Raw genomic sequence first — 72,089 nt, 5'->3', positions numbered from 1 at the left:
CAATTTATATTCATGGGATGAGTGGATATTCTGAATGCAAGGTGTTAGAAACATTAAACACCTCTTAGGCCTCAAAAGGACAATCACATACACATGCATTAAATGTACTTTAAAGGGCTCAAAAGCTTATAATGGTACTCAAAATGGGAAGGCAATTTTGAGTCCCAATAGTGGCTCTATTTGGGGATGCATGTCCCTTATGGGCATGGAAAAGATCTCAGAATCACTGGAAGAAGTAGACCACACACTTGACAACAAAAACTTCTCTCAAACAACTTATTTAAAGTAAGAAAATATACTCCTAAACTATACAAACAATGGCCCCGGGCCACCAAACTTCAACCAAATTTTTTTACCTTTGTCATTTATCTAATTTTCATGAGGTAAGCTGACATTATAACTTCCATTAGTTTCACCAATAAAATTAACACTCTGAATCAACTCACATGGAAAAACATAATATACATCTTCACTTTCATAATGTCTAAAAAACTATGATTGTTCTCTACAACTTGCTCATTATGAAAGTACATATCAGCATGCTCTAACATATCAGAATCAATTTGAAACTCCTCTTCATCGAATGAAGCATGCATGCTATCAATCTTGAATATTGAAGTTTCATATCCAATTTGGGGCAAAAGATCACACATACCTTGAAATCGTGTATCCTTATGTATAACTAGATGGTACTCGAACGAGTTATCACATTTATACTCACAAGTGTCATCAATGTCAATTTTTAAAAATAATCTAGAGTCCTCCAATGATTCTTTACAATAAGAAAATAGATTATTCATCAAGTTAGAGTATTCACCATAGAATTTGTTGCAAGGTGCATGTTGATTTTCAATAGCAACTTCTTCTAACACCTCATTATCAACATCATAAACTACAACATCATTATCACTTTCACTATCACACCTAGAAGAAGAACAATCTAACCTCTTACAGTAGTAGAATAACATATCATCATTAAGATCAACATTAACCAAATCTAAACATTCCATGTGCTCTTCAAAAAGTGGGTTGATAACTATATGCAAAGCTCCCTTGTAGACATTATAACAAGTGATGTGTTTATCAACATCAAACTCTTCACCATAAAATGGATTTGTGAAGATTTTGAAACCATTTCTAACATCACTATTATGAACACTTTCAACATATGCAGAAGAAAAATTAGAATCATCACACGAAGACACACCATCCACTCCATCAATGAAGCACATACAATATAAATCAATGTTACTTGTATTATCTTCACTAAGATGATTCACATGACTAGACCTCCAATCATCTTTTAACTTATCAATAGGTGTTGATGCATTAATCTTAGAATCACTTATATACTACCAATTAGTACTACATGCAACTGGTCTGCCTCACAATAGGTGTATAATAATCATGCCAAAGGCCATGCTTAGGAATAGTGTATTCAATCTAAGGACTATTTTTCTCCACCATGAGGTGCATTTAATTTTTTCAACTCAAGGACGTATACTTGAAATGGTCAGCACAATATGTGCACTAGGTTTCTGAATGAGTCATTATACTTATGCTACAGGAAAGTAAAATGTAAGGAAAGAACCTACACTAGTGCTGGAGGAAATTAACACACTTAATTCTTTATAGAAATGAATACTAGAAATACAATTAAATACTAATATATTCCAACTCAGTTCATCTACTATAACAATTCTTACATATGATGGAGGAACACTCACAAAATATGATGCTACAAGAAGGAACTTACAACTTCTACCTGCAATATTAAAGATGCTTGAAAACAAATCTATACTACTATGATCTAATCCACCTCCCAAGTGGCCCCCCTTGGTTGGCTTCTACTAATCTACTAACATAGAATGTAAAATAGGAGCTATTTCATTATGTTCTAGAAATTCCTTACATAAGAATGATACATAAAACTATAAAAACAACTCACTACAAGAGTCAACAGTTTCTTGTCATAAACTTTATTCTAACCTCTAACACTATTGGTATGATCCCTATAGATAGAAGATCGACACTTATTCTGAAACAAAAAAGAAAAACAAACTAATTGCAAATCTTCCAGAGAAAGAGAAAGAAAGATAACAACTCATGAAACGAATAATAAAGTCTGGACAACCACTTTGACATAATAACAAATGTAGAGAAAATATAGCAATTCTTCATAGCTCCTTCATATTAGCAATCATGTCCCTTGGTACCGTTATGACTATTTCCACCACGGCTAAACCTTAATGTCTTTTCTCCTTGAATGTTGTTGGCTATCTTCAACGTTTCCCTTTGAATACTTTTGACCATCTTCATCTTCCTTTGCTAATAGGTTAGTTATTATGTAGAGATACTTGCAAATAAGCATTATCAAATTATATTCAAATATTAGAACACACATTCTAATGGTTATATGAAATACTACATTATATATTGGTAAAATATGGCATACTATCTACCCATAGGTTAACCATAAGTTCACAAATGTCTTAGTGGAAGCAAAATAGAGTGTTTAAAGTTATCATAAAATAGAGGCAATAATTAGCCTCATCATCTGCCCCATAGTAAATTGATGCTTGTCCTCAAGCATAGCATTTTCTAGTCAGTGATATGAATTCTCCAACTCCAGTCCTTCCTCTCTTGCTACTCTTGAAGGTGTAGTAGAATCCTCATGTTCTCTCCTAAACTTCCCTTCTATTGTCCTCCTATAGCTTGTCAAGTTTATTAGCATTAATATCCTACAGGGACCACATGAGCATTGGAGGTTGCATAATGAGTGGGCATCATAGTTCTAGCCTAGCCTATTTCCCCAACTCTATATACTTTGGAACTTGGTGAAGGGTGACCTCTAAATTGACAGGATTGTGTCGCTCTGATCTTTTAAGTGTCTCAAGTCATCTAGCCCACCTACTTTTAGTACCAACAATGGCTCTCTAAAAGGAAAAGTAAGGTAGGTTCTCATATTCAGCATAGACCTTGGTTCTTGCAGCAAATATTATGTCCCTTACTCCCTTATTCTTATCCCCATAAGTCAATCTAAACTAGTCCCTAAGAATTTCTTCTGGTTTACTTCTTTCAGCTCTTAATGACAGGGGCTCTATTCTTTCCTCATCTCTATAATTATTCAATTGTCTATCATAATTAGCTTCATCATGCATCTAGGACATCAAAGCCCTCAGATGTATATCCCCTATATAGAGTAAAGGATTCCATTGAGTTTTTGTTGGAATGACAAAATTGTGCACATATAACTCACAAAGAAAGTTATGTTGCCAAGATGGTAGAGTCTAGTATAAACCATAGAATTCTTGAGCTAATTTGAATTTTGCATTTATGTTCTTGAGGGTTAGCATAAGATGGAATAAAAGGAATTGTTCTTTTAAACAGATAGCATAAATTCAAGGTGGTGGTCTGCAAGAAAGTGCTTGATCAACCAATTTGAGGGTATGATCCATCCTTCATTTTTGGTTTGGTAATTGCTCTTTCAAATCTGTAATTTCCTCACCTAGGAACACTATGAATTTCTTTATTTTCTTCCTCTCCTCTTTCTATAGGGTGAAAACAAGAATATATTTTCCAAACAAGTGGAAAAGAAGTTTTTGCAAGGTAATGGAACCACTGTACTCATCATAGTTATTTTTCCTCTTCCTTTGTTCCTTCCATAACTACTTTACAAAATCTGTATGTCATGTTGGCTTATAGGGAACTAGGCTAGTGTTTGAATAAACTAACTCATTCATTATGGAAACTATTTGTTGGCCTATTGGAGGATCATTTTGATTTTGATTTACTTCAACCCTACATTCCTCATTAGGATTTTTCAGGAATGTTTACAATTTCAAGGTGAGAAGGAGAATTATCAGGAAGAATTTGTATTGGGTATTCTTTAGTGGATGGTTTGGATGAAGTAGACTAAGCTTCTACTATCACTTTAAAAATTTGTCTCCTCATTCTAGGACTTTTTCTCACAAGGGTCTCCTCTGGTATCACAACCTTCTTCCTACTTCTTCCTTTCGGTGTCTTTGCTATAGGAACCATCATATTTTTCTTTTGCTTTGCGACTATAGAGTCTAGATTTTCTACTACTAGAGCCGATGTCTTTTCTTATAGTTTTTGTTTTCTCTTTGCTCAAACAGAGGTAGGTTTTTGAGAATCTTGAAAAAGTAAAGACACATTCTCTTGCACATTTCCAACTTCAGCATCTTGAGTACTTTGCTCAGTAGGTTCATTAGTGGGAACTACATTCTCTTCATTGGGCTATTCATTAAGGATAGCCTAGGGTTGTAGGGTTTTAGCTTGGACAAATTATTCCCATGACATGGGAAATGCATCCCTAAGTTATCTTTCTATGAATAATTTAACTAGGGCATGATGGGTGATAGAATTGTCCTTCCCCTTTTGGGTTTCTTCAGCACTAATGCATAGCATGTTATACAAGAAATTGGGAACATTTATTGGATATTTGTGCCTTATATAGTTGAGAAATTTAAAATAATGTGCATGTGAATATGAAAATCTTCCTTCACAGGTGAGGTACTTAATAATTTGCATAGCTAGCTTGTTGTATGGTAGTAGAAACATCCTTTTGCAACCTTGCTTGGTGATATCTAACTGAGGATCAGTTGGTATGACAAACTAGGTCCTAGCTAATCTTGCATCATTCGTATTAGGATAATGTTCTCCTATTGTTGGTAATCCAATTACTTCTACTATTCACTCTTTTAGAGCAACAACCATTAAACCCCATATAGTAGCTTCTCCCTCATTAAATGTTCTTGTAAATTTTGTGGCTACTTCATCAAACACAATTAAACTTAGGAAATACCCTAACTAGCCACATGCATTAAATCTCCTCACTGCCTCTACATCTGAGAATAAAATAGTATGCTCCACTAGTTCTCGTCACTGCAATTGTCCACCTATTCTACTTGAAAATTTCACTCTTTGCTCTGCTTCCATTATTTCTCTTCTATGAATTTAGGCTTTCTTTTATTGTTGTTTTATAGATCCATTTTCACATTTCATTTTTTAGCTAATTAATGTCAAAATAATTTGTTATGAGCAGTAATAATGTGATTTATCATAGATATGTGAGAATCATCCAAAAATAGAATTTGGATCACTTGAAAATTAAATATGGGTCACATCATAGCCTGACAGTAAGGAATCATTCGAGAATAAGGGGTACGACACCTAGACACTGGCGTACTTATAGCAATTGAGTTTCATTAATAAAAGAAGTATAAAGATTTGGAAAAAAAATCTTTATGAATAAATAGGAATGTCATTGGGTTTTAGTAACCTTTCCTACCCCCTATGAAATATGGAGAAGTGTCTACAATTTTCAAACTTAGTATGGGATATGGAACTAGCATAACACCACCATAATATAAATAATGCAATATTAGATATAAACAATGGAATCTATGACCTATAAATGAATAAAGATTTGAAAAGCTTATACCTATTAGTTGATTTTTGCATGTACCAAAAAGTGGTAGAAAGTATATTAGTAGTGACAACATACGTCAGTAAACTTGTTGTGTTTATTGGAAGCATTGTAAAATAATGATGTGAAAGGTGCGTGGGTGGTAGGTAAAGAAGTGAGATGAGTTAGAAAAGAAGAAACTAAAAGATGAATGGAGAAATTTGGAACTTTATATGGACATAAAGTTTTTATTATGGGCATGCATGAAGAAATTAGTATTGAAGAGCTATATGCAGGAGGTCAACACCTTCTACTGTAGAAAGAGTTACCTGGTGTACATTTGAATTTTTCTATTGAAGCTACTATAGGAAGTCCTCTTTTGTTTGGGGCCATTTATATAACGTGAGTCTATGTCCATTGACTAACAACTTAAAAGGAATTGGGTCAATGGTAGTTAATTGGATGACTCCATTTGCAAAGACATGGTTAATTTCATATGGACCTAGCCATCGTGTTTGCAGCTTGCCTGGCATATCTTTAAATCTGGAATCATATAGCAATGCCCAGTTACCAACTAGAAATTGTCTATTGCTAATGTGGGAGTCATGTCATTGTTTGCTTTTCTTTTGTATGATTTAAGTACATTCTAGAGCAGCCTTATGCATTTCATGTAAAGAATTAAGATGTAGAAGACATTCTTTCTATGCTGCAGGAAGTTCAATGTTCAACTCCTGTGCGGTTCTTAAAGTTTTATGTTCAAATTCAATGGGAAGCATTGCTAATTTTCCATATAGGAGCTCAAATGGTGTGAACCCTATAGTAGTCTTCCATGTTGTTTTATAGGCCCAAATAGCTTCTAGTAATCTACTATTCCAATCCCTATGGTGCAAATGAACTATTTTTGTTAAGATGGCCTCTATCTCCTAATTTGTAACTTCTGCTTGTCCATTAGTTTGAGGATGATAGGGGCTTGATTTTTGGTGCTTGATATTATATTATTTCATTAGTTCTATTATCAGATTACAAGTAAACTGAGAACCTTGGTCAGTGACTAGTTCTTTGGGTACACCATAGACAGTAAAGATTTCTTCATACAAAAATTCTACAACTTTGTGATCACGGGCATGCTTCATGGCTTTGACTTCAACCCATTTTGTCAAGTAGTTAGTGCACACAAGGATATATGATTTTCCATTGGATGGAGGATCAATTGGACCAATGAAGTCCATACCCCATTGTCAAATCGTATTAATGCCAGTTGTAGATTGAGAGGAATTTCATCTATTCTTATTGGTCACCCCATCCTTCAAAACTTGTCACACTTTCATGTATAGTTGGCTACATATTTGTGAAACATAGGCCAATAGTAACTAGTTGTTAAAATTTTTAAGGCGGTTCTTTTTGCTACAAAGTACCCTCCATATGGTTCATTTTGACATGCATATAGAATTTCATATGTCTCATCCTTTCTCACACATCTTCTCATAACTTGATCAGGTCCAATGTCAAATAAGATATTATTAATTCAAGAGAAATGGAAACTTTTCTCTACAAGAAACTTCTTTTCCTTGTAAGAGAAATGTTCTAGTATTTTATTAACTCTAATGTAGTTAGCAATGTCTGCGTATGATGGAGTTTGAACAACAATATGAAATAAATGCTCATTTGGAAATGTATCATCTACTAGAGTAGTGTCATTCTCATCATGGTGTATTCTTGATAAATAATTAGCTACCACATTGGCTCTTCTAGGCTTATCAATGATGGTGATATCAAATTCTTGTAACAATAGTAACCATCTTGCTAACCTACCTATTATAGCAGGTTTGTTCATGAGATATTTAATTGCTGCATGATCGGTATGAACAAATATGGGATAGCTAGTTATGTAATACCCAAATTTTTTTAGAGCATAAACTACTACTAATAGTTCATTTTCAGTCACTGTATAGTTTAATTCTAGTCTATGAAGGCTCTTTTTGATATAATATATTGCATTTTCAAGATGTTGAGATTGTTGTCCTAGAACTACACCTATGACATAGTTAGAAGCATCTTTATATATGTGAAAAGGAAAAGTCCAATCAAGGCCTTGTAAAATTGGAGCCATAGTGAGAAGTTTCTTAAGTTGTAGGAAGGCTTCATTGCATTCAGATGTCCAAATAAATTTAGCATCTTTAGTTAGTAATGTATACAAGGGACTAGCTATTTTGTTGAAATCTTTTATAAAATGTCTATATTATCTAGCATGATCTAGAAAAGATCCTACATCTTTTGGTTTTGTGGGTATGGGCAATGTTTGAATTACGTCTATCTTAGCTAGATCCACTTGTATTCCTACAACTAATATGAAATGACCAAGTACCACACCTTCTTGCATGAGCATGAAAAATTTTTCACTATTAAGTGTCAAATTATGTTCTTGACACCTTATCAAAACATTTTCAAGATTCATCATGGCTTCCTCAAAGGTGACTCCAAATATTGTGAAGTCATCCATATATATTTCTATACAATCATGTGATTTATTAGCAAAGATGCTAATAACAGCTTGTTGAAAAGTTGTAGGAGCATTACATAGACCAAATGACAAAACAAAGTATGAAAAAGTACCCCATGGGTATGTGAATGTGGTTTTATCTTGGTCTATAGGAGTAATACTAATTTGATTATAACCATTATACCCATCTAGAAAAGTGAAATACTTCTTTCTAGCTAGAGTGTCTAGAACTTGTTCTATGAATGGTAAAGAAAAGTGATCCTTTTTGGTGGCCTTGTTCAATTCTCTATAATCTACACAAACCACCATTTCCCTCCCTTTTTGGGTACTATGACTAGGGGTGACACCCATCTACTATCAGATATAGGATAAATAAAACTAGCATCAAGCAATTTTTACAATTTAGTTTTAACTATTTCTCTAAGACTTGGATTTATCCTTCTCTAGGGTTGACAGAGTGGTAGACACCCTTCATTGATGTATATTCTATGAGTGCAAAATGTAGGACTCAACCCTTTCATATCACCATAGTCCCATGCAAAATCCTTTTCATGCTTTTGAAGTAGCTTTGTTAACTATTCCATTTGTGTGGATGATAATTTGGGATTAACATGAAGATTATGACCTTTGGACAGCTCAAAAGTAGTGGTAGACTCTATCATAGCAGCTTCAAAAATTGGACTTGTATCTAATTTACATGGTAAGAGTTGATAAAGAATGTCTAGTTCTTTGGGCAAAGTACAATTCTCATCACATTCCTCATATGTGGTTAATTCTTACATGGAACTTTCAGATACATCTTTTTCTACCACACAATTTTTTATAAGAATACTCTGAAGTATTTAATCTTCTTCCTGTAACTTTAGAAAGAATTGTCTATATAACATCATAAGTTGTTCTATATATTTTAATTCTTCTTCTCCATCTCCTAAATATGGCCAGATAGATGTGCTTAAATCTGGTAATGGTTGTGCTGGAGGATACAAATCAAATTTCTTTGTTGCTTGTCCATTTGATATGGTCATATTCCCTGGTCTAGAACTTATATTTGCATTAGTTGTAGCTAACCATGATCATCCTAGGATGACAGTGTTACTAGATAAATTAGCTTTGGTAGACATAATCATGAAATTTTTAGGATACTCTAGAGAGTCTAAGGTTACAACTATGTTTTGTATCATCCCATCAGGAGTGATAGTAGAACTATTTGCAAGTTACAAATTTTTTGGAGTAGCCCTTAATCCTTCTATTTTCAACTTCTTCATAGTATCCTTAGTCATGAAATTTATAGCAACACCAAGATCTATTAAAGCATTTTTAACAGATTGACCATTTGTACTCACATTCACAACTAGACTACCTGGATCAGAATATTTTGGTGTGACCAATTTTCTTAACATAATATCAACCAATTATCCCTCAACATGGACTATAGTTGGGTTATTTTTCTTCCTCCCAGGCTTCTTCAAGCATGCTTCTCTAATGACTTTTCCATAGATAGGAACAGTTTTAATAGCTTGGAATAGGGGTATTTGGGCATGCATGTTCTTCAACTGATCAACAATATCAAAAAATTGTTCCTCTATTTGTATAGGTTTATTTTGTACAAGCTTCTCTAGAAAAGGAGGTTCCACCGCTAGCTAAGCTTGGGTTGAGATAATGACATTAGTTGGGTCAACCTCTTTAGAGACTGGGGGTTTTGATGCTATTGGAATATCTGGTATTTCAATTATAAGAGGCAATTTAGGCACTAGTAAAGTTGTACCAGAGCTCACATGTATATTTGCAACATTTAGAGCATAAGTAGGATATTACTGAGCATTAGCAATATACATGGGTTGTTGTGCCTGTAGGTTATTTGGATTTGGCTGAGGTTGTGTAAGTAACTATGTCTACTTTTGAGGTCTAGGATTCACAAGTGGTGGCATTAGTGTAGGTTGTTGGATTGGGGGTGGTAATTGTGGAGTACTAGTATTTTGATTAGGCCACTATTGAGGTCCTCTCCATTGGTTTGTAGACTGCCAATTCCCCCAAGATGGTTGTCATTGGTTCTGCTAGTTCTACCATTGGTTATTCTATTGGTTGGGCCAGAATGGTTGGGAGTTTTGAGGCCATTGGGGCTGTTGCAAATTATTTTGCCAAGCATTATTCCAATTGGGTTGATTATATTGTGGAGTACCTTGGGGATTATGGTTTTTCCATTGATTACCATATAAAATTGAATTTTGCAAATGGTCCTGAAGCATACCTTGACTTTGGGCCTATGGCCAGTGTTGAGCAACAAATAATACTTGCTCATCATCTCCATCTATCTTGATGTACTTAGTTGGAAGATGTTGGTTCTCCATACTGGCAACCAGTTTGTATTAGCAATCCTATTAGGATTAAACTACAGACATAAATAACAATTACATGAAAATATAACCAATATCAGAAAATAATAGATCACACAGAAAAGAAAAGAGCACAAGACACCAAAATTTAATGTGGTTCACCCAAACCCTAGGCCACATCCACCAAATAACAAGTCTAATATTTTTATGATCTAGTGATTACAACCTAATTACAATCTGTAATCCCTTACAACTCAATATCAATGCAAGAACCAATTTTTGCATCACCTTATGAAACAATCTCTAACCCTAAGCCCTTTTATACAAGTATTTTTATTGCTTTAGGGTTACAATTAATAATTACATGTCAGCCCAAAATCTTGATAAAATAGGGCCCAAATTTTTTTTTGCAACTATATGTGTTTGGTCTTTGAATGCAGAGTTGAATACTTTGCAAGATGAATGGCACTCTTGTTGGCATTATGTTTTATTTTCCATTAGTGAAAACACTTATTCAATTCTGAATGCTCACCGAGCTCATCACTGAGTCTACTGTTTATACCAAGCATTCAGTGGTTACCATGTAAGCCTTAGTAGTTAACCAGTTTACATCGAGCATTCTTGAAGCTATTGAGTAAATACAGGAAATGTGAAGACCAATAGTGTCTACCATGATTCATGGTGTCTACTGAGTAGTAAGTTTGTGTCATGGAGATTCATTGTAAATCGAGCATTGGAAGAAGTAATGTTTACCGAGTGAAGCAAGGTAAACTTAGTGTGCAGTATCTACTGAGTGACACTACATCTACCGAGTCACCAATGGTTATCAATTTTAGAACTACATCAAGTGATTAGTATGGACCAAGCTTTCACTTCTATCAAGTGCATGATGATGTTGAGTAATGCAGTGGATGCTATGTTTTAGAAAGTCACCTAGTTAGTTCAGTGAACTCAAGTTATTTACTGTTGGGTTAACTTTGTAATGTATTTGTTCACTTGTTTTTTGGCCAACCTTGCTATTTTGTAAATTTGAAAGGTATATATGTAAGGTGTATTGTAAGATATCACATGTGTATGAGGAAATAGTGAAGTAATTTTGAAAAGTTCCTGCGAAGGATTTTCAGTAGCAGTTCAAGGAATTCAGCAAGGTCAATACAAAGGCAGAAAAGTTATATCCATCACATAAGGTGATCAGTGTATAAAGGATCTTATCAGCCATCAGTTGTAAGTAAATCCACTACTTCATCTTAATAGGTGAATCAATTTCTAAATCCTCTAACAAGGTAGACTTAACAGTCTTTGTACAAATCTCTTAATCGAGTGCATACTTCATTGTATGTTCGTAAATCCTCTAACAAGGTGGACTTAGTAGTCCTTTGTGCTCCTAACATGGTAGATCACCAAAAGTGGTCAATGTAAGCCTTAACAGGCCAACTTTATGCTACAGTATTGAATTTTTGTGGGTATCATCACAACCCTAGTTTTAATTTCTATTTGGAAGGTTTTTGGGTCACCAAAATATTGTGTTCTTTTATGTGATGAATGTTTTATCTTTTAGTACTAATGTATGTAGTGGCATAGATAATTTTTTGGTAAATTTAGAAAGAAGAATTTAAAGTTACTGATTCACCCCTCCCCTCTCAATAACTTATCATATATTAAATATTTCCCAACAATTGGTATTAGAGCAATGTGGTTCTTGGGATAAAAGTTTGGCAGCTTGAGCAAAGATCTAAAGACAAATGGAGATATTTAAACTTGACAAGGCAATTGAAAATGAAAAGCTAAATCTGGAGATGGTCATAGCTCAACTCAAAGAAGCAAATGATCATCTTTCCCAATCCATGAAAAGAAGAAAGGAACTTTGAAGCCAAATGGATGACCATCAGTATGTTGAAGAAAAGATTGAAGACTTTTTCCCATCAAGCAACTTAGATGAAGCTAATGAGGCAATCAAGGAACTCCTAGCAAATAATGGATCTCTACAAGAAGAAGTAAGAAAACTCAAAAGAGAAAAAGAAATCCAATCAATCAGGCTATGTGAAATTTTGGAACAAAGTAATAAGGCAAATTAAAGCTTGGAGGCTAGAAACAATGAAGAACAAAATTAATCCAATCAGCATGAAGACCTCATTGATCAAATCACTGGAGCAAATGAAGAAATCAAAACTCTCAAAGCATAGAATGAAAGAATAAGAAGTGATCTAAGTTACTAAAGGGAAATTAATGAAATAATAATGAGAGAGCTAAGATGTGAAAAGTAAATCATTGAAAATTGAAGAAAGACCTAAATTTTGAAAAACAAATCACTGAAAGAATGTTGAAATCACAAGAAGACATAAATCAATTGAATGAACAAAATGAGGAGAATCTTCATAGGCAAAAAGGTAAAGTGGGACTTGGATATAATGAAGAACAAGGTGAATCTTCCAAGAAAGGTGAAAAAAGGAATTAAAAACCCTCATGCAATCATTGTGAAAAAATTGGTCATTCATTAAACAAATATTAGAGCAATGGAAAAGCAAAATTCAATGGGAAGTGCTACAACTGCAATCAACATGGTCACAAAGCTAACGAATGCAAGGAGAAATCAAAATTTAAAGGTAAATGTCACAAATGCAAAAAGAATGGTTACAAGGCATCTCAATGTAGATCCAAAACATTCAATCTAGCTAAACAACTTGTAAAGGCAATATTTGGATGAGACTACAATACTTGGTGTAGATGTCATTATTGTGGAGAATATGGACACACTGGTATAAATTGTGCAACACATCATCTAAGGAAGAAGGATACTACTATAAGGTGTTGCACATGCACTGAACTCGATCATATAGCTAAAAATTGCATGAATATAGGAAAAATTGAAGATGAAATGAAAGAAAGGGCTAACAACATAAGGAAACAAATGAAGCAGCAATGAATTCCTAAATCTACTGAAGATACAAGCTCAAATCATGGAAGTGAATTCATTCAAGAAGTGGGTGACTCCATCCCCTTAAACTAAATTCCTAAGAATGTGTTGGAGCTATACTCAACAAGATAATCATAAGCAGTTCCAAGAAATATGAGGAATGCAAATGATCAAATCAGTATTCTAGATACACTAGGATCATAGAAAGGTTATCTTTCACCGAGTTGCATTAGACTCCACCAAGGAAAGTTGTTTAAAGACCTTACCAAGAAAGGTCAGGAATAAAAGGAATTTGGTTTGTCTATTGAGTTGATGCTCTTGCTGAGTTAGGTCAATGGATGATAGTCTATCACACACTACGTTAGTATGGTACCTAGCATTAATGGTGAATTTTCACCAAAAAAAGGGAAAAATTAAACTTTATTTTTCACTGTGTCTTCAAAGCAAAGAGATTTCTAGGTGCATTCAAGTGATTCCAAGCAATTTCGAGTGAATTTTTTGTTAGGAAATTTGTTCAAAGATTTCCATCACTTACTGAGGAACAATGGCATCTGAAAGCACCAGTAGCAGCAAGGCAAAAAGAGGATAAAAAATGTTGGTCAAGGGTGCAGAGTGGAAAGCACCAAATTTCAAGTTAGTTCTAGCAGCGGCGGAGGCACTCGACTCTAATGGCACGTAATCACAAATTCCACCAAAGGTACTTCTGATTAACGATATTCACACTCATTTTTAGTGTTCAATTCAAGAGATAGGAACCCTATAAATGGATAGTGCTTTAGAAGAAATGTGTGTTGATGACTAATTGAAACTCGAGCACAAGTATTTGGAAAAAAAAGGGTTGACACACATATCACACCTACCAATAAGCTTTCAGATAAAATGGATTAGGTATATTCTTAGCTATGTACACAATGGTTAGTTATGGTTGGAACAGCTTGTATTGATCACCAAAAAGATGATTCACAAGATTACTAGCCTTCCCATTTTGAGCAAAGCTAAATCCACCAAAACCCTAGGTCAAGATGAACTCCAGAAGAAAACCCTAGTTGAGTGGGATGGTAGAGGTTTGAAAATTAGCACCATTACTGATGTGGAGCTGAGGTTTGGAATTCATGTAATTTCCCACAAGATTTATAGTTCCAGTCATTTAAATGGTGTGCCATGTGAGGTAGTAGACTTAGCATTCAAAGTTGTAAAGAAAAACTTGGAATTTGACCTGTCAGAGCTACTACTAAAGCAACTAAACAAGAATATGGATAGCATCAAGTCATCAAAGAAAAATCCCTACAAATTTGGTTCTTTATTAACATGTCTCTTCTTTTATGTGCAAAAATTCTTTCCATCCAAAGGTTTTTTCATATGGAGAAATGATGTTCCCATTTTGTATCAGATAAATGAGTTTATAGCAAAAATGGGTGTAAAATTCTATAGTATAATGGATAATTATTTTGAAGACTTTAAAGAACAAATGAACAATAGGTTTAGGATTCCTCCTAAATTTTTTGAAGAAAATAAAGATGATGTATTTTTTGTGGTAGACTGTGAAAGAGTATACATTCAGGTAGTTAGGCCCCGAGTTGCATGGGTGAAACCTCTCCCTTATGAGGTCAATATTGAGAAAATCAAGGACATCATTGAAACATTGGTAAATCAGCCTATAGATCCCAAGCGACCAGTCTTTGGCACTTATGATGAGGCAAAAGCCAGAATTGAATTGGAAATTAAGCTACCTCAAGCAATCAGGAAAGGTAAGAGGAAGATTGCCAAGATGAAAATTGCCACTAGTCCCTTAGTGATTACCAAGGGAAAAGGAGAGGACAAAGAAGAGGATCAAGAACAAGAAAATGAAGAGCAAGAATTAGAAAAGGAGGAAGAGCCAGCAAAGAAGAAAGGGAGGGTTGTCATTACTAAACCTCCAAGGGCCTCCAAAACTATTTTCACTAGGAGAGGCAAAGGCAAAGATAAAGGTGAATTAGTATTCAACAAGCCCCAACTTACCTTCCAAGAAAGACTAAAACAGATGGAAGAAGGAGCTGGAATCACAAACTTCAAGGCTTTAAAGTTTGAAACTAGAATTGATATCAAGAAGATGCATATTGAGGAATTGGTACTCACCAAAATGGGAAAGTAGAAGTATTCCCCAGACTAGATTGCTCCTCAAGTATCAAAAGAATTATTACTAAGACTACAACTGAGGTGGGAGTCAACCACATAGATAGCCAAGGACATCTATGAACAATCCTTGAAGAAACTATTACCAAATCTCACTGAGGCAGAAGTAAAGGCAACCATGAAGAATAATGAAGGTAAAATGATGATCATATTTCACACATGTTTGATCCTAATTAAGGACATTGAGCATGTCGTAAGAGATTCAACAAACATGTGGAAGAATATCTATCATCTGAATAAGCCTAGTGATGATCTAGTTGAGATCAAGGATGATGATGGTGATAGTGATGATGAAGAAGATGATAGCACTCCATGTACTACTTTTGATGTTGAATATTATCAGGCACTAAGGGCTGATGATAAAGAGAAAGGGGAAGAAGTTGAAGAGGAAGACAAGGAGGAAGTAGATGAAGAAGATGATCCAATGAAGATTGCAACAGAAGTCATTGCTTCTCTTCCTCAGTCTCCACCTAAGCCGGTAACATCATCAGGGTTGGAGTCAGCTTCAGCAAGAGTGATTGCATTTACATTAGAAATATCATCTACTCCTGCCACCCCATAGCTCCAAGCATCTTCTATGGAAGTATCAGTTACTTCATCTACTGAGTCCCTCTTCATCAACAGTTGAGAAATCCATCACAGCAATGTGCACAACTATTAGTTCCAAAACTGTGCCAACATCTTCTACTTCATATACAGTAAGTCCGCTCGCCCATCATATAATTTTGGTACATCATTTTTGGGAAGCACATAAATTTTGGATATAGTTGGTACTTCTCTCAATTTTCCTCCAGTTGGACCAATTCAAGTTTTTTCTACTAGTCCATCTATATCAACTATTGCTTCTGTTTCTAAATCCAAGAAAGTAAGCACTAAAGTAAAACCAAAGACTCCTCTAAAATGGTTGCTTACTAGTAAGGAAATTGATGAAGATATAGACTTAGATAAAGAAATTATTATCCCCAAGATAGATTTGGACATTACCTTAGCCAACAAAATGAGATTGGTCAGTCAGCTTTTAGAGCAAAAGGCAAGGTAGAAGCAGTTAAGAGAAGAGAGGGATAGAGAATTCACAATAATTGAGAATGCCAAAAACATAATTACTGAAGCTATAGGTGTTGATGTTGATCCATCTCAACACATTTTGTTACAATTAGAAGAGGTTTTAAATAAGTTCAATGAGGACACTTTTGGCCAAGAGAAGCTCATTGAAAAGATAGAGAAGAAATTTGACAATAAGGTGCTTGAGTACATTGCTCTGCACATTACAATAAAGCAAGTAAAATTATCCACAATTTTGAGCAACCTTGAGCAATCTTTTACAAATGTAACATTACTTTTTGGCAAGCTTTGTGATGTTACCAAGTACACCAAGGATGTTAAAGAAAAATTAAATAAGATTGATGTGGACATGAAGGCTAGTGCTCAAAAGTTATAGCTTGATCATAGTTCAAGCTCATTACATCACATGAAGGTAAATTTTTTTTTTCAGAAATGTAGGTAGAGCTACTTAGAGAAGAAGCTAGGATCAGATCTACACTGATTGACATCCAAAATATGATCCTTCCAGTCATGGACCAAATGCAGAAACGTATTGCTTATTCAAAAACATTGATCCAAGACAACAATTTTTCTATAGCAGATCATATGATTCAACTTTCTACAGAAGTTCAAGTCAAACTCTCCACATGCAAAATTTTGCAAGATAATTGGGATAAGACATTTTCTCTTATTCTCAAGGTACACTCTAAATTTCTCTCACATTTTAGTGTCTCTATTTGAATTTATTGTATATACTCTTTGGCATTATTGTCAAAAAGGGGAGTATGAGATGAACAAGGGAAGAGAGCAAGGGGAGTAAAAGAGACTTGTGGAGAAATAAGAAAGAAAATAAATTGACATATATACAAATAAAAGCTATGTATATATTATACCATCTGTATGGCGAAGATATGTAAGATATGTATATACAACAACTTTACAAAGATCAAGTTTGAAAAATCAAAATTAGAATGTCAGCTAACATAAGTTTTGGTTCATAAGTGTTTTTGTCACTAATGCCAAAGGGGGAGATTTTTGGTATTATGTTGTATTTTTCATTAGCGACAACACTTACTTAATTCTAAATGCTTATCGAGCTCATCACTTAATCTACAGTTTATACCAAGCATTTAGTGGTTACCTTGTAAGCCTTAGTAGTTAAGTAATTTACACCAAGCATTTTTGAAGCTACCGAGTAAATACAAGAAATGTGAAGACTAGTAGTGTCTACCATGATTCATAGTGTCTACTGAGCAGTAAGTTTGTGTCATGGAAATTCAATGTAAATTGAGTGTTGGAAGAAGCAGTGTTTACCAAGTGAAGCAAGGTAAACTTAGTGTGCAATATCTATTGAGTGACACTACATCTACCGAGTCACCAGTGGTTACCGAGTTTAGAACTACATCAAGTGATTAGTATGGACCGAGGCTTCACTTCTACCGAGTGCATGATGATGCCAAGTAATGCAGTGGATGTTGTATTTCAGAAGGTCATCGAGTTTGTTCAATGAACTCGAGTTATTTACTATTGGGCTGACTTTATAATGTATTTGTTCACTTGTGTTTTGGCCGACCTTTCTATTTTGCAAATTTGAAAGGTATATATGTAAGGTTTATTATAAGATATCACATGTGTATGAAGAAATAGTGAAGTAATTTTGAAAAGTGTCTGTGAAGGATTTTCAATAGTAGTTCAAGGAATTTAGCAAGTTCAATACAGAGGCAAAAAAGTTATATCCATCACATAAGGTGATTAATGCATAAAGGATCTTATCAGCAATCAATTGTAAGTAAATCCACTACTTCATCTTAATAGGTGAATTAGTTTCTAAATCCTCTAACAAGGTACACATAACAACATTTGTACAAATCTCTTAACCGAGTGCATACTTCATCGTATGTTTTTAAATCCTCTAACAAGGTGGACTTAGTAGTCCTTTATGCTTCTAATAGGGCAGATCACCAAAAATGGTCAATGTAAGCCTTAACAGGCCAACTTTATGCTACAGTATTGAAGTTTTGTGGGTATCAACCCCACCCCAGTTTTACTTTCTATTTGGAAGGTTTTTGGGTCACCAAAATATTGTGTTCTTTTGTGTGATGAATATTTTATCTTTCAGTACTAATGTATGTAATAGCATAGATTGTTTTGTGACAAATTTAGAAGGAAGAATTTAAATTTATTAATTCACCCCTCCCCTCTTAGTAACTTATCATATATTGAATATTTCCCAACAACTCTAACTATCTATAAAAAAATAATTATCCTTCTAAGGGTGTCCCAATTCTTCCTAGAAGAACTAAAGTGATATCATCTCCTTGGTTGCCTCTGTAGTAGCTACATACTCTGCCTCTGTAGTGGATAAAGCATTAACCTTCTATAATCTAGAAACTCACCTCACAACTGCCCCACCAATAGTAAAGACATAACCTATAAAACTCTACCTGGTATCAATATCCCCTGCCAAATCTAAGTCAACATAGCCCTATAAATCAGTAGTAGAGCCCCCAAAGTGTAGACACTTATTGGATGTTCCTCTCAGATATTTGAGAATCCATTTAATTTCATTCCAATGCTCAATTCCTGGATGACTCATATACCTACTAACAACTCCCACTACATGTGCAATATCTAGCATAGTACATAACATATCATAGATCAATCTTCCTATAGTTGAAGCATAGGGTACCTTGGACATCTTATCCTCCTCTTCTTGTGTCTTGTGACACATCTCCTTAGTCAACATCAAATGACTAGGTAAAGGTGTGCTGACAACTTTAGAATTCTCCATAGAGAAACATTGCAACACCTTCTCAACATAATCAACCTGAGATAGCATCAATTTTTTATTCTTCCTATCTTTGCAAATCTTCATACCAAGGATTTTTTTTGCTGCCCCCAAATCCTTCATAGCAAATGTATGTGCTAACTGGCATTTCAGCCTCTTAAAACCCATGTTAGACCCAATTACAAGAATATCACCAACATATAAACATAAAATAATGTAGCTTGCATCATCCAACCTCTTAAAATAAACAAAATGATCTAAATGACACCTATTGTATCTATGCTCATGCATAAAAATATCAAATTTTAGATACCATTGCCAAGGTGCTTGCTTCAAGCCATATAAACTTTTCTTCAATTTGCACACTATGTTCTCCTTACCTTTGACCTCAAATCCCCATGGCTCAGCCAATTATATCTCTTCATCCAAATCACCATGAAGGAAGGTTGTTTTAACATCAAGCTACTCCAAATGCAAATCTTTAGTAACCACAAGACTTTAAAAAAATGGATAGAAGTCATTTTAACAATAGGAGAAAATATTGTTGGTCTTAGAATAGTTTTGACATTCAAGTGTCAACACACTTAACCACTTTTTATATTGAATTTGAGTACACTATGTATGTCGAGTCATAGTGTGTGCCAAGTTAAATTTTCAATAGGTGCCAAGAAAGCAATAGATCCCGAGTGATATATAGGTGTTGAGTCACAGTTGATGCCAAGAAAACTAGGATGCTTCATATGCTGAGTGAGCCAAAATCATACATGTGTTGAGCAAGACGGAATGTAATAGGTGCCAAGCAATCTAGAACTATACATGTGTCAAGCACTAGTAGTCCATTATGTGCTAAGTAACATAGAATCAACATATGAGTTTTTGCTCTCACAAACTCAGATGTAAACCATTTTTGGAGCCGATATAGAAGGATTTCAAAGGAGAAAAAGGATAAGGACCTATCTTTTATATTTTCTATGCAATCGACATGCAGCCAATTAGAAAAATGGAGAAGGCATGCAACTAATCGAAAAATACAAGGAATGAGTGGAAACTTAAAGATTCAATATGGATCATAGATCCATACCTAACCCTGAGTCTTCACAATCTTTATAAGGCAGATGAAAACCCCATTGTAATTGTGGAAGAGAATAGTGTATCAAAAAACTATAGCAAAATTTAGAGTGAAGTGTTAGAGACTTAGACGAACAGAGTAGAAATTACACATCCAGTTGATCAGAATAGGACAAGGGATATGAATAGAGACTAGATCAAGGAAGAATCACATTAGAGAGAGCAGATCAAGTACCTAAATCCAAAAATTAAAGATTGCATACTATCAGGTTTATTGTTCTAATACTTTCTTGCCATTGTATTAGATGTTGTAAATCCTATATTGATAGGTTAGCTTAATAGCTAGGTGGGAGAACCTTTGGAGAAGGTGATTGAAAATCCTATTGTATTAGGTGAGTTTAACAGCCTATTGTAAATCCTTTACAGGGTGACACTTCATGTAAAGTGTTTGTAAATCCTCTAACTAGGTCATTATTGATACACTGTAAAGCCTTTAATAAGGCAGACCATTAGAAGTGGTCAAAAATTTATTATTGCAGTAATTTTTGGGGGTATCATCCCCACCCTAGTTTGACCTTCTTATTCTTGGAGGGTTTCTAGGTTACCAAATTTGGTGTTATGTGTGTTTACTTTATGTTTACTTAATATGTTTACATGCATGCATCTTATTTTTAGTCATTTGTTTTAAAGCATTAGAAAAGGTTAAAAAAGTGAGATACTTTTGATTCAACCCCCCCCCTCAAAAGTACTCTTCCCATTTTGAACATTCCAACAATTATCTCATCAAAATTAATTCCTTTTTTCTATGCAAATCCTTTTACAACTAACCTAGCTTTAAATCTCTTCTTACCTCCTTCCTCTTCTTTTAACCTATAAACTCGCTTATTTTGTAAAGCTCTTTTACCTATAGGAAACTTGCATAAATATTATGTCTTATTCTTCAACAAAGAGTCCATTCCATCTTTCATTGCAAACTCCCACTAAATCTTAGTTTCCACCTACACAACTTCATCATAACATTCAGGTTCACTAGCATCAGTAAGTAAAATAGAATACAAAAAGGGAGAAAATCTTTTTGGAGGTCTAATTTTCTTTGTTGACTATCTAACATTCACTGGTGTATATGATATTTGTTATTGTGGTTGTTACACATCATGAGGAATGGCTAGAACATCATCTTTTGGAGTATCATCCAACACTACATAATCATCTTCTATCTTTTGATGTTGCTGCAATAGATCTTTGTACAACACTTTCTCATTGAATATGACTTCCCTGCTTCTTACAATTTTATGATTTTCAAAATCCCAAAGCCTATAACCAAATTCATTAATGTCATATCCAAAAAATACACATTTCTTTGACTTAGCTTCCAGCTTGGTTCTATTTTCAAAATCCATGTGAGAAAAAGCTTCACAACTAAAGGTTTTGAGAAAAGAATAACTCACTTTCTTATCATTCCATGCTTCCTCTAGAATACCACAACCCAAAAGAGTAGAGGGACCTCTATTAATCAAATATATAGTAGTATTGACAACCTCCATCCACATGTGTAAGGGCAACCTAGCATGCAACCTCATGCTCCTTGAATGCTCCATTATAGTCATGTTCATGTGTTCAACCATTATATTTTTCTATGGAGTCCCTGGAACAATTTTCTATCTACAAATACCATTAGTGGAGAAATAATCTTCAAATTCATGACTGCAATACTCACCACCATTATCAGATTTGAGACATTTTAATTTTTTATCAGTCTTATTTTCAACCAAGCATTTCCATTTTTTAAAAATTTGAAAAACATTAGATTTTTGTCTAAGAAAATAAACCCATACTTTTCTAGTTGCATGATCAATGAATCTAACATAGTAATGAGAGCCACCAAGGGAAGATACCTAAGCTAGTCCCCATACATCTATATGTACAAGCTCTAATTTCTCCTTTTTATTTTCCTTCCCAATCTTAACAATGCTTACTCTCTTTTGTTTTCCATACACACAAATTTCACAGAAATGCATATTAACACATTTTAAACTTGATAAAACTTTCTTTGAATGAAGTACTTTCATACCTTTCTCACCCATGTGCCCAAGTCTATTATGCCACAACATTGTATCAGAATCTATAGCAATTATTTGTTCTCCCTACTCAATTGCAACAATTGTTCCTGAACATTTATTTTTCTCTAAAACTATTAAAGTAGAAGGAACAATATGACCTATACAAAGATATAAGGTTCCTACTTTCACACCTTTTAGCTACTACAAAAGAACCTTTTGAAACCTTTCAATTTTTTATCATTAAAAGTAACTGCACAACTGTCATCACTGAGTTGCCCTACTGAAACTAAATTCCTACTCAACCTTGGAATATGTCTTACCTCATGTAGTAGCAAATAATTCTCATTCTATAACTTAATCTTAACTTTTTCCTTTCCAACAATTTGACAGGGTTCATTATCCCCCAAATAAACAAGTTCAAAATTCCCTTGGACATAATCAATGAAATAACCTCTATGAGGTGTAGCATGAAATGAAGCAACAGAATCTAAAATCTATGAATCATCAACATTTTCTAAAGATAGAAGAAAAACATCCTCTTCAAATTTTTTATTTATCACATTTTCCTCCTTGTCTTCATCTAGTTTATCTCCTTCATTTTTCTTTTGATTCTAAAATTCTTTCTTTTTATGCCCTGGTTTTCCACAGTATGAGTAGTCATTTGGTCCACTTGATTGAGAACTCCTCCCTTTTGAATTTCCTCTTGATTTCCCATAATTTTTCAAAATTACTTCCTCTCTCAATCATTCTATCTCTACTTTGTGCATTCAAAGTACTTCTTGATGTAGATCCACCTAAGGTTTTCCTATGAGTTTCCTCACTCAAAATAACACTGATCACATCATTATATTTTAGGGTACTAGATCCAAGAATAGAATTGCTCACTGCCATTACCAAGCCATTCTAGCTTTTAGGAAAAGAACACAAAATCAAGAGAGCCCTAATTTATTCATCAAAATTAATTTCCATAGAAGATAACTGACTAGTAATTAAACTCATTTAAATGATCCGCAATAGATCTACCTTGTACCATTTTCATATTAAATAAATACTTCATGAAAAATATATTTTTTAAAGCAAAGGGCTTTTCATAGAGTGTCACTAGGATTTTCATCAACTCTTTTGTTGTCTTTTCTTTTATAATATTAAATTCCACTAATGGTGCCAAGAATAATCAAATGCTTCCAAGTGTATTTCTATCTAAAAGATCCCATTTTTCATTTGACATAGATCCCTTATTCTTGGTTTTTCCTTCCAACAACTTTCATAAATCCTTCTGATACAAATAGTCTCCCATTTCCATCTTCTATAACTAAAAGTTCTACCCATTAAACCTGTCAACCCTCAGCTTATCCTTGTTTGCCATCACTCCCACTCAACCATGAGACTTTCCTATAGAGGATAACTAAAAAAACAACCTCACTTTGATACCACGTTTTAGGATTAAACCACAAACATAAATAATAATTACATGAAAATATAACCAATATCAGAAAATAATAGATCACGCAGAAAATAAAATAACACAAGACACCAAGATTTAACATAGTTCACCCAAATCCTAGGCTACATCCACCAAATAGCAAGTCAAATATTTTTACGATCCAGTGATTACAACCTTATTACAATCTGTAATCCCTTACAGCTCAATACCACTGCAAGAACCAATTTTCACATCACCTTATGAAACAATCCCTAACCCTAAGCCATTTTATACAAGTATTTTTATCGCTTTAGGGTTATAATTAATAATTATGTGTTGGCCAAAAATTTCGAGCCCCAAAGAGTTTATGAAGTATGTATAGTACTTTCTTGATCAATCACCACAAACTAACAAATCCTTCTTTTGCTTTTGGTAGTGGGAGCAATATTTAGCTAATTGTAATTTGGCTTATGTATGCTTCTTCTTTGTAGTCATTTTGTTGAGATTTGTAGTGACATTATTTATGATGTCCTACTTGAAATTTGACAATAGGTTAGATATCTTGAGCTTTGAAATAATCTGACTAATTCCTTTAGTGACTATGCAATGAGGTCCTCGGCCTTTCTTCATAGTTGACCTTGAATAGTTTTGATATATTTTCTTGAGCTCATCTTAAAAAAATTGATATGCATCACCACTAGCCATCAAGCCTAGTGCTTCTAGACAATTATCATTCACACCTCTCAAAAAGACTAGCTTTTTTGAATCCTTAGACAATACATGCTAAGGGTTCTTCTGCAGTGTATACAAGAAACATGAAACATAGTCTTCCAATGTTTCTTCCTCCTTTTGTGATATCCTGAAGATATCATTTCCTCTTCAACCAGATGCTTTGCAATGCTCTTTATATTTACCTAGAAATAGAGTTTGCATTTCATCCCAATTTTCTACTGCAATGGCTCCTAAGCCCATGAACCATTATAAAGCTGACTCTTTCAATATTGCTGGAAATAATTTGAGCTTATGAGCATTAATTTTGTAGTCAAAACTATGACAGAGTATGTCAAATTCAAACAAGAAAGTATCAAGGTCTTTGGTTGGAAGGCCATAGAACTTTGGGAAAAAAGTTGCGGGTATATTCTTGAGATTATTAGTATTTATGAGGCTTGGAAGAGGAAATGGAAAATTAGGTTATGCCATTATTGGAGGTATTAGATTATGAGGTTGCTGCTAAAAAGGAACATTGGGTATTAGATTATTAACAACTGGTGGATTTGGAGCAGTATTATCAAGGAAACTAGCCAAAATTTCAGCAAAAGGTTGAAGACCACTCATATCTATAGGTTCTACTCTTGAGGATGATTCTATATGAAAAATCAGGCTTGTATCTTCAAAAGGAAACTCAACTTCTTCTTCTTCAATTTCTTCATTCAAATAAACAGACTCTTGTGGAAGAAATCTACCAAATTCATCTCATTGTCTTCCTCTTTGATGCATGCAATTGAATTCTTCACACTGGTGAAGAAAGCTTTAAAACTAAAAATTTGTAAAAAAACTTAACCAAGAACTATGACTCAAGAATGCTCCTAGCTTGACACCATCCCTAGCAACAATGCCAAAAATGGTCTGCCTCATAATAGGTGTATAATAATCATGCCAAAGGCCATACTTAGGAATAGTGTATTCAATTTGACTATTTTTCCCCACCATGAGGTGCATTTAATTTTGTCAATCTAGGGACATATACTTGAAATGGTCTACATAGTATGTGCACTAGGTTTCTTAATGATTCATTATGCTTATGTTGTAGGAAAGTAAAATACAAGGAAATAACCTACACTATTGCTATAGGAAACTAACACACTTAACTCTTTATTGAAAAAAATACTAGAAATGCAATTAAATACTAATATATGTTCCAACTTAGTTCATCTACTATAACTATTCTTACAGATGCTGCAGGAACACTCACAAAGTATGATGCTACAGGAAGGAACTTACAATTTCTACCTACAATACTAAAGATGCTTGAAAATAAATCTATACTACTCTAATCCAATCCACCTCCCAAGTGAGCCCCCTTGGTTAGCTTCTACTAATCTACTAAAAAAAAATGTAAACCAGGAGCTATTTCATTATGTTCCATAAATTTCTTACATGAGAACGATACATAAAACTATAAAAACAACTCACTGTAAGAGCACAGTTTCTTGTCATAAACTTTCTTCTAACCTTTAACACTATTGGTCTAATCCCTATAAATAGAAGAATGACACTTATTCTAAAATAGAAAAGAGAAACAAACTAACTAAAAATCCACCAGAGAAAGAGAAAGAAAGATAATATCTCATGGAACGAATAATGAAGTCTGGACAATTGCTTTGACATAATAAAAAATGTAGAGAAAATATAGCAATTCTTCATAGCTCCTCCATATTAGCAGCCATGTCCCTTGGTACTGTTATGACTCTTTCCACCATAGCTAAACCTTAATGTCTTTTCTCCTTCAATACTATTGGTTATCTTCAATGTTTCCCTTTGAATACTTTTGACCATCTTCAACTTCCTTTGCTAGTAGGTTAGTTATTATGTAGAGATGTTTGCAAATAAGCATTATCAAATTAAATTCAAATATTAGAAAACACATTCTAGTGGTTATATAAAATACTAAATTATATTTATAATATTGGAAAAATGTGACATACTATCTACCCATATGTTAATCATAAGTTCAAGTAAACATAAATTCACAAATGTCTTGGTGGAAGTAAACAGAGTGTTTAAAATTATCATAAAATAGAGGCAATAATTAGCCTCATTAGCAACCTTATGACATTCATCTACACAACTAAATAACTTTTCCTTATAAATGATCTCCTTATCCTCATATTGTGTAGACAACTCTTCTTCAAAAGTTTCAATCTCAAGCTAATTTATACAATTCTGAGATGGAACTTCATTTTTAGATTTATAAAAAGAATTGATATCTTTATTTACATAAGAGTACTCAGTTCCATCATTGCTTTCTTATTCCCAATTTGTATCAAACTCATATGAAGATGAACATGTACTATCACCATCCTCCTCTTGATTCAAGTAACCACTCTCATCATCTTCTTCATATGATACTTCTTCATAATAAATTGGATCAGCAACCTTGCCTTCATCACTTGAAGCATAACTTTCAGCTTCTTCAACCTCATAAGATGGAGATGAAATCATTTTAACTTCATGATTAGTAACACTCTTAGCACAAGGAAAATCATCAATAGGAGATGCCACAACTAAAATCATTTATTCTTGAACATATAACTGATCAAATTAACTAACTATGTCATTTGCTATTGCAATACTACAAACATGTGCACTATTTTCAGCAAGAAAAGGATCGGCTCTTCTTTGCAATAAAAAAATTCATCTTCACTTGTTCTTACTTTTGAATTTTTTAAATTTTTTTTTACAATAGTAGTAGTAACTACATACTGATCAAAAATTGAAAAATCTTCATGAAAACTCCTCTCAACTTCACCTTGCTGAGAAACAATTCTAGAAAAATGATCTCTAGTTAAGCAATACTTTATATTGTTCTCAATCTCTATTGTTGTCATGAATGCTTGATGCAAAGTCTCAGGTTCTTTATCTGTCAATATATAAATCATCTTTTTATCAAATGCATCAAGATAAACTACTAAACACACTTGACCATTTGGCCTACAATTCTCGGGAATCTCATTTACAACTCTTGCAAATTTGATATTAAATTCAAGAACTAATTCATCATTCTTAATTTAGATCTTCAAGAAATTGCCAAAAGAATTAGAGATTCTTAGTCTTTCCCCAAATTTGTTCATGAAGGCTGAATGTAACTCATTCCAAGATGAAATAGAACATTTCAGTAGAAAGGAAAACCAATCTCTAGCATCAATTTCTAAAGTTTAAACAAACAACTTCATATGTACGCCTTGATGAGTAATCTCAAAATCACCAATCAAATCACTAAACATCTGAACATGGCGATTGGTTGAATCCAAATGGTTCCCACCAAACTTAGGATAATGTTTTCTAATATCATACACCATGATATTTGGGAAGCCATGAATGCCATCAAAAGTTGATGGCATGTATCTCTTGGTAGAAATAGATCTACAATTTTTATCCATAGACTGCATACTAGGCAAAAAAAGATTCCATTTCTTACAAACTTACAATTCATTCACCAAATTCACTTTCAAAATTTATTACTTGCATTATATCTGAAAATTCTTCTACCAATTTCAATCTCTAACACACTTTGACATGCAAACACATCTACTAAATCTGTCTTTCACAAAGCATGTTGAGATGCATCATACAACTCTCCTATTTAGTGCTGAAAATACCACTTGATGGAGAATCTTTTGTGGAACTTACTTTCATGAAAAAAAATCTCATGAAAGTGAAAAATACCTTTTACTGTCGATGCTTGCAAACTCAATATGCTGATTTGGCATAGGTGCAAACTTCACTTCTTCACACTAGTGATCAAAACCATATAGAGCCACCACCTCCTTGAAAGAGGATAAAGAAATCATTGTTGTGCACTTCTATTTCTTATAACCGTGGATGCAAGAACACTTTAAAACTTATCAAGAACTTAAATTCCCTTTTCAAGAAACTATTAAAAGCTTCAGATCTACCCATAACTTGAAAGCCCTTCAAAATATTATAGTGAAATCAACTAAGGATGAACTAATACAGAGATTTAGAGTCACTACTCACAATATGAGAAATAAAACATAATTTGTCACTTGAAAAAGAGAACAAAACCTTTTGTTCATTCTTGACTCTAATTTTATGGGAGCACTTTGAAAAGAAAATTCGGCTGAATTGATTGAAATGAACTCTCTTAGTAACCACAATTTACACTCAACATCAAAGATACTGCTACAAATGGATAAAACATTATTGGGAGACATGACCCTTCAACAAAGAAATGGGGAACACTTCATAACCTTGTTGTTGTAGGGAATTCTTCTTGCTATATTAAATCCTTTTCAAATTCTCAAGGTTTGTCTATCATACAAATTTTAAAAATGCTATTTATACTAGAGATTCTTGTACTTTTAATAATGAATTTCTTCATAGACTCCCTAGTAGAATCACAATTTTTTTGGTGTTTTGAAACATCATGGTTTTAAATTACCTCGATGAGAACATGATAAAGAGTGCTCCCCTTAATACAATAAACCATAACAAAAAATAAAGAAACAACAACAAATACGAGAACAAATTATGGACTTCTTATTTGTACCACAAATGTGGAATTACAGAATTCACAAGTACAATATGCTAACCAATATGGGTGCCTTCCTTACAATAATTTGCAAGATAAGTTGCAAACTATCACCTAGAGTTGTTCTAGACAATGTTTGAGCCTTTCTTAAATAAGCAATTTTATGTTGCCTAGGAAGGTTCTAGATAATGAAACTTAATATCTAGGGTTGACAGACCCTAATAATTTATATAAAATTTTCCAAATACATCTTTGGCAATTATTTTAGATATTTTGGTTAGCCTAACTTTGGAAGGCCATAACTCTCAAACTATTGCTTTGATTGGCTATTATAGCCATTTTTTGGAAATGCCATCTTGTGATCTATAAGGTCAAAATTTTGCAAGCACCCGTCCATTGAGTTTTTAGACCTCATACAAGCACTCTAAGGCCTCCATGGTGAGCTTGCAATTTTTTATGCAATTCTTTTTCACCAAAAATCTATAATAACTTCTCTGATACTTAAGCTAGAGCAATGAGATTTTTATGTTAGGCTTAAAACTCTAAAATGAACCTTCATATAGAAAATGAGAACATTATAAGCTTGTATGAAAAAAATACTAAAAATAAAAAGTTCTCATAAATAGTAACCACCCTATCTACTAGTCCTTATTAAAATAGAAAAGTCTGAAAAGAAAATATTTTTGGGTGATGCAAGATTGCTCTTACACCCAATATGCTCCTACATCAAACACCCAGGGTAATTTTGAGAAGTGACTCCATCATGTCTCAGGTGTTCAGAGGAAAACCAAGATGGTTAAACTCCTCCCTTACTAGCCATGATGAATCCTCTACTGGCCTCCCTTTTACATTTGACTATGTATTATTCATAACTTATGTTCCCTATACTTTTTCCAACATGACTATCTAGTATCTCCTCAATCTCCTTTGTAGTCAAACTAGCTGGTGGAATAGTCCACTACACTTCTACAACTTCATCTCCATCACCTCCTTCATAATACTCTATCAATTCTAAAATATTAAATACTAGTGAAATATTCAATTTAGTAGGCAACTCCACTTCATAAGCATTTCTAGAATCATGTCTTTTCACTATCTTGTACGGTCCAAACTTCTTCATCTTCAACTTATTATGTTGACCCACTAGAAAACACTCCTTTCTCAAATGAACCATAACTTCATCTCCAACCTAAAATTATTTATACCTCTTTTTTCAATCTACCTTAGTCTTGTATAGTTTATTCACCTTTATGATGTGCTTCCTCACCTCCTCATGGATGTTATTCAAATGTTTAGTAAATTCTCTTGTTTCAGCACTACTTATCTCTCCTTTATCTAACTGCCTTAATTTAGAAGAATTTCTAGGACTACTCTCATATACAATATGGAATTGTGATTTACCAATACTCCTATTGATAGAATTATTATATACAAATTTTTCCTATGGAAAAATCATATCCCATCCTTTTGGCTTGTTTCCAACCAAACATCACAACAAATTTTTCAAACTCCTATTCACCATTTCTATTCGTCCATAAGTCTGTAGATGATGTGATGAACTAAACTTCAATCTATCTCCAATTTCTTTCACAATGTACGTCGTTCGAAATACCAAAAAAAAATTAGTATCTTGATCTAAAACTATACTCTTTGGTAGACCATCTAGTCTTACCACTTCTCTGAAAAATAACTCTACTACATGAACAATGTCATTAGTCTTCTTGCAAGGAACAAAATATGCCATTTTTGAAAACCTATCAACCACCATAAAATAGAATAATGCCCTCACTATGTCCTCAGTAATCTAAGAACAAAATCCATACTAGCATCCTCCCATGGTTTCTTTGGTACAAGTAATGGTTGATAGAACCCTATATTCTACTTTACTCCTTTTGCCATTTGACATACACTACAACTTTGTACAAACTTCTTCACATCTTGTTGCAACTATGGCCAACAATAATTCTCAACAACCAAAACTACTATTTTACCTCTGCCAAAATGTTCAGCTAATCCTCCACTATTCTTCTTCTTGATGAAATTCTCTCTCATTAAACTTCTAAGAATGTACACTTGGCTTCCTTTGAACAACATACTATACTGGATCATGAAATCCAATCCCTTTTTCCTATCAAGTGTAACAGGTTCTATACAAAGACTTCCATGCTTTACCAAAATTAGGATTATTTGGATACAAAGTAGTGAGTTCTTTGAACCCAACCACCTCTATCTACATTTATGTCAGTAAAAGTTGTCTTCTACTAAAAGAATCTGCAACTTTGTTAGACTTCCCACTCCTATGTTTCAAAACAAATGTATAACTCTACAAAAACTCAACCCACTTCAAATGTCTTTGGTTCAATTTTCCTTGACTAGTCAATTATTGCAAAGCTTGATGATCAGTATAAAAAAAAAATCCTTAGGAAGAAAATAGTCTCTCCACTTCTTCAATACATGAACTATAACATAAAATTCATGAGCATATATAGAATATATTCTTTTTGCATCCTTCAATTTCTTACTAAAATAAGCAATGGGTCTACCTTCTTGGCTCAAAATAGTTCCTATTGTAGTACCACTAACATCACAGTCTACTTGAAACACCTTATTAAAATTAGGAAGTACTAAAATAGGTTTCTTAGTAACCTTTTGTTTCAATAGATTAAACTCTTATCTTCTTCCAGAGTCCACTTGAATTCTTTCCTATCCACTCTCATTGTTTTAGTAAAGGTTCTACAAATACTACTAAAACCTCTTATGAACTTTCTATAAAAACTAGCCAGTCCATGAAAAGATCTTAAATTTGTTGCACTCCTTGGAGTAGGCCATTCAAGGATAGGTTTCACTTTCTTTGTGTCCATTTTTAGTCCTTCTACTAAGACTACAAATCCTAGTACACCAACTCCTTTACAAAATTGCACTTCTTTAAGTTTATCAGAAAGTTTTCTTCCCTCAACTTATCAAACACCTTGCAAATATAGATTAAATGCTCCTCCAATATCTTACTAAAGACCAAAATATCATCTAGGTAAAAAATGACAAATTTACCCAAAAACTCCTTGAGCATCTCATTCATGAGCCTCATGAATGTGCTTGGTGCATTGGTTACCCCAAAAGGCATGACTAACCACTCATACAGTTCTTCTTTTGGCTTGAAAGTAGTCTTCCACTCATCACCTTCTCTGATACATATCTGATGGTACCCACTCTTCAGTGTTGGAATTACTTTAGAATAACTGAGAGGGGGTGAATCAGTTATTCAAAGTCTAGATGTATAAATAAAAAATTTCACAATTCAGTGAACCCTTAAAACATTCATACCAATGCATGTATCCATTGTGTATTTATTAAAACTGGTATGTTACCATCAAATCAATTTGCAAAAATTTAAAGCATGAAACACAACACATTGATCAGTACACTTGACACAATGATTTATGTGGAAACCCAATTTGAAAAAAACCACTAGTAACATACTACTCCTTTTCACTCTTTTGAAGTGATGTCTTGTGAAAGGCCAACCTTGTTAAAGGTTATAATACACACTATTAAATGTGACCCTATTAAGGAATTTCAATCACCCTATTAAAAGTGAGCCTTGTTAGAGGAATTTAGGCCATTCACTTGGAATGCCACCCTATTAAATAATTTTCTAATGACTGTTAGGGAAACCTTACTCCAAAGGATTTATCATAGACTAATACAATTGTTAGAGAGTAACAATAGAGCTTTGATCTAATACAACTTACAACTTCACTTGCAGATTACAAATCTCTATTTAGTGCTCAATTCTACATCGCTTTCATACTTTGCACCTCTAACAACTTATTCACCCTTCAAGAATTCATCTCCTTAAGCCTTCTTACTTAATATATCATTGCAAACTCTTCTCTTGGTTCACTTGATGAAGCAAAACCCTTAATTCATTCTCTTCCTTAGGTTCTCACACATGACACCAACCTCTCTTTTTTCTTCATGACAAGACATTCCTATAAATAAGAAATTAGAATATTTCCCTACTCATTATCTATCATCCAAATTTAGGGTTTTGGATGGATTAGGTAGGATACAATCTATCTACCCCATATCTTGTCTTCTCTAGAAACTTCTTCTAGAATCCATTTGAATTCACCTAAAAATGGTTTACACCAAATTTTGTGCCACCAGATCATCAATCTTATCTTCCTCCTGATTCACAAGTTGTAAAAAAACAAACTTGTTGGCTTAGATTCAACAAATCTTTGATCTTTAACATAATACAATAGCTCAACATTATCAACCTTCTAATACTTGGCACATATTATGTTTTTCAACATCAACTATAAATCATTTTGCATCAACTAAATTTTACTGGTGCTTGGCATCAACTAAACTTTACTTAGCATCAACTGTCTTGCTCAAAATCCACTAAATTTTTCTTTTATTTGGTTCCAACTAACTTTCTACTCGACTTGCACTAACTTTTCTTGGCACCTACTATCCACTCGATCAAGCTTGGCAGACAAACTTTGTTTAACTTATTTCTTCTAAACTTTCTAAGTGTAGCCAATCATTTTGTAACCTTAAGTAGATCATCAATTCATCATGCCATCATTGTCTTAACTAATCCTTGTACTTCATTACATAATCATAACTCAACCTTTCCTCTAGGTTCTTTTGTTATATCTTATTGATAAAATCCTCCTCATCAATCAACTAAGTGATAGTATTTGAATCTTAAAAGCAATTGTCTTACCAGAAAATAGTAGATTTGACATCAGTGACAACAAAATGATTGAAACACATAGTCTTCTTCAATAATCTCCCTCTTTTTCAATCAGATTTCAACATTCAGATCTCTCTTTTTGAAATGCTCAGCTTCACTTAAATAGTCCATAATATCATCCATCCTTGGAAATAGAAATTTGTATTTGATTGTGATCTTGTTGATAGCACAAGAATCTATGTACATCCTTCATTCTCCATTTGTATTTTCTTCTAATACTACTAGTATAGCACATGGACTTACACTCTCTTGAATAAACCCCTTCTGCAACAACTCATAAACTTTTCTATTCAACTCTTCACTTTCTACTAGTGTCATTCTATGCACTTCCGTATTTGGTAAACTACCTCCTGCAACCAAATCCATCTAGTGACTTATCTTCCTCACTGGGGCCAATCCATCAAGTACATTATCTAATACAATATTAGAAAAATCTCCCAACATATTTATAACTTCTGTAGGCACCTCCTCTACTTCTTCTTTAGAAAACCACATATGCTCATGCTTCATGCCTTTGAGAAATTCTTTTTTATCAAAAAAAAATATTTTGGCAGCACTACATACCTTTTTCTTCTTGTTAGAAATACAAAATTTTCACTTAGAAAGTACATGATTTAGCCCAATGGAGTGTGTGTGGAAAATTGATTTCTCCAACATTTGGATAGGCCCTTGGTATGTGGTCTTCCTCTATGTTTAGACGGGTAGCTCCCTTGCATGATTTATTTTTGAAGTTTTTCGAATAAAGATGAAATTGAACTTTAAAAGATGAGAAATCTCATGATGATGAATGCACCATGTAGCCTCACAACTTTCTTGAATTAAACTAAGCTGCTGATAAAAACAATCAAGATCTATGCTTGAAGGCTACTATTAGCACAATGCTAATTCAATAACTTATGAACATTTGCACAATATTGTGAAAACACCCATTACATAGAAAGAATCAAAATTTCAACTTTCAGATATGTAGAAAGAGAACTCTAAATGTGTTTCCTTTTAATTTCTTCACACCAAGAATAGAAAAGAAATTTTTTATCACATGAACAAGATTTGTACACACTTTCCAAAAATTTTCCTACTACTAAAAATTTAATATAGTGTCCCCTTATTTGCAAATCCAAAAAGTCCCTTACAAAGCCAAAAAGACTCCTTATATAGACATAGAGGTTAAGAACTACCTCTAAAATACATAATTTTGGAGAGGTTAATTAACCTCTACAAAATTTAACCAGTATGACCTAAAATTTAGATCTTACACCTTTTGAGAGGAAGATCGGATAATCAATCTTTATCGATCTCCTTTTGATATTTGAATGGTTTATTCAAGTTACATCACTTTATTGATGAACACATATCCCTCTTTTCATGAAGAGATCAAGAGGATGAGGCTATTAATATGGAGGGAATGCTCAATTTGTGGAGTCTGAGATTACATCTCATTATATTGTATCTTCCACTCAAACATTAACATCTTTTTGGTACCTTCTCATATTCTTCATCATTCTTATGCAAGACAACACTTTGTCCTTGTTAAAACTCTATTGATGTGGTCATTTCCATTTGCAGTAGCACCCATAATAACTCCCTTCTCCTTCTCTCCCTTCAATGCCTTTGAATCCAACTCATTCAAAACTATAGAGATGTCTTGCATGAGCCTATTAGCCAAACTTCTATTGAAGTCCTCTCATATGACCACACATAAAAGTGTTACATGTTGAGCATCTAGAGCCATATATGCAGGCACCACCCAATTAAACCTTCTCAAATGTTTTGAAATATCATGTTCATTATACATGAGCTTCTCCTTGAGAGAGAATGCGACTAGAGGCACACCCTATCTTTTGATAGTATATTGAACCACCTTATTCTTATAATACTATCGCACAAATATTTGGCCTCTACCCTACAATTTTCAATGATTTTCTTGTATCTTTCATAGCCAAGGTGAATCAATTGGTAGTATTGTACAATTACTCATCTTGAACCTTTGATGCGGTTGAGTGTGAAAGTAAGTTGATTAGCTTTGAGATAATTGATATGGAAAATAAGCTCCTCTAGAAGGTCTTGCTTTCCATGCCAAAAAATCTATCCAATTCCTACATAAACAAGGCCATATTTGTGCTAACTCACATTGATGCTCCTCACCAATGTAAGCTTGAAATCCCACTCCACATTTGGATAGATAAATGGAGCAATGAACCCACCACTTGTAGCATCAACATGTATTGGAGTGTCCCACCTTAATATTCTCAAGGAGACAACCAGATATCTTGTGCTTCATCACAATTATAGAGTTGGAGGCACCTCTACCGATATTGAAGTTCATGTCTATGCTATGCATATTGACTCTGTGTGTGCTCTCCCATATGCCTATGTATTTTGATTACATGTCAATCATTACACATAGATGAGTGAACTCTTCCTTTGAATTTTCCGCTATGGACACCAAGTTTTCCATCACATGATATTATTGGCATTTCTTCAAACATTTGGCACACTACTACCACTAGCCTATATTTCAAACTCCCATTTGAAGAAGGTTGTAAAAATTTTAATCTCTAACTTCTATTTCTTCAATCCATGATTATTTGAACCACACATTGTCCCAATATCCAATTCTAAATTGGCAGGTGGTAAGTGGGTTTTCCAATAAAAATGAATTAGAACTCAAAATATTATTTAGTTCAATATAGTTACCATTGATAAAAGCATCAGGATCATCAAAAGAAGAAGAATTCGTATTGGGATTCTGACAATGATGGAAAATTTCTCTGACAATATCGTCAAACTTGTTGCCTTCAAAGGACGAGACATTACCATTTTCAAGAAATAAACAACACATCTCAATACTTGCATTTCGTTCATCATTTTTGAGATGACATAGTACAAAAGAATTCTCCAAAATAGCTCCTATCTCTAATTCCTTTGCATTGAGATGGTATTCGTTAATCATCCACTCAGTTCTTTCTCCTTGCTTAGGACCTAATCACTATGTTTGGTTGTGTATTCCTGACATATGCATTAAAGTTGCAAGTTGGGGAAAGAGGGAAACTGCAGGCAGGTAGGTTAATTTATTAGAAATTTAAATCTATTCGTTGCTAATAGCATAGGCTCTTTTAATTTATTCGTACTATTCATCATTTGATGGTTGAGTAGAGGTTAGTTAACTATCTTCAAACTATGTATTTTGGAGCATAACCTTAACCTTTTAAAAGGTCAATTTTGCAAGCATATCTTAACCATTTTTTTGAAGGTTAATTTTGCAAGCTTATCTTAACCTTTTTTTTTAAAGAGAGTTTAATGGTTAAGCTTTCAAAATGAAATACACATTTTGACACTTAATCTTAAACTTTTGAGAGGTCAATGGCTAATGATGCAATTGAAAATAAATATTTTTGATTCCTTCATTAAGTTGCAACAAATTTTGACTCGGAAGCTGGATTTTGAAAATTTAAAGTGTTGGGCAGAGCTGGGAACAAACTAGAGATATTGAAGGGAATATTTTCTTAAAAACTTAGAGAGGAAATGACCATTTCAATGCTTAAAATTAGGCATATTTCAAAAATAACCATAGCATTAATAGGGCAAGAATTGAGACAATTTTGATATCCAGGTCACAACTAGCTCTATCTGGGGACAAGGACTTTATAAGGATGAAGCTCAAATATAGAAAAACTAGAATAGTGGTTTATCCATTGGGTTGTAGAGTCACTTAAGGAACCACTTTTCAAAAGGGAATGAACACCAAAAATAGGACAATAAAAAGAAAAACTAAAAGCAACACAGACTGACAGGAGCACATGAAAAACAAGACAACTTATATACAAAAAGGTGTCACACTACACCTTCCACTAATGATAATGCTTCAAGTATTGCCCATTATAAGGTAAGGGAAACTAGGTACCACTTAGGTATGAAAAAATAAATGAATTCTTTTCATGTACCTCTTTGATTTGAAAAGGTCCTCCCCATAGGGAGTCAAATTTTCCATGTAAACCTTTGGGCTCTTTGTGCTTATCCCAAAGTAGGACAAGGTCACCTTCCCGGAACACTCTCTATTTAGCTTTCTTATCAAGTAACTTATTTACTTAGGATTGATGTTCTTTTATTATGTCTACAACCAAATCTCTCTCCTCTTCCAGTTTGGTTAGATATAATATTCATTTTTCAAGAGCATCTTTGAATGCATAGTTTTCAATAGCATCTTGTAGCTTCAAAACAGATAATTCCAGATGAAGAGGAAAAATTGGTTTAGTACCATATAGGATCTCAAAGGGAAATAGTCATATTGCTCTCTTCTTTGTGGTATGATTTTCCTATAGTGCATCAAACAAGTGTTTGTGCCAAGACCTATGATTAACATCTATCAATTTTCGCACAATAGACAAAATATTTTTATTGCTTGATTCTACTTGACCATTTCCTTGTGCAAAATAGTCTAACGAATAGGAGGGAATGATTACATATTGATAGCAGAAGTTTATATCTCCTGGGAGGAGAAGTTTGTAGCATTATCAATAACAATTTTGTTAGGAACCCCAAACCTAACCAAAATATTTTTCTTGATGAAATTGCACACCATTTTTGAAGTTGTTTGCTTGATTGGAATGGCCTCTACCTATATGCACTCTAAAATGGCCACCTAGACTATGGGCCCCCATTATTCAATTTATCAATTTATCAAATTTCCGAATCAATGATTTGCAATATTTTATTAAATTAATTCAAATCAATTTTCTTGATCAAATTCAATTATGTATTTTCCTAAGGTTGATCATTTTATCCTAAGTTTTATTAAATTAAAATAAAATCTCTCTTTTAATTGAATAATGTAAGTGCTTATTTAATTAAATGAATACCTCTCTTTTAATTAAATTTATCCATATTTAATTAATTAAGAGAAAACCCTCTTTTAATTTAATTAAATATTTCCTATTTAATTAAAAGAACTTGCTCCCTTTTAATTAAATAAAATTCCCACTTAAATATCACTTTGTGAGGAAAAATAAAATTAAATAAATAAAAATTAAACCCACTTGAAAAAGGAAATAAAATTAAATAAAAAATTAAATAATTTTTATTTTATTTTCTCTACACTTAAATGCACATATCTCCAAGTGGGAGTCCTCTTTTTCCTCTTTCCACTTTTCTCTCAAACACTCCTCTTTTCTCATTGGTGGAATTTTGTCTCACATGGATCAAACTCTATTATCCCATATTGGTTGTGAGAAGTCTCTCACCTCCATATTTTCCTTTATAAGGGAGACCCCTCTCCTCATTTTGGACATCCATGATTATGCTATGATTATGCTTTGGAGAGTGATTTTTGGAGAAGTTTGAGCATTAAAGGTTTTTGTGGAGAACTTCTATCTTCTTATCTTATTCTCTCTCACATGCATGATTTGCATCATGAGGTTGCATCCTTACATTTTAACATTAGCTTAGATCCATGTTTGCTTCCATAGATTAGGTCTTGCATTCTTATATCCTTTCATAGATTAGATTTCCTTTCTTGCATCATTTTGCATTGTTATCATATAGATTAATTGTCATCTCCATTCACATGCATTTTGGTTCCTTGAATCTCTTGTTTCATGGTGTACTTGCATGGGCACAAACTAGGTCAAACTGAGGGTCTCTATTACAAACCCTTGCACTCCATGAATAGAGAGCTATGAGCTACCATTCGAGATATCATTTTTGAGAAATCTTGGATATAATGACTCATAGAAGTGTGCTCACATTTTAGGCATACATTTTTGGTACTCACCATGGGGTAACCCACCTTTACTTGTTGGTTTTAGATATTTTTGAAGTTAACCCCCTTGTGCAAATTTGTTTGGAGACAAAAAACCCTAGATGTAAAAGATTTGATCATATCTCCCACACGGCTAGGTATTTTGATCTAAAATCTATTTTGCAAGGTGGCAACATATCAGACACACTTTAGTCAAATTTTCAATTTTTTTCAAGGTATTTTTTTATTTTTTATAATTTTTCTTTATTTTTAATGAAAAATTGTTTTAAGGATCAAATTAGTGAATTATTTGGAAAAGTTTACATTTTTGGAAATCTCTCCAAATTCTAAATAGAGTTGGTTCTTTGTCTTTTGATTTTAGAGAAATTATTAGGGCTCAATAATTCAATTTGTAAAAATTGGTCTATTTTGACAAAATGACTCCCTAGGGCACAAATGAAAAGATATTTTCAAAATTATGACATTTTTGGAAAGCTCTCTAATTTTTGAAAGGGGTCACTTTTTTGTATTTAGGGTTTTGGATCCGAATTCATATCATATAGGTCCAATCTTTATGACTAGGTCAAAAATCAATTTAAAAAAAGACATTTAATGAATAGCTTGCATTTAAATTTTACAATGGATCAAGGCATGGTGTGAACTTTCATTTGGATTATTTGCTAATTATTATCATTATTAAAAATTAGATTTTCAGATTTAACCCTAGTTTTGCATAAGTTGGATATATATTGTGTATCTTGTATTTGCTTGTTTTGCTTGTTGCTTTGTTCGTTGCGAGAAAGCATTCAAGCGTAAATGAAAGGTACAACAAAGAAAAGATGCATTGAAAATATTACTAGGTATATTGTTTGATCTCTATAAAATTTGAATTTGGAAGTAAAATAAATATCTCATGTGTTTGGCTTGAGTGATTTTACATGCTTTCATAGATTCACACTTCATTTGGTGCTCTAAAATTGGATCTAGATTTGCTTTCATGCATTTGTGTTTCACATAGTAATTAGGCCCTATGAACACTATTTGGGAGATCTTGAGAGACTGAGCTTCATTCACTTGCTTTACATGCAAAGCTCCTCTTGACGATGGATCCCCTTGTAGGTAGGGTAGGATATTTGTTATTATCTTGCTATTTCGCTTGAATTTGTCATCATCTATTAGTCCTCTCTCTTTTGAGATTGGTGGTGTTCTTTGTTGGAATTTTTAAATAGTTGGTGAGGTGATTTCAAAATAATGTTTCAAAGAATTTTGTTTACTATGCTTGGGTAAGGTGAAAAGGCTAGAAGAGTATGCTCTATTTTCTTTTGGGAATATAAAAAACTTGGAACCCTTGAATTCAAACCAAATCTCCATGTGGTACAACTTTGTGAGTCTTCTTTGATTAGAGAGGGTTAAACCATAGTGGACATTCCCTTTATTGGGTCAACCACATGGATGGTACCTCAAGTGGTAATAGCCATTTTTGAGATGGTAGTAGCAATTGCTATATAAATGTCTTTGTGGGAAAAATCCTCACTGGTGTAGTCTTTTGTTGGGCTGTCAGATCTCCTTAGTATCTCTAATTAATTAAATTCTCAAAATATGTCAAAAACCTGGTGCACTAGGATTGGATTTTGCCCACTCTAGATTGTAGAAGCTGCAGAGTTGAACATTACTAAGAACCATAGTGCTGTCAAATTTTTTTTCTAGGACTATGTGTGTGATTGAAAAACATTTTGAGAATATACATAGTAGTGGTTCTAGGGATTATATTGATACTATGACACTATTCATGTTCATGTGTAAGGTTGCTTTGTCCCTTGCTCATTTTTTGAAGACATTTTCTTGAAATCCATGATTTTTGTCTTACATGCCTGGTTCATGATTAAAAATCTATTGATACACCTTTTTGGACATTCAAAAAAAAATTGAGTTCCTAAGTTGAGACTTTAAGATCAAATTGCTTTGTTGTCCTCTTATTTTTAGTCTCTCTAGGATGATTTGGTTCAGATTAGGCTACTTACCGTATTGTTAGAAGCTTGTTTGCATCTTGAGTTATTGTTCTTTGACCTCTTGAATTAGTAATCATAGATTTCACAAGAGACCTTGTTTGAATTTGGTGAGTTAGAGACTATCCTTGTTGAGAAAGATATACCTTGGATTCTTTGATGTTATGCTGGGAGAGTCTTAGTAACTTCTTGTCTACCCACTTTCATCAAAATTCAATTTTAATTAATTAAAATTTGGGTAAATCATCCTCCTAGTCCATATGTGCTAGGGTATTCACCCAAATTTGTGGGCACCTTTGTGGCAATGTTGGTTTATGTCTATTGCAAAATTCTATCTTATCTTTTTTCTTTTGGACAAGTGAGTACTTTTTCTATCTTAGTTTGGTACCAATGTTTCTTAGAGTTATCTTATCAACTAGTACTTTTTATTTCATGTTGGTTACAAGTGCTATTATATGTTGATCAACATTCAAATGAACTCAAATGGTATCAAAATTCTCAAAATGACTCTTGGTCTTCTTTCTTTTTCATCTTCCATGTCTTTCTAGTCTCCCATTTCCATTCTTCCTTTTTTTCATGTCTTCTTGATTCTTTTTCTCCTATTATCATGTAGTCTACCTTCTTCTATTCATCCTTTCTCTTCTTCCATGCTTGATTCTTCTTCTTCTAGAACCATGGATTTTAAATATCTTGCTAGGGACCCTTGTTTGAGCATAGATGAACTTGATCTTCTTAAATTTGAAAAGTGTTGTTACTACAATAGATATATGGATGCTAACCTTGTGGAAAAAATTATTGAAAAAGGGAAGAAATCAGACATTCTTGCTAGGATCATATGCAAGATCAGATCACAATATCCTTCTTCCAAATATTCCTTATCTTCTAAGTCTTATCGTGATCCTTCTAAATATCATTCAAATTCTTCATCCTCTAATTCTTATCATGATTCTTCTAAATATCGTTTAGATTTTTCATCTTCTAAGTCTTATCATGATTCTTCTAAATATCATTCATGTTCTTCATCTTCTAAGTCTTATGATGATTCTTCTAAATATCATTCACATTCTTCATATTCCAAGTCTTACCATGATTCTTCTAAATATCATTCATGTAGGTCTTCATCTACCTCTTCTTCATGATATCATTCTTCTTCTACTTCTACCAAGAGTCATATTCCTCTTATTGAGATATACGATAATTAACAATATGAAAAGTCTTGTGATATGCCTATCTATATTGCCTATAGTGACAATGATTATGGTGATGATGACTATTGTATTCCTACATGTCCTAAAAGTCATCCTAGTCCTATGCTTGTGCTTAAAGGGGACGAGTCATAAATAGATATTGATGGTAATCCAAATGACTCAAATTTTGAAAACAACATTGATAAATTTTGTGAACAATACCTAAATGATAAATCTGAATTTTTTGAAAAAGAGAAAGCATTATTTTGTGCTGAAATAAACAATCAATTGCGTAAGAGTTCCTCTTCTAAGAATCCTCATGCTGAAAATAAAGATTACAACCTTGAGCAAGATCATGTTAATATTGAACCTTTGTCTTATGATGCTCCCCTTCCATCTTCTATTTCCTCCACTATCCATACATCCCTTGAAGAGTCTGAGTCTCTCAAATCTTCTACCAATCCTTCATCCAACAAGGATCCTAATGATTTTCATGTAGTTCCCTATACTTATCCTCAAGGGATACCTCTTAAAGAAACTCGAGCTAACCTTCACTTGGTTGTAAATACTTTTGATAATTCTAAACCTAAAGAGGCTAAGCCTTTATGCGCTATAATGCCTACTTTAGCGAGTCCTTAATCATCTATTCCAAAGTCTTCCATACAATTCCAATATGCTTCCTTCTCGTTAGGAGTGGCTTCATGTCAAGAGGCCTCTAAAAATGATAAAGAAAAAATATAAAGAAAGATCAAGATCAAGAACCTCTCCATGTTAACTAATTATTTTCATGAGGCATCTAATCCATTTCATGGTCTTTTTGATCCTCTATCCCCTTCCTCATTCATTCCACTATGTCTTAAGTCTTCTCCTAAGCAAGATCAAGCTATAACTTACACCGCTGAGCTTATTGACAATCAAAATGACCTTAATATAGTTGTGCCTTCCAAAGATGATACTTCCATTAAAGTTATTAAAAATAGTGTTCATACTTCTAGTGTTGAGCCTATTGAAAATCAAGAAAAAAACTTTACATTTATGTTATCCAAAAATCCTTGTCAAGATCAAAGTCTTCCATCTTCTTGTTCTACCACTTCATGTTCCCTTCCACTTTCTACTCTTCTTAAGTCTTCTCAAGCTTCAAGTACTCCTATAAAAGAAGTTGCTCCTATTCAAAACGTTCATGATCCTATTGAAAATCCTAATACTCTAAAGATGTTGATGTCCTTGATTGTCATATGGATGTTAATGAACTTATTAATTACCCTTTTACATCTTCCACATCCATCCTTGGACCTCCCCTACCAATAATAACTGCTTCATGTCTTCCTTTCATCTTGGGTCCTTATGTCCCTTCACTTTCCCCTCCCAACTCTCCTAATTTTTCATCCATCTTGGGTTCTTACGTCCCTCCATGTCCTCTCTTTCCTCAAAATAAATGTAGATGCATATCCTTGAATCCTTTTCATCCACCACTCACCTAAACCAATCATATCATCCTTCGTCTTCCACAAGTCCCAAGTCTTTTGGAAGTAGCCAAAATGTTCAATACAATAAAAAGGAGTAATTCAAGAATTCATATAAAAAAAAAGACCACCATATCTCCTCTAATCAACATGGGGGCATAAAGTCAAAAGAGATATCTTAGAAAAAAATTGTAAGATAAGTATGGATTCCAAAATCCATCATTAAAGATATTATCTCTAAATCATCAAAAAGAAATAAAAAGAGGCCTATGGCTATATGGATTCCAAATTCTCTCTTGATAGAGTCTAATGTTGAACAAAAATTGAAGTTGACATTCAAGCTTCCAAATAATTCCACTTCATCTTCTTCCAAATGCATTCTTCCATTCCATGCACCTAAAGCATGACCTCTTCTATCCATTCACCATATTCCTTCATTCAAATTTTATCCATCCTCTCACTACCCTTCAAAGTGTGTGTTGACATTGATCTTGCCTTCATTTCCATTTTTCAATCTCACTCGCTTTGCATAAAGCCATATCCTTCATTTTTGTCTTCCATTTTCCTTTCCCTATCAACATCTTTGAGCATATTATTTCAACTCGTTTGCATGTAATGGTTTAAACTTTCAAGGAAAATTGTCTACAAAGATTGACTTCTTCCAAAAAATTGAAAAAAAAGAAAAAAAGTGAAAAAATAATAATTTTTTAAAAAATGTGCCTTGGTGAAAACCTAGTAATCAGGCACTTTGGTAGCGAAAGTAAAGAGAAATAAATTCATCCTATGGTGAAAACCACTCCCTTGTGGCACTTTGGATAAGTACCATGATGAAAACCTGACAAATAGGAATCATGCGTAGTTCTTCTACTTCTTTAATCCATTCTGTCTTCTCTCTTTGATCTTGACAATGTTGACTTATACACAAAAATTTGGCTATCTTGTGAGGTATCTAATGATGATCTTATTTTCATTGCTTTCATTTTTGGCCTTCATATATATTTTCCTCCATTCATTCTAGTCTTTCACTATCATTTTCTTATTTACCCCTTTGTTCTTGATCTAATAAAAAATAATTAAATATGATGTTGCGAAGCCTCTTGAGATGTCTACTCCTTTGGATTGCATCCTTCCCACTTTTTCATTATGCTTTCATGAATTATCCTATGCTAGCCTTTCATTTCTTGTCCAAATGTGTTTTACATGATTATTTTTCCCTAGCTTGGGTACTCTTGAGGAGTCAATCCTTGAAGATCACTTTCACTTGCTTCATACACTCCTTGCTTATCCATCATATCCACTAGCTTTCTAATCACTCTTGTCCTCCACCTTGCTAGACATTACGACTAAACGATGTGATCATGCTTGAGATTTTGGTCCTTGTTTTTGTCTAAGGGCATCTTTGTACATATTTATTGATCCTGAATTTTTTTTTTTAAATAATATATTTCAAAAATCCAAAAAAAAAGATATATTGTGAAAATTCTAAAAATTAAAAAATGTCCTTAAAAAAATGATCATCTTAGTGAAAACCTAGCAATAGGCACTTTGAAGTATCTTCAAAAAAATTATACATTCCAAAAATACAAAAAAATCTAAAGATTCAAAAATAGAAAAAGTGCCTTGGTGAAAACTTGGAAACAATCACCTTGGTAGCAAAAAATACAAAAAATATTTATAAAAAGTCTTGAAAAATAAAATAAATAAATTTAAAATTTAAAATTAAAATAAAAATTCAAGTGGTGAAAACCTAGAAATAGGTGCTACTTGAGGCCTTTGCACCCCTATTTCTTAGCCTATGTCCTTGACACTTAGCCTTTCTCCATCATGTCTTGTCCTTGTTGCCTTTGTTTAGAATTGGTCTTTGCCTAGGGGGCATAACTATGTTAACTTTGGTCTCTTGGATGTGTCAGTTTTTAGGACATCTCACAAACAATATTTTTTAACACCACCACAATTGTATTTTTTAATACAACCCCTAACATCGAGTGTTTTTCAACATTTATTGATTTGGTTTTACCTAGTTTCATTATGCAATCTTACCTACTTCCAAGCATTCAATCCTTATCCTTAGAACTTAGTATCAATTAACACACTTAAATTTTTAAACACAAATACTTATTGGTTGACTTATGTCATGACCTTTTCTTTGTGTGCTGACTGTTATTGATTTTTTTTGAGTGTCCTTGTCTGATAACTCTCTTTGGGATGCATAGCTAGAGGACTTGGGGCATGGGGCATTTTTAAATTTATTTTTTGCTTGTTGGTGTGGTCTTGAAACTCTAGAGTGTCTCTTATTGTCCCCTTGAAATACTTAGGAGATTTGAGGCATCATCTTTGACTATTTTTGCACAACCATTCTTCTGGTCATCATGGCATCTCTGCTTTGATGCAATCATGGTTTTGCTACATTAAATTGGGTAAGATAACATCGTAGTCATCAACCTTTATGTCTTTGATGCTTATGTTAGAATCTTTCCACATTCCAGTTTGATATAAATCACATTCATATTTTCATAGTTGTGCTTGTGACTAGTGATGATTGTGTGATTTTTGATGTTCGTTAATAATGGCCCAATGATGAAAATAAGTTCTTTACATTCTCTAATGAATGATGAACACAAAATCCTATGTTACAGTTGCTCTTTTGCAAGTACACCTTTGCATTTTCATGTAGCTTGCATTATTAGACTTCATGTTAGTTTACATTTTTAGACTACATCATGAATTTGAGAGGGTTTTCCCTTCATCTTTCTTGTGGACTTTTAATCAACTATGGTCATGTTTTGATCTTCATTTTCTTATCTTCTTTCATGATCTCAATCAAAATTTCTATCTTAAACAATTGATTGATTTTGGAGCATTCTATTTCTTATGAAAAAAAATCTTTTCTTCTTTCTGTTTCTTTTCATCTATTCCAAACTTCTATCTTCCATTTTATTTTACCCCACTTCTTTTCTTCTAAATCTTCTTTGGGGCATCATATTTCATGCTTGATGATCTATCTTGGTTTTGTGATTCTTATATATTTTATCTTACATCAAGAACTTTATCATTTGTTCGATTTGATCAAATTTATCTATGTGTTGTTTCTCCTCTATCTCATTTCGATTTTGATCATGAGGGGGCAATACCTATCGACTTCAATCCTTGATTCAGTTTTATCAATTTTATTCTCAACTTTTTCAAGTCAAAATTTATTTGTATTATTTTTCCTAATGTGTTCCCAAATTGACCACACATCTAGGTTGTTTTGTGATCCCAAATTGTTCTCACACTTCAATTTCTTTCTTTGACTATATGTGTTTCCAAATCAATCACACATTAGTCAAAGAGGGGAAAATGTATGCACTCCAAAATGGTCACCTAGACTATGGGCCCCTAGTATTCAATTTATTAGTTTATCAAATTTTTTGAATCATTGATTTACAATATTTTATTAAATCAATTCAAATCAATTTTCTTCATCAAATTCGATTATTTATTTTTCTAAGGTTGATCATTTTATCCTAAGTCTTATTTAATTAAAAGAAAATCTCTCTTTTAATTAAATAAAATAAGTCCTTGTTTAATTAAAATAAAACCTCTCTTTTAATTAAATTCATCCATATTTAATTAATTAAGAGAAAATCCCTCATTTAATTTAATTAAATATTTCCTATTTAATTAAAAGAACTTGCTCCCTTTTAATTAAATTAAATTCTCACTTAAATATCTCTTTGTGAGGGAAAATGAAATAAAATAAATAAAAATTAAACCCACTTGAAAAAGGAAATAAAATAAAATAATTTTTTTTAAAAATTCTCTACACTTAAATGCACATACCTCTAAGTGGAAGTCCTCTTTTTCCTCCTTCCACTTTTTTCTCAAACACTCCTCTTTTCTCATTGGTGGAATTTTGTCTCACATAGATCAAACTCTATTATCCCATATTGGTTGTGAGAAGCCTCTCATCTCCATATTTTTCTTTATAAGGGAGAGCACTCTCCTCATTTTGGAAATCCATGATTATACATCTATGATTATGCTACGGTTATGCTTTGGAGAGCAATTTTTGGAGAAGTTTGAGCATTAAAGCTTTTTGTGGAGAACTTCTATCTTCTTGTTTTATTCTCTCTTGCATCCATGGCTTCCATCATGAGCTTTCATCCTTGCATTTTCATATTAGCTTAGATCTATGTTTGCTTCCATAGATTAGGTCTTGCATTATTTTTTCCTTTCATAGTTAGATTTCCTTTCTTGCATTTTTTTGCATTGTTATCATATAAATTAGTTTTCATCTTCATTTGCATGCATTTTGGATCCTTCAATCTCTTGTTTCATGATGTACTTGCATGAGCACAAACTAGGTCAAATTAAGGGCCTCTATTACAAACCTTTGCACTCCATGAATAGAGAGCTATGAGCCGCCATTCATGACCTCATTTTTTAGCAATCTTGGATATAATGACTCATAGAAGTGTGCCCACATTTTAGGCATACACTACCCACTTGGTGAAATAATCAGTTGACATTGAAATGTGGGTATGTCTGGCAGTGGATGAAGGATGGATAAGACCAATGAAGTCCAAACCCCATTGTCGAAAGGGTTCTTCGATCAATAGTAGTTTCAAAGGTAGTACTACTAATTAAACTCTTACTTTGAAATATTGAAAAGAGTCACATCTCTTGACCCATTATTCTGCATCTTTGAACATTCTGGGCCAATAAAAATAATTTCTTAGAATTTTATAGGCTATTATTGATGTTGAGTAATGACCTCCACATGCTTCATTATGAAACAATTGAAGCAACTCCTTCCTCTATTTAGAATCTACACATCTCAAGAAAGTACCATCTATTCCTTTCTTATACAAAGTGTCACCCCAGATAACATACTTCACAGATTTCAATTTTAGGGTCCTCTTCTCTTTGGGTGACAGATGAGCTGGGCATTCTCCATAAGTTAGAAAATAGGTGATATTGGAAAACTAATTATTGACATTACTAATGAATAGGACTAATGGAATTTATTTTTCTGGCTCTTCTTCATTCCTTGGAGATCCTTCAATGATAGCCTTACACAAACCTTTCACTCTGACAAGCTTTGTAGGTTTGATATCTAGATCATATTCTTGTACTTTAGCTATCTAGGAAGCTCTTTTGTTCACACCTATCTCCTATTGTGTTAGGAGGGTCTTCATTGCCAAATCAAGAACAAATACCTGAGAGTGAGAGTTTAGGATGTAAAACCTAAATTGTTTCACTGCTATAACTAGAGAAAATGCATTCTTTTTTATCAAGGAATATTTCAATTCATGCTTCTTCAGAGGAACACTCATGAATGCTATTGGGGCCTCAGCATTATCTTTGTTAGGTTGAGTGAGTATAGCAGATAAGGTCTTCTCAGATCTATAGCAATACAAATGAAACTTTTTGGTAAAATATGGATAAGAATGGGTAGGGGCATTAGCAATCACAATCTTGATTTGTTCAAAAGAATCCTTACCTTCCCTTGTCCATTTAAAATTTGCATTCCCTTTCATTATATCCACAATTGACTTCGTAATTTCAAAGATGTCTGGTACAAATCTTCTTATGAAGTTTATCTACCCAAAGAAAGACTTGACCCCTAGTTTACTCATGGGAAGTGATAACTGTTGGATAGCTTTCACCCTTTTAGGGTTTATCTAAATACCCTCTTTGGAGACAATATGTTTGAGTAACTTTCCTTCTGTCACTCCAAATATATACTTCTTAGGATTTAGTGAGATGTCATGGGTTCGACATTGATGCAAGATAGATTCCATATGATGCACATGATCTCTTCTATGTTTTGAAAACATTGTAAGATCATCAAGGTACATGACAATGATCTTATTCTTGAGATCTACAAATGAATGATCCATTTCCCATTGAAAGGTGGCTCTAGCACTTATCAAACCAAAAGGCATGTGATTGTAGGAAAATGTACCCCATGGAGTGGGAAAATCCATTTTATGTTGATCTTCCAGTGCAACACTGATATGATTATAACCATAGGGTACATGACAACAATCTTATTCTTGAGATCTACAAATGAATGATCCATTTCCCATTGAAAGGTGGCTCTAGCATTTATCAAACCAAAAGGCATGTGATTGTAGGAAAATGTACCCCTTGGAGTGGGAAAATCCATTTTATGTTGATCTTCTAGTGCAACAATAATATGATTATAACTAGAGAAATCATCTAACATTGACATGAGCTTAAAACTAGATACTGACTACAAAATATGATCCATAATAGGGAGCCTATAATTATCCTTAAGTGATGCCTAATTCAGATTCTGAAAGTTGACACATTTTCTTATCTTACCATTCTTCTTGTTGACTGGGATGATATTGTCTACCCATGTTGAATGGTAGATAGGGTAGATAATCCTTGCTTTAAGCATTTTATCAACTTCATTGCATATAACATCAACTACCTTGGGATTGAATTGCCTTTGTTTTTTCTAGAAGGGAGTTGAACTAGGTTTCAAAGGAATCTAATATTTAAATTTTCCATTCATGAATTCCTTTAAATCTTCATAATCTTAAGAAAAAACATCTTGGTAAGCTTTCAACAAATTCATGAATTCTTCTTTCTCTTCTGGTGAAAAATCTTTCCCTATAAGGACCATCTTTGGAATTTCTTCAGAACTAATGTCTACCTTCTCATAACCCAAAGAATTAGAAGAATTAGTATCTTTGACTTTCTCTTTCCTCTTATCTTCTTTATCAAAAAGACTCTCAAGGGTGACTAATCCTCTTGGAATAACATTACCTTACAGTTGAATAATCTTAGGATTATCTCCTCGTGTTCCATCATTATTATATGATCCCTCAAAATTTAAATCTAAAAATAGAGGTCTTGCCTCAAGAAATGCAATGATTTTCCCATCATCATCAAAGACTTTCCAGTGTCGATCATTATCTGGCACACCATGTCTATGAATCATCTCTACTATGTAGATATCTCTATTGAACTTGGGATGAGGAATAAGGAGAGAGGTAGAGACTCTAAGACAATCTGCTTTGGAATTTTGTTCATGAGGGATAGCAGATAAATGAAAAGCATCGAAATGTTCAATCTCATCCCACACCCTATTTCTATGTGTCTTTATTCTTGCATTCTTTGTTTGATATTATCTTCATACATAGTTGACAACTAATTCTACATCTCTTGATATCTTGAGTTGCTTGATTCCTTTTTTTCTTGCATACTCAAGGCCGAGTAGAAAAGCTTCATATTCTAAAGTATTATTAGTGGTTTCAAAAAACAACTTATATGCTTTCGGGAACTTCTCTCCTTTTAGTGATATCAACACTATCCTAGCACCTGAACTAGAAGAAGAAGAACTTCCATCAAATTCCACTGACCATAATTCATTGGTTATATTAGGCATAAGAAACTTAGTTACATCTTCTTCAACATATGTCATTATATATGTCCCATGTCCAATATCAACATACAATATTTTGGCCCTTGGATCATTTGATTTTAAGACTGTATATTTAGCTTTAGGTTCAGGATTGAGTTTAAACTTTTTATCTCCAATCAGGATAAGGGCATGTGACATGTCCATCTTGATCTCTCTACAGAGATCTTAGCAAAAAATTTTGCTCAATAGCATCCCATAATTGGTTGGGATATCAGTGACCAAGATATTCAATTTTAACTTCTTTTATAGATGTGTTGCAAGGGCTACTTGAGCATCTTTTCACTAGCCAACTAGCGAAACTTGTTTCACCTCCATAGAATACACTTTTCCTGCTGGTTCGTTTAGAGAGAATCCTAGGGCATGGGCCACCTTTGAAGGCATAACATTATTAGATGGACCAAAACCTATGATACAATTACTTAACTTGCATCTAGCTATATAGAGGGAAACATAGAATGAATTAGGTTTATCTAACAAAGAAGCTACAACAAATTATTCTTTCTTAATCATGAGCCCATCCAAATTATTTTCCTCTTCCATAGAGATTCCTAACTCATGGTTGATAGTAATCTTAGGTGAACCTTTTCCTTTACCAACTCATTGAATCAACCTTTCTAACTGATGTGGGTTGGCTTTTAAGTAGTCCAACTAAGAAATTTGTACTTTGGTCTTCTTACAATGATCAATAAAATCAAAAGAGTCTTCAACAATGGGAGAAGATTTGACTTTATCCACCTCCTTTTCTTGTGAAGGTTCTTCTGAAGTATGTTTGCAAGATAAAATTCTCTTAGAAGGCTCATCAAAGGCTTTATCCTTTCCTTCTTTTCCCCACTTATCTTCTAATCTTTGTCTCCAATTTGGTGTAGCTGCATTGCAAGAATGATTTTTAATATCTTCAACTTTATCATCATTAGATTCATATTCTATAAAGTTTATGGAAGAGGTCCCAATAGTAGGTTCTGTTACATCTTCAGGGACCACATATTCTTCTATTTTCTTTTCCATTAAATGCATTTTCATGAATCTAACCATCTCAAGACAACTTGCACCATCATTATCTATCATCAGGTGAAAATCACACATAGTAACTTGATTACCGGATGATGCAGGATGCTCAAAGGTTAATCTTGGTGTTGGCTAGGGTAGCCATTTAGATTGTTTGTTCTATTGATAGGGCATATAATTCCTTCTTGGGATATCTTGATACAAAGGTGGAGGATTGTCACACAACTGCTTCTTGATTTGCAACACATCATTAGCCAATTTTTGATATAAAGGGTCAATAGTAGTGACAAAAGCTTGCTGACCCTTTCCTTTTTATAGATCATGACTCCATTTACCTGAACTAAGCAGGTCATCCTCCACCTCAATGGCTAAAGTTTGTGTAGCTACTAGATTAGGAGTGCTCACCATTCATATTTGAAAGCTTAAATCAGAAGGTTAAGTGCTAATGAAGAAAGTCATTTGATTTTCTTTAGTGGGTCTTTTGTTGGTGGGAATTTGATTCACTATCTGGTTAAAAAGAGAAATGAATTCTTCATTGGCTCATGAATCTCCTTCTTCATTTGAGTTAACTAGAGAGAATAAAATATTCATCTTCAAAAGTTTTAAATCTCCTATTGAAAGCTTGAATCAAGGTTTCCCATGAAGTCACTAATCCAATTGGCAACTAACCAAACCATTCAGCCATGGTTTCTGTGAGTGTTTCAACAAAAAGATGAATAGAAACATCTTCGCATTTAATTGAAAGAACCCCACTTGTTGTAAAAAATGCATTGATGTGTTGATTAGTAGTGACTCGTTTGTCACCAAAAATCTTAGGAAATTTTATTTGGGAGCCAACATGCATGTCATGTAATTGGTTCCCTAGAGCTAAAGGACCAAGAGTGGCTCCCCACAGGACTAGAGGCTACGGGGCTTGATGTGCCACGGGTAGGAGAATGATGTTTAAAGGCTAAAATTTTATGGCTAGAGGTACAAGGGTACCTAGAAATATCAAAGCTTGAAAGGCCATGGGAGAAATAGTAGCCTTGGGTGGTGGAGATGGCCTACTAATAGACTTAAACTTCTTCTTCTTCTTAGGAGTAACTGGCTTGAAATCTAACTATCAAAGGGCTTCAAAATCTTCATCTAGTAGACCCTTTTGTCTATCCACTCAAGTATATGGTTTATTAGCCAACTTATTGGTTATTATTTATTTTCACTTGGATGTGACCAAATTTTGTCTATTTCTTCTTGGGATAACTACTATTCTTTCAACAACTCAACATTCTGACTAATAGGAGGTCTTCATAAAATTTCCTCGAATTCTTCTTTTTCTTCTTCTAGAACTTGATTTACTTGATGATATTCTGATGCAAGAGCATCTTATTGCTATGAACTTTGTCTACACCACCATGCTAGAGTGTTTAAGTCTGAAATAAAATCCTCTTGGGTATCTTGGAAGCTAAGATTTGATTAGAGAACTAGAAAAATGTTCTCATGTGGTAGCACCATTGTACTTCATTACATGTGACTATCAATCTTTTCTTGTTTAGTCTCCCTAGTAGAGTCAGCAAAAATCTATTGGTAAATAGATTTGTCACTTAGAAAGTACATGATTTAGCCTAATAAAGTGTGTGTGGAAAATTGATTTCTCCAATAGTTTGATAGGCCCTTGGTATGTGGCCTTCCTCTGCATTTAGAGGGGATACTCCCTCATATGATTTATTTTTGTTAAAACTCTATTGTTGTGGACATTTCCATTTGCAGAAGCACCCATAATAGCTCCCTTCTCCTTCTCTCCCTTCAATGCCATCAACTCCGATTCATTCAAAATTGTAGAGATGTATTGCACAAGCCTATTAGCCAAACTTTTGTTGAAGTCCTCTCATATGACCACACACAAAATTTTTACATGTTGAGCATCTAGAGCCATTATATATGCAAGCACCACCCAATTAAACCTTCGTAGATGTTTTGAAATATCATGTTCATTATACATGAGCTTCTTCTTGAGAGAGAATGTGACTAGAGGCACACCTTGCTCTTTTGATAGTATATTGAACCACCTTATTCTTATAATACTATCACACAAATATTTTGCCTTTTTCCTATAGTTTTCAATGATTTTCTCATATCTTTTGTAGCCAAGGTGAATCAGTTCATAGTATTGTACAATGACCTATCTTGAACCTTTGATGAGGTTGAGTGTGAAAGTAATTTTATTAGCTTTGAGATAATTGATATGGAAAATAAGCTCCTCTAGAAGGTTTTGCTTGTTGTGCCAAATAATCTATCCAATTCCCACATAAACAAGGCCATATTTGTGCTGACTCACATTGATGCTCCTCACCAATGGCAACCTGAAATCCCAGTCCACATTTGGATAGATAAATGGAGTAATGAACCCACCACTTATAGTATCAACATGTATTGGAGAGTCCCACCTTAAAATTATCAAGGAGATAACCATATATCTTGTGCTTCATCATAATTATAGTGTTGGAGGCACCTCTATCAATATTGAAGTTCATGTCTATGCTATGCATATTGACTGCTTGTGTGCTCTCCCATATACCTTTGTATTATGATTACATGTCAATCATTACACTTTCAATTGTAATAGATGAGTGAACTCTTCCTTTGAATTGTCCAATACGGAGATTGAGTCTACCATTACATCATATTATTAGCATTTCTTCAAACATTTGGCATACTAATACCACTGTCCCATGTTCTTCATGGCATGTCCACCTATATTTCACACTCCTATTTGAAGAAGGTTGCAAAATTTTTAATATCTGACTTCTTTTTCTTCAATCCATGACTATCCAAACCACACATTGTCCCAGTATCTAGTTCTGAACTGGCAGGTGGTATGTGGGTTCTTGAATAAAAATGAATTAGAACTCAAAATATCAAATAGTTCAATATAGTCACCATTGATAAAAGCATTAGATCATCAGAAGAAGAAGAATCTATATTGGGATTCTGACAATGAAAAAAAATTTCTTTGACAATATCATCAAACTTTCTGCCTTTAGAGGAGGAGACATTCCCATTCTTAGGAAATAAATGACACATCTCAATCCTTGCATTTTGATCATCATATTTGAGATGACATAGTACAAAAACATTCTCCAAACCAGCTCCTATCTCTGATTCCTTTGCATCAGGATGGCATTCATTAATCATCCACTTAGTTCTTTCTCCTTGCTCAAGACCCAATCATTATGATTGGTTGTGTATTCGTGACATATGCATTGAAGTTACAGGTTGGGGAAAAGAGGAAAACTGCAAGCAAGTAGGTTAATTTATTAGAAATTTAAATCCATTCATTACTGATAGCTTAGGCTCTTTTAATTTATTTGTACTTTCCATCATTTGATGGTTGAGTGAAGGTTAATTAACCATCTTGAAAATACAAATTTTGGACCATAACGTTAAACTTTTAAAAGATTAATTTTGCAAGCATATCTTAACCATTTTTTTGAAGGTTAATTTTGCAAGCTTATCTTAACCCTTTTTTAAAAAAGAGAGGTTGATGGTTAAGCTTTCAAAATTTAACATGGATTTTGACATTTAATCTTAACCTTTTGAGAGGTTAATGGTTAATGATGCAATTGAAAATACATATTTTTGGTTTCCTTCATTAACCTGTGACAAATTTTGACTCAAAAGTTGGATTTTGAAAATTTGAAGTGCTAGGTAGAGCTAGAAATGAGCCAGAGATATTGAAGGGAAAATTTTCTAAAAAACTCAAAGAGGAAATGACCATTTTAATGCTTAAAATGAGGCATATTTCAAAAATAACCATAGCATTAATAAGGTAGGAATTGAGATAATTTTGATATCAACTCTTCTTTATCCTTCAATGACTTCAACTTATGCTTCACTCCATCCTTGGTTAGAGTGTGGGTATTTTCTCACCCATCGTATACAGTGTGCCTATCAAACTGCCATGGCCTATCCAACAAAATATGACATATGTCCATAGATATGATATCACATAATACCTCATTTTGGTCGCTTCCAATCTTGAACTTCACAAAGAACTACTCATTAATCATTGCCTTGTGGTCATCTTGCACCCAAGTAATACTGTATGGATGCAGGTGATTCTGTCTCTTCAACTTCAACTTCATGACCATCATTTTTGACACCAGATTGACAATACTTCCACCATCAATGATCACATCACAACACTTATCTTTACATCTACACCTTGTGTGAAAAAAATTCCTTTGATTAGGTTAGTTCTCACTACTCAGCATTACTCTTCTATTAACTAGGACTTCTCCTCTTTCAGCATCTTTAGAATGTGAGGATCTCACATCTTCATCAACATGTGCAACTCTGGCCTTTCTTTCTATTCTTTGATCTATCCTTCCTTGGTGCTAGGAAAATTCAAATGCTTTATGCCCTTCTTCTTCACATTGAAAACATTTCCGATAGAAGCCTTCTCCTCTAGATCCTTTTCCTCTAGCTCTTTCTCTTTGATCTCTATTCTTCTAATCATAGAAACAATTGGGACTATTTCCCCTCTAGTTCTAACTTCTACTTCTAGCCTCATCCTTTTTGTTTTGATCATCATTACAACCTCCATAAGATCATCTGCTAGATCTTCCACCACAACCTCTTCCACTATTCTTGTTATCAAACCTCTTTCTTAGTTTCTCCTCAACCCTTAGGGAAAACTAGTATGCCTCCTCAATACTAGTCACTTGAACAAGACTCATCTCATCCTGAATGCTTGGCCATAACCCATTAAGATAATAGACAACTTTCTCCTTATGAGCTTTTGCATGGCTGGTTCTAATGAAAACTTGGTAGAACTCTTTAGTGTACTCTTGAATAGATTTTTTGACTTGTTTTAACCCTTGCATTTTTTCAATAGATCAAACTCATAATCTACATGAATGAACTATCACTTCATTTTAGCTACCATTAGATCCCATCTAGAAATTTTGTCCTTTCCTCTTTTATTTTGATCCAATTGGATCTCCTGCCACCAAATCTTTACATGACCCTTTAGTTTGGCCTTCACAAACTTGATCCTCTCTAGATCTTCAATACCTTCATATTCAAAGTACTCTTCCATTTCATTGATCCAGTGGATCAATTCCTTTAGGTTAAGATTTCCTAAAATGTGGGTACATCAAACAAATGGCCCTAAAAACCTTCACCTCCTCTGGGCTAAGAACTTCCTCTAATTGTTTGGGTCTATGTTTCCTTCTTCTCTTTCATCCTCACTTTCATAATCTCCTATGATAAGATTCATTCCTCTAAGAATCTATTCTTGCATTGCTTGCATTTTCCTCTGGAGGGTTCTAAAATACTCAAGTGTAACACCTTTGACTCTTCCACCACGCTCACTTTATGGAAGAATTTTTGTGCTTCTACTGAAACCCTAATGCAAATTGCTCACAATTGGTGATCTATCTACATCATCAACCCAAACCATGATCCTGATGTGAACTACCTCATAGTTGATGATCTATCTACACATTGAAGAAACTTGGCACTGATACCACTTGATAAAGGGTGTTCCCCTTAATACCATAAACCATAATAGAAAATAAAGAAACCACAAATGTGAGAACAAAATATGGACTTGTAATTTGTGTTGCATATGTGAAATCAAAAAATTCACAAGTACAATATGCTAATCCACTTAGGCACCTTTATTACAATAATTTACAAGAAAAGCTATGAACTATCACCCAAAGTTATTCTAGATAATGTTTAGGTCTTTCTTAAATAGGCAATTTTATGCTGCTTGAGAAGGTTCTAGACAATTAAACTTAATACCTAGGGCTGACAAAGCCTAACAATTCATATAGAGTTAGCCAAATACATCTTTGAAAATTATTTTAGATATTTTGGGTAGGCCAACTTTGAAAGGCCATAACTCTCAAACTATTGCACCAATTGGCTATTATAACAAATTTTTGAAAACACTAGCTCTTGATCTACAAGCTCAAAACTACACAAGCACCCTTCCATTGAGTTTTCAAACCTCATCCAGGAACTCTAAGGCCTCCAACTATGAGCCTGAATATTTTTATGCAAAATTTTTCACCAATAATCCACAATAACTTCTCTGATACATAAGCTAGAGCAATGAGATTTTTATGGTAGGATTATAAATATAAAATGAACCTTCATATATAAAATGAAAACATTCTAAGCTCATATTAAAAACTTACTAAGAATAGCAAGTTCCCATAAATAGGAACTACCTTATTTGCTAGCCCTTTTTAAAATAGAAAAGACTAAAAATAAAATATTTTTGGGTGATGCAAGATTGCTCTTTCACCCAAGATGCTCCTACATTAGAAAAAAACATACATCTAGGGAAAAACTATTTCCCATCTACAACATAGCCTTTTAGACATCGAACCAACTATAGGGCTAGACCCTTCTTCTTCTTCAGGCTTTGCAAAACCCAGGAGGGTATACCTCAGATTCATTTATATGGTACCAATGTTCAAAGCATACACTTGAATCTAACAAAAAAGATAAAACCCTTAATCTTCTAACACTTATGTAGAGATGATAGATATGAAATAGCTAATAACATGGCCTAAAAAATTGATAAGCTAAGTAATGGCATCCTTTCAACTCTTTCAACATTAATAGGAAATGATACTTGATTAATGATGTTGATTTTAGCAAAATAAAGACATGAACAACATAACACTTTGATCCTATAGCTGATCAATGCCTTATCTATTGGGAAATCCCACAAACCCATAACACACATCCCTAAAAGTCATTAACATATCCCATACATTAGGACTTCTTGATCTATCCATTCACCTTATGAATCAGACATCTACATCTTTTTGAATCTCATACTCAACTTATCCCTTCATGAGATCTACAACCCTATGATGATAAACTAAGCATTTACATGACTCCTTCAATCACAAGCATACAATATCAACACATATGATCTGAAATAGATTGCAACTGGACAATATGCATCTTGTACATATATCACAAAAGATCACAAATAACATGAACAAGAGATACAACTCAAATAGAAGATTAACTTACTGTTGCACTTTTATTTATTTCCTTGAAACAAATAATAAGATGCATGAAATTGAATCATAAAACTACCTAATAGATCAAAACTATCTATATTCTTATTACTTGTTGTTCATTACAAGAGAAAAATGCTAAAGAATGTGGTATCACAGTAATGGAAACATATCAAAAACTGGAACCAACTGGCCTCATAGTAAAAAATGGAACCCTTACAATGAATCAGAAAGAGAAAGATATAGGAAAGGAATGAAATCTCAAATCTGATCTAGAAGTGACATGTGTCCACTTGAATCTTCATTCCCTACTATTGCAAAGCACCTCTCATCTTTCATTAACTGAAATCTGATATGATTCTCATCCCTATTATTGCAAAGCATCTCTCATCTTTCTATAACTGAAATCTGATATGATTCTCATCATTGTTCTATAACCAACTAAAAATATCTCCTCTAACTAATGAGAAACTCTATTTTGAAAAGAACCATCAAATATGCATCTAAAATGCTAATAATATCTTTACTAAACTAAATTAGAAGTGACAAAATCTACCCCTAACTGTATTCATACTACCTCTGATGTTCATCCAGTTTACGATTTCATTAAAAATCAAATCTGAACTACCTTAATTGAATGAAACTAAAAAATGGGTATCCAAGACAAAACCTTGCATATCTTGAACCAATGGCTTCTTGTATAGAAACAAAAAACAAAAACAAAAAATTTGCTCTCTCTTGGTTTTGAAAATATATAATAGTCATATATTTGCTTATTGGAAATGCCTAATGGATCAGTTTGAAAATTAGGCCCCTGGCATGGCTATCTAGACTGCACCTTTTTTTGCAAAAAATTAAATATTTTCTAAAGTTTAAACTTTAGAATATAATATTAAAAGATTTAAAACTTCTGCATGTGCCTTTCTGACTAAAACAATAAAATATTTGATTTTCTCCATTTTTGAAATTTTTCTCTATTTGTGCATCCATGTTAACTAAAGTTTGGCCATCTGTACCACATAGCAGCACAACATTGGTTAGGGTCTGCCACATCACCTGCCACCTGGGCACCATGTGGCACACTTTGATTGGTCCACTAGTCACATAACACCTACCATGTGGTAACTTCTCATTGATCCTTTCGTGCACAATCATTGCACCATGTCATCCTCTGTTTGGCACTCGCCACATCACTACCACATAGCACTTTGTTATTGGCTAGGAGTCTACCTTGCTATGTTAGCACTGACTGGGGACCATTATCTTGTGTCAATTAGGCACATTCTTGAATGGATAGTTAGCAATTGCCATGTCGTATGTGGGAATGCACATTTGTGAAAGCTATCCTACCATGCCACATTGGCACCTCAATTTCTATGCCACATCTAGAGTGCCTTGTGTAATTTTCCCATGTGCTACCACTTGTCACCTTATGATTCATTTGTGGTGCCATGTCACTGCTGAAATCACTATCCATATCATCTATCTATGTCATCAGGTTTGACCAAAAATTCACTTATAGGCCACCAAGTTGATTGGGCCCCATGTGAGAAGTCTTTGGCTTATAAAAGTTGATCTCTTTAAGACAAATTATCATAGTGCACTCATGCTTTTAAATATGTAAAATTTCCCTAGCAGCATCAATGTGGGATAAAAGCCTGACTAGTCCTCATAAAATGCTACTTGTAAAAAGAAAAAAAAATTGCTTGAAAGCTAGCTTTGGAGGTGTCTCTCTTGTGAATGGTGGCCATAATGCAAGGCACTTTGCACCGGTGTTCTACTCTAACACCTGGTCCCACAACTAAATTAAAGAATAAAAAACCCCCCAATGCTTCCTCCAACTTTAACTACTTCCCTTTGTGAGTGTTCTACCTTTAAATGGTGAGAAAAAACATATATTTTAGTGTGAGCAAGTGGGAGAGTTTGTTTTGTCTATTTGGATAACTAGATGGATTTAGTGTTGGTTTTGTATGCACCCTAAAATGGTCGCCTAGACTATGGGGCCCCATTATTCAATTTATCAAATTTCATGAATCAACAGTTTCCAATATTTTATAAAATCAATTTAAATCAATTTCCTTGATCAAATTTGATTATTTATTTTTCTAAGGTTGATCATTTTATCCTAAGTCTTATTTAATTAAAATAAAATCTCTTTTTTAATTAAATAAAATAAGTCTCCATTTAATGAAAAGAAAACTTTTCTTTTAATTAAATAATTCATCCACATTTAATTAATTAAGAGAAAAACGTATTTTTAATTTAATTAAATATTTTCTATTTAATTAAAAAAACTTGCTCCCTTTTAATTAAATAAAAATCCCACTTAAATATATCTTTTTGATGAAAAAAGGAAATAAAATAAATTAAAAATTAAATAAACCTTTTTTATTTTCTAAGTGGGATTCTATTTAATTTTTCTCCTCTTTTCTCCCACATGAAAAAGGAAATAAAACAAATAAAAAAATAAACAAATCTTTTTTTTTGTTTTCTCTACACTTAATGTGGGAGTTATCTTTTTCCTCTTTACATTTTCTTCTCCATTTAATTCTTTTCCTATTTTCTCATTGGTGGATTTTATTTTCACATAGATTATTCTTTCTCCACCCTTGATTAAATCTTTTTTCCTCTTAATCTTGATCATTCAATCTCCTTTATAAAGGAGAGCCCTCTCCTCATTTTAGATATCATCCATTTTTATGCTATTATTATGCTGCAAGTTTGAAGAACAATTTTTGAAGAAGGAGTTTTGAATACTAAAGCTTTTTGTGGAGAACTTCTATCTTCTTGTCTTATTCTCTCTTGCATGCATGGCTTTCATCATGAGTTTTCATCCTTGCTTTTGCATATTAATTTAGATTCATATTTGTTTTCATAGATTAGATCTGCATTGTTATTACGTTTCTTTTCTTGCATTGTTTTGCATTGTTATCATTTCGATTAGTTTTCATCTTCATTTACATGCATATTAGATCATTTAATCTCTTGTTTTGTGGTGTACTTGCATGGGCATAAACTAGGTCAAACTGAGGGCCTCCATTACAAACCCCTACACTCCATAAATAGGGAGCTATGAGCCGCAATTCGTGACCTCATTTTTGAGCAATCTTAAATATAATGACTCATAGAAGTGTGCCCACATTGTAGGCATACATTTTTGGCACCCACTATAGGGAAACCCACCTTTACTTGCTGGTTTTTGTGCAAACCTGTTGGAGTAAAAAAAAACCTTAAATTTTAAAGATTTGATCATATCTTTCAAACGGCTAAGTATTTTGATCTGAAATGTTTTTTGCAAGGTGGTGACATATCAAGGAAGCTTTGGTCTAATTGATAGAGTTTTTTGAAGTATTTTCAATTTTTTATGATTTTTCCTTTATTTTTTATGAAAAATTATTTTTCAAAGAAAATTAGCATATTTTTAGAAAAAATTACATTTTTGGAAAACTCTCTGATTTTTTACAGGGATCCATTTTTTGCATTTAAAGTTTTGGATCCAAATTCATATCATATAGGTCCAACCTTTATGACTAGGTCAAAAAAATCAATAAAAAAAGGGCATTTAATAAATAGCTTGCATTTAATATTTATAATGAATCAATGCATGATGTGGGCTTTCATTTGGGTTACTTGTTGATTATTATTACCGTTAAAAATCATATTTTTGAATCTAACCCTAATTTTTCATGAGTTGGACATATATATTGCATATTTTGTGTTTGCTTGTTTTGCTTGTTGCTTTGTTCTTTGCAAGCGAGCATTCAAACATAAATGAAAGGTACCCCCAAAGAAAAGATGCATTGCAAGGATTACCAAGTACTTTTTTTCAATCTCTATAACATTTGGATTTGGAACTAAAATGAATATCTCATGTATTTGACTTGAGTGCTTTTACATGCTTTCATAGATTCACACTTCATTTGGTGCTCTAAAACTGGATCTAGATTTGCTTTCATGTATATGTGTTTCACATAGTAATTAGGCCCTATGAACACTATTTGAGAGATTTTGATAGATTGAGCTTCATTCGCTTGCTTTACATGTGAAGCTCCTCTTGATGAAAAATCTCCTTGTAGGTAGGGAAGGATATTTGTTATTATCTCACTATTCTACTTAGATTTGTTCTCGATATCCATTAGTCATTTCTATTTTGAGATTGGTGGTGTTTGTTGTTGATTTTTCAAATAGTTGGTGAGGTGATTTCAAATTAACATGTCAAAGAATCTTGTTTGCTATGTTTGGGTAAGGTGAAGAGGCTAGAGGAGTATGCTCTGTTCTCTTTTGGACACATCAAAAACTTAGAACCCTTGAATCCAACCCAAGTCTCCATATGGTACAACTTTGTGAGTCTTATTTCATTAGAAAGGGTTAAACCATAGTGGACATTCCCTTTATTGGGTCAACCATGTGGATGGTACCTCAAGTGGTAATAGCCATTTTTGACGTAGTAGTAGTAACCACTATATAAATGTCCTTGTGGGAGAAATTCTCAAGGTTGTAATCTTTTGTTAGGCTGTCAAATCTCGTTAGTATCTCTGATTGATTAAATTCTTGAAATATTGCAAAACCCTGGTGCATTGAGATTGGATTTTGGCCACTCTAGATTGCAAAAATTGTAGAGTTGAACATTACTAAGAACCATAGTGTTACCAAATTTTCTTTTCTATGACTACGTGCATGATTGAATTTTTTTTTGAAAACATACATAGTAGTAGTTCTAAGGATTAGATTGATACAACGACACTATTCTTGTTCATGTGCAAGGTTGCTTTGTCCCTTGCTCATTGTTTGAAGACATTTTCTTGAAATCTTCGATTGCTATCTTGTGTGCCTGGTTCATGGTTAAAATTCTATTGATACACCTAGTTGGACATTCAAAACAAATAAAATTTGAGTTCTTGAGTCAAGACTTTATGATTAAACTACTTTTTTGTCCTATTATTTTTAGTCTCCTTAGGTTGATCCAGTTCAGATTAGGCTACTTACCCCATTGTTAGAAACTCGTTTGCACTTTGTGTTATTGTTCTTTGACCTCTTGAATTAGTAATCATTGATTTCACAAGAGACCTTGTTTGGAGTTGGTGAGTTAGAGAATATCCTTATTGAGAAAGATATACCTTTGGATCCTTTGATATTAGACTTGGAGAGTCTTAGTAATATCTCATCCATCCATATTCATTAAAATTCAATTTCAATTAATTATAATTTGGGTAAATCATCCTCTTGGTCCATATGTGCTAGGGTATTCACCCAAAGTTGTGGGCACTTCTGTGGTAGTGTTGGTTTACGCCTATTGCAAAATTTTATCCTATTATCTCTCTTTTGGACAAGTTAGTGCTTTTACTATCCTAATTTGGTACTAACATTTCTTAGGGTTATCCTATCAACTAGTACCTTTTCTTTCATATTGGTTAAAAGTGCTATTATATGTTGCTCAGCTTCAATATGAACTCAAATGGTATCAAAATTCTCAAAATGACTCTTGATCTTCTTTCTTCTTCATTTTCCATGTCTTTCTAATCTCCCATTTCCACTCTTCCTCTTTTTCATATCTTCTTGATTCTTTTCCTCTTATTATCATATAGTCTACCTTCATCTATTCATCATTTCTCTTCTATCATGCTTTATTCTTCTTCTTCTTCTAGAACCATGGATCTTGAATATCTTGTTAGGGACCCTCATTTGAGATCAGATGAACTTGATCTCTTTCTTAAATTTGAAAAGTGTTGTTACTAAAATAGATATATGGATGTGAACCTTTTGGCAAAAATGATTGAAAAAGGGAATAAATCAGACATTCTTGCTAGGATCATACTCAAGATCAAATCACAATATCCTTCTTCCAAATATTCCTTATCTTCTTAGTCTTATGATGATTCTTCTAAATATCATTCACATTCTTCATCTTCTAAGTCTTATGAGGATTCTTCTAAATATCATTCACATTCTTCATATTCTAAGTCTTACCATGATTCTTCTAAGTATCATTCGTCTAGGTCTTCACCTATCTCTTCTTCATGATATCATTCTTCTTCTACTTCTACCAATAGTTGTATTCCTCTTATTGAGACATATGATAATGAACAACATGAAAAGTCTTGTGATATACCTATCTATAATGACTATAGTGACAATGATTATGATGATGATGACTATTATATTCCTATGCATCCTAAAAGTCCTTCAAGTCTTATGTTTATGCTTAAAGGGGATGAGTCATGAAAATATTCTGATGGCAATCCATATGACTCGAATCTTGAAAACAACATTGATAAATTTTTTGAACAATACCTAAATGATAAATCTGCATTTTTTGAGGAAGAGAAAGCATTTTTTTGTGTTGAAATACAACATCAATGGGATACGAGTTCCTCATCTAAGAACCCTCATGCAAAAATTAAAGATTACACTCTTGAGCAAGATCATGTTAATGTTGAACCTTTGTCTTCTAATGCTTCCCTTCCATCTTTTACTTCCTCCAGTATGCATACATCCCCTAAATATTCTGAGTCCCTCAAATCTTCTACCAGTCCTTCATGTAAGAAAGATCCTAATGCTTTTCATGTGGCCCCCTATAGTTATCCTCAAAGGCGACCTCTTAAAGAAACTCAAGATAACCTTCACTTTGATGCAAATACTTTTGATAATGCTAAACTTAAAGAGCCTAAGCCTGCATGCATTATAATGCCTACTTCATAATCTATTCCAAAAGTCTTCCATACAATTCCAACATGGTTCCTTTGTTAGAATTATTTAGAATAATTGAGGGGGGGTGAATCAGTTATTCAAGGTCTAATGATGTCCAGTAAAACTTTTTCTACAAATCCTTAATGGCGCATAACTAAAATTATCATGTATGTGTAATCACCTAAAAATGGTCATCTAGACTATTAGCCCCCTTCTTAGCATTTCGGCTAAATTAATTTAATTATTTACCTAGACCAAATTGCTAATAATCAATTTATTTGATTATAACCTATAGTTTGACTATGCTATCCTAAGTTCATTATTTGATTAAAAGAACATGTCCCCTTTTAATTAAATAAAACACCCCATTCTTCTAACCCACTTAAAGTGCACACATAAAGTCCTCTCTCTATTTTACAATTAAAAGAAAAGGCTTTGTGACTTTTGTCTTATATGACAAGTCAACTTATATTCTATTGGTTGACTTGTGTGTGCACATGGATCACTCTTCTTTTTGAATTCAACCGTTGATCATCCACCATCTTCATCTTGATCTCCACCCTCCATACATCTTTAAAAGGGAGAGAGCTTTAACCCTCAAATCATCCATCTTTTGAATATTGTCATGCTGTAGGTTTTCTAATAGGTTTCTTTGGAGCTTTGTGGAGAACTTCTCATTTCTTGTCTTATTCTCTCATTCCATCATATTAGCATAAGATCATATGGCATTCTTAGCATAGTTGCATTTTAGTTTAGCTTTGATTTCTTGCAATAATCTCACATAGTTTAAATATTTGGGTTTGTAATACTCTCATCCATGTTTAGCATAGTTGCACCTTGCATTTCCATTCAAGTTTAGTCTTCCATCTTGCATTGCATCTTTGAGAAACTCATTTTAGACACTTGCATTTTTGCTCTTGTCTCAAAGAACCTCCCATTCTATGGTTTACTAGCAAGAAGCACATTTTTAAGGCTTGGCTGAGAGCCTTCATGCTTGAATACTAGCTTCTTGCACTTCATGGATAGGAAGCTCTAAGCTGGCATCTAAGCATTCCAACTCATGGAATTGTTTGGATAGAAGGGTTTAGAGTGTGACACAAATCTAGTGTAAATTTTTGGCACCCACCGTGGGGCTTGAATCAAGTTTTCAGCTCCATTTGCTTTCATTTCTTATCTCTGATTTTTTATAGCAGCATATTGGATCTAATCAAGTGCTTTTGTAAAATTATCACTTTGATTTTAAGGCCAACCCATAAGTAGATTGGTTTGAAGACCAAAAATCTAGTTAGTTTAAAGATTTAATCATATCTTTTAAACCACTTAGATTTTAGTTCTACAATTTTTTTTCATATTGGGTATGAATTCCAAATGTCTCAGTCCAATTTTCAAAGAATTTTGACATGATTTGCAAAAGTTATGATATTTTTTTATTTTTTCATAAAAAGTCATTTTTGGTTGTACATTAACATCTTTTTCAGAAAAACTTACATTTCCAGAAAGGGTTTTTAATTCTAATGGGGATTCATTCTTTGTGTTTTGAATTTTGAGGTCGTATTAAAGATCAAAAACTTGATTTGATAAATTTGGCCTGTTTTGACAAAATCAATCTCTAGAGCGCAAATGAAGAGATTTTTTTAAATTTCTTGCATTTTTGAAAAGCTCTCTAATTTTTAATAATGGTCTCTTCTTTTGATTTTTATTTTTGAATACAAAATCATAGCAAACAAGTCCAATCTTGTTGACTAGGTCAAAATCAAAGAGTAAAAATGAGAGCATTTGTGATTAACTTGCACTTTCTTTGCATGCATTTGGTTGGAAGATAAATTAGATTTTTTTGAGGCAACTCACCACTTTTTATTGCATATTTTTATGTTATTTCACACTAACTTTTGGTGCTAACAAGTTGTGATTACAGGTTGCCATCCTTATGAAAAAAAATTGAAACATTGCATAAAAAGAATGCATGTCAAAGCTTCAAATGCGCAAGGGCTACTAACATTGTTTGCAGGGCTGCCCAAAGCATAAAAACCAAAAAAAAAATTCTTTTTTGTTTTCATGTGTGGCATTGACTAATTGTTCATTTTTTCATAGGCACATAAAACTTGTGATTGAAGTCTTTTGGTAATAGGAGAGTATGCTCTTCACCCTTGTGGTGAATCAAAAATCTTGACTTACCATTTGGTTTCAAAAGCAAGGGGTAACTAAATTTTTTTGGTGTGTTTGGGAGAAAATAATTGAAATAAGAGAGTATGCTCTTCACCCTTGTGGTGAACCAGAAATCTTGACTTTCAAAAGTTGATCCACTTTGTGTAGTTAGAATCCTTTAGAGGGCCTGCTCTCAGACAACTTGAGAGGAACGACCCAAGTGGGGACAAGCCAATTACCTGGCTCTTCCAACCCACTATAAATTCAAAGCTACCAAGGACACAAAACTTTGGTAGACATAGTGATTGTCTTCGCCTAGTGTGATCGCTTATGGAATTTTGACCATAGGGAGATCACTAGGTAAGAATGCTTAAGGTACTCTTGTGGTCACAAGATCGGTTACTCATCACAAGGTAAGGTGTCCCGTAATTGGGAGCAAGAGGAACACTATTAACGAAAGCCCTATCTAAACACCCTAAGTTAGTAACTACCTTTTTTAGTTGCTCAACTTCTTGGTGCAAGGATCGATCCTAGTGGACTACCCGGATTACCCCAAGATTTTACACTCACCATATGTGTTCCCTTGGTTGTGCTTATGGCACTTCCATGAAAAATCCAATATCTCTTGTGGGCAACCACTTGGTGTGAGGAAAAGGAGCATCAAGCATGGGCCAAGTTGTTGAGTAATGAACCATGACATTTAGGTAGATATTGCTTGATGTGTTCTTGAATGTGCTAGATCTGTGGAAATCTTTGGAACATACACATGATGATAGTTATACGGCTTTCTTTTAAGACCTCACATATGCTTGTATCATGCAAGGTTGCTTTGTCCCTTGCTTGATTGTTTGAAGACTACTCCATGTGTCACTATCTTGCTTGGAAAAAAATTTCTTTTGAACATCAAACTTGCTATGCTATCAATTATTGTCAAACTTTGTCAACCAAGTCAAAACATCAAATGCAAACATTTTCTTGTGTTGCTTGCTAAAGGGAGTCTCATGATTTGATTTTTATTTTTTATGTCTCTAGTTCTTGAACATGCTTAAAGTAACTCTTTGGTCTTGGTACTCTTGGTCTTTCTATCTTCATGGTCTATGTCCACTTGCTAGTTATATTTTTGCTGAAATGGTTTCCTTGATTTCTTGACTACACTCTTGGGTTGGAGAGTTGTTCACTTGTCACCTTGCTTGCTCTATCTATTTGGCTATTTGGGCATCTTGCCTAGCTATTGACTTGAGTCATTCATGTCATAAGTTTCTTGGAAATATTGTTTGACAAGTCACTTTAATCTCTCTCTACTATCTTGGCAAGTGAACACTCTACCTCCTATAGTTTCAACATCAAGTTATCCTCTAGGCTCTTTTATGCTTGGCTTTGCATCTAAAACTATGGGATTTAAACCTTGTGCTACCAAACTTCAAAAAAATCTAGATGATCATGATATCCTCCATGTCACTAAAGAGTTTCAAGATCTATATGCACAATACAAAGAACTAGAAGAGACAAATGATCTTTCTTACCTTCATCTCTCTAAGCGCATGACAGAAATGAAGTCTAAACTTGAGAAAAGGTTGGAGGAGAAGATTACATTATTACATGAATCTTACTTAAGGTCTTTACATGCATGTGAGTCACCTTCTTGAGGTCATCCTCTTCTTCTAGGTCTACATGCTCTACTTCAAGACATCAAATGTCTTCATCTTCTAGATCTAAAGACCTCTTTAGAGAACAAGCAAGTGATACCTCCTTTGAGCCTATGCCACAATTTCATGATGGACCTATCTTTGACCAAGATAATAATGAAGACATGAATGCATTCTATTCACTTGAGAAACAACAAGAAGATCCTAGACATATTTTTGAGAGGACTTTTACTCCCTTGGAACATTCTTATGGTGACATTTTGCAAACACTTCTTGAAACTAAGCTCATCATGTTTCCTAAGTCTAGCTCCAATGGAAATCCTTTCTTGGATTCTTATTGTGCTTATCATCAATCTAATGACCATGCTACTTCAGATTGTATAGAGCTGAAACATAAAATCCAAGATCTCATTGATGATGAGATTGTTGATCTTGGAAGCTCTAGTGACTCATGTGCTGAGGATACTTCTCTTGAGAAATATTACATTGATGAACCTATGTCTAGTAGTGGCTCCATTACATCTTCCACTTCTTCCAACACTCGTGCATCTCCCAACACTTCAAAGCTTTCCAATATGCCTCCATCAAATAAAGAACCTAATGCTTTCCACATTGACTATGTGTATCCTCAAGGGCTATCTCTAAAAGAAACTCAAGCTAGCCTTCACTTGGCTGCAACCCTTTTTCATGCTACTAATCCTAAACATTCTCAACCTTCATGCACTACTATACCTAATCCAAGCACTACTCCATTCACTCTTCATTCTCCCTTGTCCTTAGAAGTGGCTCCATGTTTAGAGGACTCTCAAAAAGAAAATGCTATAAATGTCAAGAAAGATCAAGATCAAGTACCCTTTCATCTCTTTCAAGATTTTTCTCTTCCATATCTTATATCTTGTCCACCTCCTAAGTATGATGAAGATACCACTTTCATTATCTCCCTTGAGCTTACTGAAAATTATGAGAAAAGTTCCCTTCATATGCTATCCAAAGCTACTTGTCAAGATCAAAGCATCCCCTCATGTTCTACTTCTCCACATCCACTTCAAAATTGTGCTCAAGCTTCAAGTGCTTCTATTAAAAATGTTGTTCCTATCAAAGGTACTCATGAGTCTACTGATGGCTTTGACCATGTTGCTCACTCTAAAGATGTTGATATCCCTTTTCACTATCCATTTTCATCTCCTAAGTCTATCCTTGGTCCTTATCCATCAAAGCTAAAGCCTTCAAACCTTCCATCTATATTGGGACCTTATGTTCCTTCATCTTCTACATTTTCCACTCATAGCTCATTCCCTAGCTCTCCTATAATACCTCAAGATCAACAAAGACACTCATCCTTGATGAATTTTCACCCATCTATACTTCTAAACCATTCATATCATCCTTATTCATCCACAAATCCCAAGTCCTTTGGAAGTGAGAATAAACATAAGAATCCATTGAAAAAGAAAGATCACTATGTCCCATCTAACCGACATGTGAATGTTAAGAAGGAGAATGCACAAAAGAGACCACAAAGGTCCACTACTCAAAGAGCTAAACCAAAAAAATATGGGTTCCTAAATCCATAATTATACAAATGCACTCTCAAGCACCCAAAGAACGAGGAAAATATAAAGCTATGTGGATTCCCAAGTCTCTTTTAAAAGACTTGAATATTGAAAATACTTCAAAGTTGACATTCAAGCTTCCAAAGGCTTCCATTCCATCTTCTTTCAAAATTTTTTCTAAAAATATTCCAAAGCCTTCCACTCCACTTTTTTCCAAATCTCTTCTACCACCTCATATATCTAAACCTCAAGCTACTTCATCCATGATTCCTCCATCATTCCAATACCCTTCAAGGTGTGTGTCAATGTTGATCTTGTACAATATTTCAACTACCCTCATGAAATCCTCTAAAGCTTACACTTACTTTCTATACATGAACTATTATCCTCCATATACTCTTCCTACTACCATTTCTCTTTCATCACC

The 72,089-nt window shown here is 33.6% G+C and overlaps 2 pseudogenes; both read right to left on the bottom strand.

Annotated features, from left to right (window-relative positions):
* Window positions 1-32,838: 32,838 nt before the first annotated feature.
* LOC149551163 (glutamate decarboxylase pseudogene) lies at window positions 32,839-51,118 on the bottom strand (annotated as a pseudogene).
* Window positions 51,119-54,281: 3,163 nt separating this feature from the next.
* On the bottom strand, window positions 54,282-55,770 carry LOC149551162 (glutamate decarboxylase pseudogene; annotated as a pseudogene).
* Window positions 55,771-72,089: the final 16,319 nt, after the last annotated feature.

This window comes from Cupressus sempervirens, chromosome 6 (genome assembly GCF_028749045.1).
Source record: "Cupressus sempervirens isolate cs-2001-9-10 chromosome 6, ASM2874904v1, whole genome shotgun sequence".
Lineage (NCBI taxonomy): Eukaryota > Viridiplantae > Streptophyta > Pinopsida > Cupressales > Cupressaceae > Cupressus > Cupressus sempervirens.
The sequence above is the reverse complement of the archived record's forward strand: the minus strand, read 5'-3'. Positions and strand labels throughout refer to the sequence as shown.